General features: G+C 42.1%; 3 protein-coding genes across 12 annotated transcripts; 2 read left to right on the top strand and 1 right to left on the bottom strand.

The window, feature by feature from the left end:
* Positions 1 to 14,338: 14,338 nt before the first annotated feature.
* On the bottom strand, positions 14,339 to 59,192 carry mfsd13al (major facilitator superfamily domain containing 13a-like). Of its 6 annotated transcripts, none has more exons than XM_084678012.1 (10): positions 58,709 to 59,192; positions 32,811 to 33,125; positions 32,231 to 32,659; positions 31,618 to 31,772; positions 31,312 to 31,395; positions 31,038 to 31,181; positions 18,761 to 18,871; positions 14,910 to 14,973; positions 14,694 to 14,737; positions 14,339 to 14,421 (listed from the first exon to the last, which is right to left on the bottom strand). In XM_084678012.1, exons 1-10 carry the CDS (start codon positions 58,865 to 58,867, stop codon positions 14,352 to 14,354), a joined length of 1,575 nt encoding a protein of 524 aa, XP_084534138.1. In that variant the 5' UTR covers positions 58,868 to 59,192; the 3' UTR covers positions 14,339 to 14,351. The 6 variants fall into 6 exon arrangements, 4 of the variants coding, with proteins under 4 accessions (XP_084534138.1, XP_084534140.1, XP_084534139.1 ...); XR_014731783.1 differs by lacking the exon at positions 14,339 to 14,421 and adding an exon at positions 26,347 to 26,383 and having other exon boundaries at positions 14,708 to 14,737; positions 14,910 to 18,102; XM_084678014.1 differs by lacking the exon at positions 14,910 to 14,973.
* LOC146253618 (immunoglobulin superfamily member 6) lies at positions 22,795 to 26,252 on the top strand. Of its 3 annotated transcripts, XM_084678019.1 has the most exons (6): positions 22,834 to 22,934; positions 23,152 to 23,492; positions 23,759 to 23,853; positions 24,868 to 24,918; positions 25,144 to 25,248; positions 25,480 to 26,252. In XM_084678019.1, exons 2-6 carry the CDS (start codon positions 23,153 to 23,155, stop codon positions 25,531 to 25,533), a joined length of 645 nt encoding a protein of 214 aa, XP_084534145.1. In that variant the 5' UTR covers positions 22,834 to 22,934; position 23,152; the 3' UTR covers positions 25,534 to 26,252. The 3 variants fall into 3 exon arrangements, with proteins under 3 accessions (XP_084534143.1, XP_084534145.1, XP_084534144.1); XM_084678017.1 differs by lacking the exon at positions 25,480 to 26,252 and having other exon boundaries at positions 22,795 to 22,934; positions 23,148 to 23,492; positions 25,144 to 25,344; XM_084678018.1 differs by lacking the exon at positions 25,480 to 26,252 and having other exon boundaries at positions 22,852 to 22,934; positions 25,144 to 25,344.
* Positions 59,193 to 59,325: 133 nt separating the features above from the next.
* cdr2a (cerebellar degeneration-related protein 2a) lies at positions 59,326 to 64,487 on the top strand. Of its 3 annotated transcripts, XM_084676527.1 has the most exons (8): positions 59,326 to 59,645; positions 59,854 to 59,954; positions 60,084 to 60,196; positions 61,812 to 61,960; positions 62,120 to 62,318; positions 62,894 to 63,190; positions 63,609 to 63,906; positions 64,098 to 64,487. In XM_084676527.1, exons 4-8 carry the CDS (start codon positions 61,858 to 61,860, stop codon positions 64,371 to 64,373), a joined length of 1,173 nt encoding a protein of 390 aa, XP_084532653.1. In that variant the 5' UTR covers positions 59,326 to 59,645; positions 59,854 to 59,954; positions 60,084 to 60,196; positions 61,812 to 61,857; the 3' UTR covers positions 64,374 to 64,487. The 3 variants fall into 3 exon arrangements, with proteins under 3 accessions (XP_084532653.1, XP_084532652.1, XP_084532654.1); XM_084676526.1 differs by lacking the exon at positions 59,854 to 59,954 and having other exon boundaries at positions 62,145 to 62,318; XM_084676528.1 differs by lacking the exon at positions 59,854 to 59,954 and having other exon boundaries at positions 59,564 to 59,645; positions 60,070 to 60,196.
* The last annotated feature ends 7,151 nt before the right edge of the window (positions 64,488 to 71,638 follow it).

Genomic DNA, 71,638 nt, shown 5'->3' with positions numbered 1-71,638 from the left:
ATAACGTGTTACGTTTCATTATGACTGAAAATATCTCTCACACAAGGACTGTTGGTCATATGATGGGCTAATGAGCAACTGGGTCATGCATCATTGCTGCACCCTGCAGAAGTAAGTTGCAATTAACAATAACACCTCTACCCATCCTACATTCCCCTGCATCCCTGTGCTGAGGGCCTAAACTTTAAGGGCATCTCTGAACAGTATACAAGACAAACAAAACAAACAATGACATCAATACAAAAATTCTGCAACGACAGCAAAACAAATACTATATGGTGACAACAAAACAAAAAGGGGAACAGAAACTAGGTTATGGTATACATTTTTAATTGATCTTGTGATGTGTAATTTCATGCACTTGAAGACGTTTCCCTAATACCCAATTGCTAAAATCAGGGGATCAGATGGCTGAGCGGTTAGGGAGGCGGACTATTAATCAGAAGGTTGTTGGTTCGATTACTGGTCGTGCCAAATGACATTGTGTCCTTGGGCAAGGCACTTCACCCTACTTGCCTCGGGGGAATGTCCCTGTACTTACTGTAAGTCGCTCTGGATAAATGCGTCAGCTAAATGACTAAATGTAAAATGATTAACATAGCCTTTGCAGGCACTGAAAAGAGACATTGTATGCTAGATAGCTTTTGTTTAGGTCTTTAGATAGCGCTCCCAGAAATGGCCTTGTCATTCCTTCTATTTTCCTCGTACAAAGTTGCATGGCATAATACACTTTGGAAATATTGTGACCTCTGACTTCTTATTTACACAGGCCTTTCATAGTCACACCACCTTACATAGACCCAACTTATGGCTATGCAGGCATAATAAAACTATAGAATAATATCAATTCATTGATGATACAAGAAACTTTTAGATAAGACCAAGGGTTATGTGCTCATGAGCTTAATTTTGCTTGGTATGGATCAAACACTGTTTATTATATTCAGAACATTCTAAACAGTAGAGAAATAATAGGGTAGTCATTTTCTTTAATTGTTGTTAACTGATCACTGGTTTAGGGACAGACCTCTTCACACGCCATAAAACAGCTGCGCAACTGGGAAACAATGTGACTTCTACTAAGTGGTGAAGGAGAACTAGTACAACTACTTTTAGGTGTAATACTCTTGTAATGGCAGGCCCAGTGGGTACATGCGTTTGTAGTTGCCCCAACGTCGCTGCACGCTCTCCAGCGTCATCTTCAGCCTCTCATTCTCGCGAGTCAGCACCTGATTCCAGTGCTGAAATGCCATCCCCTCATCTCTCTGACGCTCTTTTCCTTGTAACGACGCCTTCACCGTTGAAGTACTCGTCCTCTCCTTCATGCAGTGTTGAAACATTGTGTTATCTTCTTGGACACCCGTTTCTGGAGGCTTTTAAACTTAACCAGTGACACGTCTCCAATCCGCCGTGTGGTCTCAGCGGTCCAGGGTCCGGTGCGCAGGTCGTCGTGTCTTCATCCGTGTCTCCATCTGGGATTCTCCTCCCGTTGGATCCTCTGCTTCAACTTCCATGGTCTGGACTCCTGGAAGTGGTAGTTGGTCATTGGATCGTAGCCTGGTGGTTCCTGGGTCATCGAGCCGCTGGATCCGGTGTGATGGTCCTGGTGAGCTGAAAGGTGGTGGCCACACGGGGGCTTGGTCCAGTGGGGCTGGTGGAGATGGATCTCAGCTGGCAATCTGGGTTGTTGGTCAGTCAGCCGGTTGGGATCGTCTTCCATGTTCATCTTCGCGTAGACCCAATCTCCAGGTGCAACCGTCTGCTGGTCCTCTGGAATCTCTGCTTTCCTTTCATTGGTGACACCTTTCGCCTGTTGAAACACTACCTCCCTTCCCAATTCCTTCAAGTGAGGGACCCTCAATGGGTCCTCTTAAATAAGGAACTGGAAGAAGTCTTCCCGTAGTCATCTCATGCGGTGTTATAAATGTCAGGTGGTTAGTACTCAGGTGGTTAGTATTTAGGCGGTTGGTTTTCAGGCGGTTAGTACTCGGGCGCATTATCATTTTCAAGGTACCGTTGGCTCTCCCGACTGTTCCTTGTGACTGGGGATGATAAACACTGCCAGACCTTGTTAGATTGTTAACAGTTTTAATGCCAATTTAAATGTTTCGGACACAGAATGTAGTCCATTGTCTGAGCTTATGCTATCCGGGATCCCAAATCTTGGAAAGACCTCTCTACACAGAAAATGTTGCTACTGATCAGGAATCTGGATCTACAATTGGCACTGCCTCTACCCATCTACTGAACCGACAGATCACTACCAAGATGTATCTCAGTCTTCTTATACGTTGCATTTTGTCTACATAGTCTATCATTAGATGTCTAAATGGTCCGTCTGCTGTTGGACTGTGTGAAATAGGAGCGAAAAATGCTTTCCTGATATTATAATGTTCACATTCTTTGCATTTGCGTAACACTATCAACTGTGGCTGCTAAATATGATGACCCCCGTACGATTTGAAAGTGATCTATAATCACCCCCCTGGCACAATGGTGACCACCATGCACATCCCTAACAGCAAAGACATCAGTCGCATGAACACAGGTATGGGTTCACCGTGCCACACCTTTGAATGGTTAGTTCTGGAGCTGACAGTATGACCTCGTAATCAGTTCTTCTGGCCTGTTTTAAAACTAAATGTGGGCTTGTGAATAAGGCATATAGTTGATGGGATGTGTAGAAAATTACTGGGTGTCCCATTGTCAGTGATGATGCTTGTTTGAAACCAAAGAACAGTGGCTGCCAGTCTCTGATAGCAGGGTGGCAGCCCTGCCTCTACATTATCTAGTTGTGTACTGTAATGGGCTAATGGTTGTTTCCCCATGGGCGTGTCTTTCAACAATACAGCAGTAGCATATCCAGATCATTCTGCAACATATAGATGAAATGGTTTTGAGTAAACGGGATTGCCAAGGGTGAGGGCGGATTGCATGTCACTATTGAGAGCTAAAAAGCTCCCTCCACCTCTTTAGTCCACTGCAATGTAGCAGCACTACTTGCCTGCCCTGCAGCCCTAGTAAGGGCTCGCAAAGGCGCTGATTTGAGGGCATAATCACAAATCCATGGTCTGCTGTATCCCGTCATTCCCAACAAGGTAAGCATTAACCTTATCGTCTGATGCTTCGGAGCCTTGACTATGGTGTCAATCTGTGACAGGGCTATCTGTCTCCTATCCCCACTAAGCTGCCTGCCCAGAAAATCAACTGTCGTCTGACACAAACTGTAACTTGTCCCTACTTACTTTATGTAACCTACTGGATAACGGTACTGGTAACCTGCAGATTCTGCAAGTCCTGGGCCAACACTGATGAAACACAGCTAGACTGTCCAGGAATCCCTGGGGTAATTGGGTGTAAGTAATTTGTTTACCTTCAAAGGTGAAAACAAATAGGTGTTGTGAGTCTGAATGTACTGAAACAGAAAAAAGCACAGGTCAACAACTGTGTGCTATTTGGTGCCTGGCGGAATGTTGGATAGTATGGTGTGGTTATCAGGAACAATCACCTTTGGAACGTCTCCAATGGAGTTAATAGCCTGCAGATCACGTACCAATCAATAATCATCAGAATGGGGCTTCTTTATTGGAAAGATGGGTGTTTTACAGGAGCTTTTTGTTTCGAGGGCTCCTGCATTCACTAGATCCTTAATAGTGGGTCTAATCCTGTCTATAGAGTGGTGTCGGAGAGGGTGTTGTCTCTGGTAGGGTAATCTTGCTCCTTGCTTTACTTTTACATGTATGGGTTCTGCTGCCTTTATTTAACCTACATCTGTGTTATGTTTTAATCATAACGTGGGGGGTTTCGGTCCTAACAAATGCTCTCAAAGTTGACATTATATTATATTTTTACATTTAAATAGTTTTGTTGATGTTTTTATATTCACTAACACTGTCTCAGCTGTCCCTAACTTTACTGACATTCTATAATAACGTGTGTCAGGGGATATGTGTATTATTTGTGGGCCTCCATTCTAATGCCTGTAAAGCTACTCTTAGTATTGGTCCTAATTCGCGAGATTGTCATTAATGTATGTGTTTTATTCTGGTGGGAGTGTTATAGCTGTGGCAGCTCCTTCGGGGCCTACAAAGATATCCTGGTTGTTGATAGGGTACTTGTTTTTTTTTAATCATCTCTATCCAACAGTCTGCATAATTTTAGGCTGCCTTCAAACATCTTGCAGGGGACAGCAGATGAACATTAGCCTCTTAGTTTTGCTGTTGATTGGTGCACTATGTCCCTGCAAAATAAATGAATACATGAAATGAAATAGTCCGTGTGACTTTGATGTTTGTCATATAGAAGAATGCAGTGGAGCGGCATTTGTTGTGGTCTTGGTTTCCCTACTAGTGCTTGGATCCATGGCTCCCATTCTTCCCATGACTGGATCAATGAAGATTCTTGTGGGGCCACAATTGTAGCCAGTACGCTAGTGGTGGTGTCTGGCTCTGGGGATCTTTTTTCAACCATCATTGGCATCATCTGGTTTGCTGAGGGATCTTCTTGGAACTCCATTCGCAGGCCGCTTTGGGTGCACACGATATTGGCTTTTAATATGCAGAGAATGTATTTTCTTAATAGATTGATGGGAGTATGCGCTAAGTACAGTAGAGGCGCTACAATAGTTTTTCCTAAAATTTTCATTGTGAGTGGCTCCGTAAGTGGAATCACTTGTGTTTTCCCAGAAAAGCCTACAGTTCGGATGGATGAACTTGAGAGGGGGAGATTAAAGCCATTTTTTCCAATGCATGAGTACGTCGCTCCTGTATCCACCATGAAGGCATGTTCTCGCCCTTGCACTGTAACTGGTATGGTGGGTTCTTCGCATGGCTGTAATGAGATAACTGGCGACATCGTTTCGCCCTCAGCCTTCTCTGGGCACCTCCATTGCCAGCCTGCCACTGGCCCCACGGGCGGGTTTGTTGGACAGTCTCGTTTGTAATGTCCTTGTTGTCCACATCCCCAGCACGCAGTTCGTGGCTGATTGTTCGTCGGATTGGGGTTGGACTGTGTTTGTCCATCTTGCTGTGGGGGTTGGCCTCGTCCTCCTCCCCCACGGGGTCTCCCTCCACGTTGCATAGGTCCACCTCTTCCCTTCCAGGACCGATAGTTGTCATCTGAGGGGCCACCATACCCTTGGATTGTAGGCAGGGTGGTATCTGGGGGGTTGACTGGTGCTGCCTGCACTGGTCCTGGTGGAGCAGGAGGTTGGGGCTGTGGCTGGAACATCACTGGTCCTGGTGGAGCAGGAGGTTGGGGCTGTGGCTGGAACATCACTGGTCCTTTTACCACCTGTGGGCAATGCTGGATCAGGTCATCTGGATCCTCTGTTCTCCTCCCATCTAGGTTGTCGGTTAGGCTGGATCTTCTCCCAAGTCTTCCTCCATCTCTCACCCAACACTGTGGTTGTTCTTCATTGTGTGATGACTTGAGTGCACGGTCCCTCTGCCGCTGACCCGTTGCCATGCGCTGTGGGGGTTCTCGTTTGGTCTGATTTCAAGTGTTGGCCAGTTTGTGGACGTGTTATCACTGCGGTTTCGTAATTTTGCCTTCAGGTTGTTTATTTCATACTCCATCCTTTGTATTGACTCCTCCCAGTCTTGACATTTCTGATTGATGTTGTCCCCTTCCAGCGATTGCTCTCTGCTGCTTTGTTTAGGGCATGCCCCTAATGTGCAATCTGTTGATGGTTGCATTGAAGGTCAGCACCTGATTCCAGTGCTGAAATGCCATCCCCTCATCTCTCTGACGCTCTTTTCCTTGTAACGACGCCTTCACCGTTGAAGTACTCGTCCTCTCCTTCATGCAGTGTTGAAACATTGTGTTATCTTCTTGGACACCCGTTTCTGGAGGCTTTTAAACTTAACCAGTGACACGTCTCCAATCCGCCGTGTGGTCTCAGCGGTCCAGGGTCCGGTGCGCAGGTCGTCGTGTCTTCATCCGTGTCTCCATCTGGGATTCTCCTCCCGTTGGATCCTCTGCTTCAACTTCCATGGTCTGGACTCCTGGAAGTGGTAGTTGGTCATTGGATCGTAGCCTGGTGGTTCCTGGGTCATCGAGCCGCTGGATCCGGTGTGATGGTCCTGGTGAGCTGAAAGGTGGTGGCCACACGGGGGCTTGGTCCAGTGGGGCTGGTGGAGATGGATCTCAGCTGGCAATCTGGGTTGTTGGTCAGTCAGCCGGTTGGGATCGTCTTCCATGTTCATCTTCGCGTAGACCCAATCTCCAGGTGCAACCGTCTGCTGGTCCTCTGGAATCTCTGCTTTCCTTTCATTGGTGACACCTTTCGCCTGTTGAAACACTACCTCCCTTCCCAATTCCTTCAAGTGAGGGACCCTCAATGGGTCCTCTTAAATAAGGAACTGGAAGAAGTCTTCCCGTAGTCATCTCATGCGGTGTTATAAATGTCAGGTGGTTAGTACTCAGGTGGTTAGTATTTAGGCGGTTGGTTTTCAGGCGGTTAGTACTCGGGCGCATTATCATTTTCAAGGTACCGTTGGCTCTCCCGACTGTTCCTTGTGACTGGGGATGATAAACACTGCCAGACCTTGTTAGATTGTTAACAGTTTTAATGCCAATTTAAATGTTTCGGACACAGAATGTAGTCCATTGTCTGAGCTTATGCTATCCGGGATCCCAAATCTTGGAAAGACCTCTCTACACAGAAAATGTTGCTACTGATCAGGAATCTGGATCTACAATTGGCACTGCCTCTACCCATCTACTGAACCGACAGATCACTACCAAGATGTATCTCAGTCTTCTTATACGTTGCATTTTGTCTACATAGTCTATCATTAGATGTCTAAATGGTCCGTCTGCTGTTGGACTGTGTGAAATAGGAGCGAAAAATGCTTTCCTGATATTATAATGTTCACATTCTTTGCATTTGCGTAACACTATCAACTGTGGCTGCTAAATATGATGACCCCCGTACGATTTGAAAGTGATCTATAATCACCCCCCTGGCACAATGGTGACCACCATGCGCATCCCTAACAGCAAAGACATCAGTCGCATGAACACAGGTATGGGTTCACCGTGCCACACCTTTGAATGGTTAGTTCTGGAGCTGACAGTATGACCTCGTAATCAGTTCTTCTGGCCTGTTTTAAAACTAAATGTGGGCTTGTGAATAAGGCATATAGTTGATGGGATGTGTAGAAAATTACTGGGTGTCCCATTGTCAGTGATGATGCTTGTTTGAAACCAAAGAACAGTGGCTGCCAGTCTCTGATAGCAGGGTGGCAGCCCTGCCTCTACATTATCTAGTTGTGTACTGTAATGGGCTAATGGTTGTTTCCCCATGGGCGTGTCTTTCAACAATACAGCAGTAGCATATCCAGATCATTCTGCAACATATAGATGAAATGGTTTTGAGTAAACGGGATTGCCAAGGGTGAGGGCGGATTGCATGTCACTATTGAGAGCTAAAAAGCTCCCTCCACCTCTTTAGTCCACTGCAATGTAGCAGCACTACTTGCCTGCCCTGCAGCCCTAGTAAGGGCTCGCAAAGGCGCTGATTTGAGGGCATAATCACAAATCCATGGTCTGCTGTATCCCGTCATTCCCAACAAGGTAAGCATTAACCTTATCGTCTGATGCTTCGGAGCCTTGACTATGGTGTCAATCTGTGACAGGGCTATCTGTCTCCTATCCCCACTAAGCTGCCTGCCCAGAAAATCAACTGTCGTCTGACACAAACTGTAACTTGTCCCTACTTACTTTATGTAACCTACTGGATAACGGTACTGGTAACCTGCAGATTCTGCAAGTCCTGGGCCAACACTGATGAAACACAGCTAGACTGTCCAGGAATCCCTGGGGTAATTGGGTGTAAGTAATTTGTTTACCTTCAAAGGTGAAAACAAATAGGTGTTGTGAGTCTGAATGTACTGAAACAGAAAAAAGCACAGGTCAACAACTGTGTGCTATTTGGTGCCTGGCGGAATGTTGGATAGTATGGTGTGGTTATCAGGAACAATCACCTTTGGAACATCTCCAATGGAGTTAATAGCCTGCAGATCACGTACCAATCAATAATCATCAGAATGGGGCTTCTTTATTGGAAAGATGGGTGTTTTACAGGAGCTTTTTGTTTCGAGGGCTCCTGCATTCACTAGATCCTTAATAGTGGGTCTAATCCTGTCTATAGAGTGGTGTCGGAGAGGGTGTTGTCTCTGGTAGGGTAATCTTGCTCCTTGCTTTACTTTTACATGTATGGGTTCTGCTGCCTTTATTTAACCTACATCTGTGTTATGTTTTAATCATAACGTGGGGGGTTTCGGTCCTAACAAATGCTCTCAAAGTTGACATTATATTATATTTTTACATTTAAATAGTTTTGTTGATGTTTTTATATTCACTAACACTGTCTCAGCTGTCCCTAACTTTACTGACATTCTATAATAACGTGTGTCAGGGGATATGTGTATTATTTGTGGGCCTCCATTCTAATGCCTGTAAAGCTACTCTTAGTATTGGTCCTAATTCGCGAGATTGTCATTAATGTATGTGTTTTATTCTGGTGGGAGTGTTATAGCTGTGGCAGCTCCTTCGGGGCCTACAAAGATATCCTGGTTGTTGATAGGGTACTTGTTTTTTTTTAATCATCTCTATCCAACAGTCTGCATAATTTTAGGCTGCCTTCAAACATCTTGCAGGGGACAGCAGATGAACATTAGCCTCTTAGTTTTGCTGTTGATTGGTGCACTATGTCCCTGCAAAATAAATGAATACATGAAATGAAATAGTCCGTGTGACTTTGATGTTTGTCATATAGAAGAGTGCAGTGGAGCGGCATTTGTTGTGGTCTTGGTTTCCCTACTAGTGCTTGGATCCATGGCTCCCATTCTTCCCATGACTGGATCAATGAAGATTCTTGTGGGGCCACAATTGTAGCCAGTACGCTAGTGGTGGTGTCTGGCTCTGGGGATCTTTTTTCAACCGTCATTGGCATCATCTGGTTTGCTGAGGGATCTTCTTGGAACTCCATTCGCAGGCCGCTTTGGGTGCACACGATATTGGCTTTTAATATGCAGAGAATGTATTTTCTTAATAGATTGATGGGAGTATGCGCTAAGTACAGTAGAGGCGCTACAATAGTTTTTCCTAAAATTTTCATTGTGAGTGGCTCCGTAAGTGGAATCACTTGTGTTTTCCCAGAAAAGCCTACAGTTCGGATGGATGAACTTGAGAGGGGGAGATTAAAGCCATTTTTTCCAATGCATGAGTACGTCGCTCCTGTATCCACCATGAAGGCATGTTCTCGCCCTTGCACTGTAACTGGTATGGTGGGTTCTTCGCGTGGCTGTAATGAGATAACTGGCGACATCGTTTTGCCCTCAGCCTTCTCTGGGCACCTCCATTGCCAGCCTGCCACTGGCCCCACGGGCGGGTTTGTTGGACAGTCTCGTTTGTAATGTCCTTGTTGTCCACATCCCCAGCACGCAGTTCGTGGCTGATTGTTCGTCGGATTGGGGTTGGACTGTGTTTGTCCATCTTGCTGTGGGGGTTGGCCTCGTCCTCCTCCCCCACGGGGTCTCCCTCCACGTTGCATAGGTCCACCTCTTCCCTTCCAGGACCGATAGTTGTCATCTGAGGGGCCACCATACCCTTGGATTGTAGGCAGGGTGGTATCTGGGGGGTTGACTGGTGCTGCCTGCACTGGTCCTGGTGGAGCAGGAGGTTGGGGCTGTGGCTGGAACATCACTGGTCCTGGTGGAGCAGGAGGTTGGGGCTGTGGCTGGAACATCACTGGTCCTTTTACCACCTGTGGGCAATGCTGGATCAGGTCATCTGGATCCTCTGTTCTCCTCCCATCTAGGTTGTCGGTTAGGCTGGATCTTCTCCCAAGTCTTCCTCCATCTCTCACCCAACACTGTGGTTGTTCTTCATTGTGTGATGACTTGAGTGCACGGTCCCTCTGCCGCTGACCCGTTGCCATGCGCTGTGGGGGTTCTCGTTTGGTCTGATTTCAAGTGTTGGCCAGTTTGTGGACGTGTTATCACTGCGGTTTCGTAATTTTGCCTTCAGGTTGTTTATTTCATACTCCATCCTTTGTATTGACTCCTCCCAGTCTTGACATTTCTGATTGATGTTGTCCCCTTCCAGCGATTGCTCTCTGCTGCTTTGTTTGGGGCATGCCCCTAATGTGCAATCTGTTGATGGTTGCATTGAAGGTGCTGCGTCAGTTTCCTCACACTCCTTAGGTTGGACGTCTGGATGGTCATGTTGTCCCAATGATAAGACCCTCTTAAGTTGACTCCACTTCCGTTGTCTAAAAGTGAAATCTCCCTATAGCTGACCTGTCATTGTCTCTCCTTCAGGTCCTGTGTTCATGAACGGATACTGTCCTACTCTGAATGGGTTAGTCTAAATATGGGGGTGGCTCCAATGGCCACACTGGTACGGTGGGGCTCTGTCCCTGTGCTTCCTTTATTCCTGTCTCTGTTGGATTGGTTATTTTCTCTGTCTTCTTTCATCACTTCGTATTTTCTGTCTTTTTCTTGCCATCTGCTGGCGTCTGTGTCCTTCCTTTCTAACCCAACCTATCACTTCACAGTTTTTCCCATGAATGATCCCTGTATAAATGTGTTGTGTTCTGCTGACCAAGGACCTGGGATACTCTGGTTGGTCGTCCGTTTTCTTAATTTCTACAAAATAGCTCATTAGTTGTCCCAGTTAGCTCACTAGAGCTAAGTTGGGGTCCTACACCAGCCTCTTTTGTCTATTGCTTAGGGAGGTCTGGTAGTATAATCCTACCTTCCTATCCTCACTTAGCCTACTGGGAACAACAGTGATACTGAGAGATTGGATATGTGACTGGCCTGTCCCACACTACTATTGTGCGCCCTACTGGCACTTTTGGACGGAAGTCACTAGGATAGTGGCTACTGTCGTCTGCTCCAACCTGGGCCCAACCTGTAGAGTCAGCCAATTGTGTTACTGTTAAGACACGTCAGGGAAAAAATTCCCTTCTAGGGCAGAATTTGTTATTAGGCAATCTGCCAAGTTTTTAAGTTTAACAGCTGAGCATTCTGTCAATTCTCATCTTTTCCAAATGGGTGTTTTTTTGTTTGTTTTGAGTGTGTGTAACTGGGAATGAGTGGGTGGGTGTGTGCGCGTGAAAGTGTTTGTGGATATATGCGTGTGTGTGTGTGTGACTGGGAATAAGTGTGTGTGTGTTTTTGTGTGTGTGAGAGAAGGAGAGAGAAAGATAGAGACAGGGTGGGGGTATTTGAAACGGGGAGAAAAGACAAAGACTGAGAGGATGTGAATGTGTGTGTGTTTTCAGTGGTTATGTGTGTGTGTGTGATGAGAATGTGCATGTGTGTGTGAGTGTGATGCGTGTTTTGTGGATGTATGTATGTGTGAGTATATGGAACTGGGAGTGAGTGGGTGTGTGTGTGTGTGTGTGGGAGTGAAAAAGAGACAGACAGAATGTGAGTGTACGTGTTCGAGAGGGGGAGACAGGATGTGTGTGTGTGTGTGTGTCTGAGAGGGAGAGAGAAAAAGAGTCTATGAGATATGATCCGCTGATGCTTCTGAATATCACGTTTTTCTATTCACTTATAACTGTTTCTAACCATCCACAAATATCAATGATTCAGGGATATGTTCAACCAACAACTTTGCATGTCTTACAACTTAGGATCCAAGAAAATCATGAAACATTGGAGTTGAGCTTGCCATCGGCTTACAAAACAGTTGTTTTTATCTATAACTATGTGGTTTTCTGTCTGGGGCAGAATAAGTGTGGCTATTTACTTATATATTTTTCGGGCCTCTTTCCGTAACAACCCCACTTTATTCCTGGTTGGAGTGCCCAGGTTATTAGTGGTTAATTTCTCTGTCAAGCCTTATGGGCTCACAGACATGTACAGGCTTAAAAAAAAAATATATATATATATCACCCGCTGCCCAAACGACAACCAGGCTGCGCTTGTCTCTGCCGGCCACGTCTATCACGTTTTAGGTGAAGGCGCGGAGTTCCAGGAGCAATACGCAGGTCTGGCTATTGCCCAGTCCAGCAGACAATTTGAAGCCTCTTGTCTTTCCTTACTCTACCACATTTAATGTTAATGTTCCTGGTGCATGTGCAGACTTCGCTTTGTGTTTTTTTCTCTATTTACAGTAAAATTACAGTCCTTTATATGTCTAATATCTACTCATTCTGATACAAAAGCATATTCACAAGCATTAAGTTCTGGCCAATGATGTTATCTATCGCTATTCCAGCGATGTGCGCAGTTTGTTATCTAATTGACAAAGTACTTTAACTCCCTACCCGAAGAGAGTCTGCCGGCTTATAACAGAGCTACACTCGCTCTGGGAGGGCACCAAGTATATGTACACTTGTACAAGTCACTCCTGCCCTTCGTCTACCTTCGATACATTTTCTCAGGAGACCATTCATACCACATATAATTTCACACATTCAAACACACGACACATCCAATATTAGATGTATTCCTTTGATAAACTGTCTCAGGAAACCAACTATATCACATGTCTCACACATTCAAATACACGACACATCCAATATCAGATGTATTCCTTTGATAAACTGTCTCAGGAAACCAACTATATCACATATGTCTCACACATTCAAATACATGACACACCAAGGTGACCTAATCTAAACGAAAGCACAGACATTAATCCTTCATTCTTTCCACACCAATACCAGTACAAGACATACAAAATACATACAAACATAAAATATGTTTGCATCAAACCTGGGTTTCAGTGCTCTGATAGTTTTATTACTTTAAATAACATAAATAGGTTATTTTGAAGAAGAGATTGCACCAGTTTACCTGGCCTGCTGGGTGGGCTCACACCTCAGAAACGCACAGAATTTAAGCAGATGTATAAAAAACTCTGCTTACCTTACAAATTTGTTTGGCCAAGGCGTGTTCCGAGGTGCTCTCCTCCCACAGGCCCGTGGTGGATCTCTCAAACTTCTCCTGGTTGTAGCTCGCCAATTGATGAAACAAAAGTTCTGTACGTCTTCAGTCACTTCTCAAAATTAAAAAAAAGCACTGGAACTCAGCAGGGTTGATGCAAAGTGTTTTATTGGTTCTACGGTAACAAAGATTGCCAATATAACGTGAGCGTGATCCCGGGATCAGAGTTTTCTCCGGACAATTTAACTTATAGTCTTCTCCCCATTGTATGTTAATATGGTACTATATTTTGTTGGTTTCGTAGACATTAGGTAATCTTACAAAGCGGATCCCTTGTCTCAGGGGATTCAAACCAGGTACTTTCCTACATAGACACTTCTTCCAATTAGGCTCTTTCTGACCTTGAACAGCCAGCTGCATTCGGCTTCTGGGCGTAAGGCCACAAATATGTCTCATAAGTTACAGCTATGCGTCCAGGTCCTTTATGAAAGCATACACATACTCCTCTACCCCACTCATCCTTTAATTATTCAAACCTTATTTTTGGGCTTCATGTCTCCGACTATTGTTTAGGAATAACAATAATCAGCAAACAGCTTTGCATCTGGTTTCCTATAATATAGCATGTACTACAAAGGTGATTACAAGTTTCATTGAATCCATAATCATTAACCATATTCATAATTACAACAGTATGGTGTTTTTTTTTTAACACCATAGTTATAGCCCAAACACCAGTGTCGCCCTGCTTGAGGACCAGCTCTCCCAGCTGAACGTGCCTGATTCCACCTGCAGGTGGATCACAGACTTCCTGTCTGACAGGAAGCGGTGGGTTAAGCTTGGAACACAAGTCTCTGACTTCCGGTCCATCAGCACTGAATCCCCTAAAAGCTGCGTCCTTTCTCCTCAGAGCTGCGTCCTTTCTCCTCTACTCTTCTCCTTGTACACCAACAGCTGAACTTCCAGTCATCCGTCCGTCAAGCTCCTGAAGTTTGCGGACAACACCACCCTCATTTGGCTCATCTCTGGAAGGGATGAGTCTGACTATAGGTGGGAAGCTGACAACCTGGTGTAGCCAGAACCTAGAGCTCAATGCTTTTAAGACAGTGGAGATGGTTGTGAGTCCCACTCACCCCCATCACCCTGTGTGACTCCCCAGTCAACACTGTGGAGTCTTTCCGCTTCCTGGGCACTATCCTCTCCCTATTTTTTTTACATACCTGTCCCCTTCGTATTAGTTAGTATAAGTTCATTAGACTTTGCACCTTTTGTATAGTATAGACTTGTTTAAACTTACACCACTTATTTAAGATTTATTCCTATATGTTGAATGTTTGGCACCTTCCTGCCAAAGTAAATTCCTTGTCTGTGCAAACTTTTATGGCAATTAAAACCCTTTCTGATTCTGAAAACAGACTGACAGGGAATGTGTTGAGTATTTTATTGTGAGCTGGTTTTTGTCTCTGTATACTGTACAGCTGGCTCCCATGTGTCATCCCACACTTTGCCACTGCCGGGAAATGAAACAAAAAGACAGATATACACACACAATACACATTTAAAGGATAACCTCAGTTGTGACATTATAATTTCAAGGCTGAAACGTGTTCTCTGTATTCATTCATGACTATTTCATATTCAAAATAACAAAATGGTTGTGAGCAGTTGTAAGCACGTTTGAAGAAATGTACTCTCAGTGGGATTTTAACTACTATATCAACAGTATTTAAACGTGTTTAGAGTCCAATGCACCAGTTTAAATCTGAATTTGTTTGGACCTACCATGTGGTGCAAGGTTTCCAAGCTAGTTTCACTTCTTCTTTTCCCTGAAAGACATGTCAGAGACAAAAGCATAGCCACATTTGACAAGTTAAAGACATATTTTAAATGCAACCAGTAAGAGACTCCATTAAGATGATATAATGTAATACACATGGTATACATAATTTACATGGTATTGACAAGGAAAAAAAGAGGAATAATGGAAAAATAATTTACTTTTACAACTGTCCAAAACCCGCTCATACGGAAACACTTTCTGTGTTCTGTGTTTTCCTGCATTCTGAAAAATAAATGCTCTATATAGTTATGTATGTTTTGTTTTAAATAAGCTGAATAGACTTTCCCAGGGAGGCTGAGGAGTGTGATCCCCCTAAAGTTGGAGCACACCCTCCGGTCCCCCTTTTTAAAGAGGGGAACCACTACCCCGGTCTGCCAGTCCAGAGGCACTGTCCCCGATGTCCACGCGATGTTGCAGAGTCGTGTCAACCAAGACAGCCCTACAACATCCAGAGCCTTAAGGAACTCCGGGCGGACCTCGTTCACCCCAGGGGCCCTGCCACCGCGGAGCTTTTCAACCACCTCGGCGACCTCCCCAGAGATAGAAGGGCCCCCCCCCCGATGTCCCCAGACTCTGCCTCCACGTCGGAAAGCGTGTTGGTGGAATTAAGGAGGTCTTCGAAGTATTCCTTCCACCGATCCAGGACGTCTCCCGTCGAAGTCAGCAGCGCACCATCCCCACCGTATACAGTGTCGACAGAGCACTGCTTCCCCCTCCTAAGTCGCTGGATGGTGGTCCAGAACCTTTTTGAAGCCGTTCGGAAGTCATTCTCCATGGCCTCGCCGAACTCCTCCCATGCCCGGGTTTTTGGCTCCGCGTTCCGCTTGGCCTGCCGGTACACATCAGCTGCCTCTGGGGTCCTACCAGCCAATAAAGCCCGATAGGCCTCCTTCTTCAGCTTGACGGCATCCCTCACCTCCGGAGTCCACCACCGGGTCCGAGGGTTACCGCCGCAACATGCACCGACCGCCTTGCGGCCACAGCTCCGGTCAGCCGCTTCAACAATGGAGGCCCGGAACATGGCCCATTCGGACTCAATGTCCCCGGCCCCCCGAGACATGATCGAAGCTCTGCCGGAGGTGGGAGTTGAAGCTCCTTCTGACAGAGGGTTCCACCAGTCGTTCCCAGCAGACCCTCACATTACGTTTGGGCCTGCCAGGCCTGACCGGCGTCCTCCCCCACCATCGAAGCCAACTCACCACCAGGTGGTGATCAGTTGACAGCTCTGCCCCTCTCCTAACCCGAGTGTCCAAGACATGCGGCCCCAAGTCCGACGACACGACTACAAAGTCGATCATCGTACTGAGACCTCGGGTGCCCTGGTGCCAGGTGCACATATGGACACCCTTATGCTTGAACATGGTGTTCGTTATGGACAAGCTGTGTTTAGCACAGAAGTCCAACAACAGAACACCACTCGGGTTCAGATCGGGGGGGCCGTTCCTCCCAATCACACCCTTCCAGGTCTCACTGTCATTGCCCACATGAGCATTGAAGTCCCCCAGGAGGACGAGGGAATCCCAGGGAGGAGCGCTTTCCAGCACCCCCTCCAGAGACTCCAAAAAGGGTGGGTACTCTGAGCTGCCCAGCTCGACGCCTCTCACCAAGGGCAACTCCAGAGTGGAAGAGAGTCCAGCCCCTCTCAAGGAGACTGGTTCCGGAGCCTGTGCTGTGTGTCGAGGCGAGGCCGACTATATCTAGCCGGAATCTCTCTACCTCGCGCACCAGCTCAGGCTTCTTTCCTGCCAGCGAGGTGACGTTCCACGTCCCTAAAGCTAGCTAAACCCAACGCAAGAGCTATAACATAACTTATTTGACAACTAATGATACATTAGGCTAATTGTTTACTTTGCTTTGCATATGTCAAAGGCTAAGAATTGTATCTGACTAATCTATATGTATTTCTCAGGAATTAACAGATCATGAACAAACATGTTTGATGCAATCCTAAAATAGTTGTTTTCAAACCTAAAGGAATACATTTTTTAAAGCTTTACTTGCTATCAGTGACTATTTTCATTAATGAACAATGATTTCATTTTGAGATTTGTCAAGCACATTCATTAGTTACCACTCTTCCATTGTGATTATTTGAAACTACTCTTTGTTTTACATCCTTGAAAACATGTTACCTTTGGGATTTACATTTTTGTCAAACAAAACAAGCAATTTACAACTTCAAGTAAGGCTTTGAGAAATTGTGATGGGCATTTGGTCACAATCTTTCAATGTATAATCGTCTCAATTATAGAAATTGTGGATGGTGAAACAGCTGTGGGTAGTTTCACTTTTTTTTTTAAGGTTAATGTAGTGAATGGGGATGTTTTCAGCTTAAGAACTCTATTCTAAAATAAAAACGTAACTTTTTCAGGTATGTCTTTTGCAAAAAATGCCCTGACTTGCATATGTTAAGGCACATGCAGACACATACACTACTACCCAGAACAACTACAGTCTGTTCTGCTGGCCACTAAATTAAGTTTGTCCCGACCATCTGTTAATTTTTGTTTGAAGAGATTGATGTGCATTGTGGCCACCCTGGAGCTTGAGGACTATTTCATCTATTGAGAAATAACCTTTGATTAAGTATTGTTTTTAAATATATTTTATCTATTTTGTTTTAGAGTTTTTTACGTGAGGTTTCCTAACTTTTGACTGCTACTGTATACCTGCCTTGGTATCTTTGACGTCATGATGTACACGTGAACACAGACAACTGTGCTTATAATATAATTGTCTGTTAAGTCAACCTCTAGCTAAATTAGAGTAATGAAAATTTACAGACAGAAGATACCCAATTACTATTTCTAATTTTTTCCGATTTTTGCTGGAAGTCCTGCTTGATCTGCAGGCAGCACAGGCACGCACTGCAGGTCTTCCTGTTCTGATGGTTTGGAGCCTGGCAGGAAGGGCACAACCTGAGGTCTCATTTATAAAACTTGCGTACGCACAAAACGGGGCTGAAAATGTGCGTACGCCACTTTCCACGCAAAGGTTGTGATTTATAAAAAACAAACTTGATGGGAGAATGTGCGGTCCTCCACGCAAACTCTGACCCTCCCGTAGGCCTACGCACATTTTGGAAACAGTTGGAATTGGCGACGCAGATGACCGTACTGTAGTCAGACTGCAGAAATTGAATGTGGGAAGAACATTACTAACATTACTACTTGTGGGTAATCTGTGATTTATAATGGGAACATTGCGTACAGGTGTGCGTACGCACAGTTTTATAAATCTGATTTTTTGTGTGCGTACGCCATTTTAGGCTTTTGGGCGTACGAACACTTTTAGTAAGAATCCCACGCACAGTTTTATAAATGAAACCCCTGGTCTTTGGCTTTGTCATTTCTGCAAAAAAGAAAGAAAGTAGGGATTATTTCTAGTCTATTTCTTTTAAGTGATTAGAATATCAATTTCTAGGCAGCGAAATAACCCAATAATAATGTCTCATTTTGTGTGTGCATAAAATTCACATTGCCAGTTATGTAATTGTATTTGTAAAATGCATTAAGTTGAGTATGCATTATACATAATTTATATTCATTTGGTTGACATTTTGTAGTGGACCTCATTTGAGATGTCCGCTTTCACTAAGTGTATCACATGATACATTTGGAAGTAGCCATGTAAGAAGCGGTCATCATCAGAAAACATGTATTTTCTGGGTGAATCAAAAGGGTGTCTCCTCACACCGCTGCTTCAAAGGGCCAACATTTGTTAGCCAAAATGGGTGATAAAAGCCCTCAGAACCTAATAGTAGCGTTAGTAGGCCTCTACTAACACATACACATGGGATATATGTCTTATAAAACATGCCTATTGTCAATAACTCAAAATGCTTACAGTCAAATTGGGTGAAATATTACAGCATTGTAACATGGGACAGCATGCATGCATGCAGATGTTTTTTGTATTATTATTAGTCCTTTAGCCAGCTAAAGAGAACTTTAGAAAATGAATTGTTTAGACTACTGCAATAATAAATAAAAACCTGGCCCAGACTTACTCAAAACGATGAGAGAGATGGTGAGATGTTTGGCTCTTAAAAGAGCTGTTGGGTTGTGTATGGGAGGTCAAAGGTTGGTTAAGGTGTAGGGACAAGGTAAGTGTACTGGAGCTGCAAAGAAAGGTAAAGACAAGTGATTACAAAGTGTGTTGCATGGTGTAGCAGAGTCTCGACAGACAAAGCATGGTATCATCCACACCTTTCTCCTACCCCCGACAAGGGAAGGGTCTTTCCCCCTTTGTCCTTATCTGCCGGAGCAGGAAAGTCATGACCAAGCATGGGGTCAGAAACAGAGACCACATGGTCTCACATTATCAGAACAAAGGGAATTACTTGGAGGAACTTTCTTGTGTGGACTTACAAACATTTTCTCAAGGACTACATGGCTCATGGACACTAATTCAATGACAGTAGTGGATGTGTTATGATGTGTGTTTTTCTCATTTACCTAGAACGTTGTTTAAATGATGTTGATTATAATTCCCCTTCAGGTATAGTTAAATCAGTCAATCTTGGTATCAAAATAATTGTATCATACTAACAAAACCAGTTATGAACGTTGTATTGTTATATTCTGAAGTTTAAGCATCCCATGGACATTTGAGATAACGGAACTCAGAAACTAAAAGCCACTTCACACCTCTGGGCAGATCCCAGGACGACGCCTAGGTGGAAGTAACTAACCAATGAGAGAGGTCACCTTCACAGGGATGACCCCTGTTCTTTGTGGTATAAAACCCCCAAACATACAATCACCCCCGCTCGTTTGTAGGATCAACTGGAGGTGCACACTCTAGTCTGGCATGTTGTGATTGAATTGTTGATGTTTGATTGTATTTTACAAATGATTTAACTTAATCATTGTTAGGTCAGTTTCCATTGATCGTCCATTGTTACTATAGAAGCCTCTTCCTCTCTACCTCTTCCTCAACTTCTTCCCTCCCCCTTCACACGCGTTCTACGCAGCCATTGTGTACTTGCGCTCTCATTAGAATTTAGGCCTACTGTACTGCTTTAGCCCAACTAACCCATAACTTATCTGGTATGTGTTCACTATTATTACATTCTCTTAAATAAATCATTGTGTATAATACTTCCGTATACAACTGCATCCCACCCTTCCTTTATCCAATGGGAATGATGCTCAAAGCGTCCAATATTGCCGCGAATGGGTTTACATTGGAGTCAGTTGAAACCCCAGTTCGTCTCATATTGACACGAAAGGGTACCCTGTGCGTCCGCATCTGACGCCCAGGGCCGTGACAAAGCGTTGGTATTTGACGACTTGGGAATGAGAACGGGTTGGCGGTTGGCATAAAAAGGATTGTGAGCTGATGGTATTCTGTAAAACTTAAGATCACTGTTTAAATAATACCAATTTTGGCATCCAACAGCACAACACGACATTGGGCCTCATTCACCAAATGTTCTTACGAACAAATTTGTTGTCAAACCCCACTTACGCAGTTTTCACGAAGATTCTGGCATTCACCAATGTTTTCTTATTTGAGATTTGTTCTTAGGTAAGAACAGAATTTACGCACACCAAAGAGCACTCTTACGCACAATTGAGAGCTGACATGTTTGCGCAAAATAAATAGTTATACCTTTTTCGTCCGTTCTAATTTAAAATTGAATATTTCTCTCCTTTATAATTTTCCAACTAATAATTTTCATAATTTTACACTTTTTTGTTTGTTTGTTTTAATAATTACACACTCCACTTACACTTCTGCTCATTTGTAATGCACTTGGAATTTCCATTGTGTATGAACTGTGCTAGGCCTATATAAATACAGTATTTTACAATCACTATGAAAGTTTTTTCAATACCTTTAACAAGTTTCCTAAACTGTTAACACAGTGAGTACAACATCCATCTGTGTAGGCTGTACAATTAACACATTTCTTGTTGCTTTGAAACAAAATGCATAGAGTAAACACAAATTTTAAATGCTTGAACTTCTTTTACACACAAGCTTAACCAAGACCAAAACAATCGATTTTTACTGCCCAATTTACCAATGCTTTCACACTGTCAGCAAAACAGATAACATCATGTTCAAAACCTAAATTATTGGCTAAAGTCAAAGTGAACAGCTGTTTATATTGTGAATTGAAACAGAAATATATCCCCTGTATTGTATTCTATTGCTACTGAGAAACAGCTTAAGTTATGCAAATATTGTACATCACAGCTGATTCCCAACTAGGAAACACTCAGGTGTTGAGGTTCTTTCAATTGCATGACCAATTCTTTGGGCTGATCAGGTGTGGGGAAAAAAACAATATAGAGCAACAAAAGAAAGTAAGAATACAGTAATGCCTGCACAAGGGAGAGGAAGACAAGTACCAGGACAAGGGAGAGGAGTGGGACAAGGGAGAGGAAGACAAGTACCAGGACAAGGGAGAGGAAGACAAGTACCAGGACAAGGGAGAGGAGTGGGACAAGGGAGAGGAATACAAGTACCAGGACAAGGGAGAGGAAGACAAATACCAGGACAAGAGAGAGGGAGAGGAGTTAGAATGTGTGGTGGCTCTCAGAGAAGGGCCAGAGCTCGGGTAATACTGTAAATAGAAGCTATATTGCATATTTCTTGCCCTGTTGCAAATGAAGCCTTTACGGCTGCAATTATGTTATGTCTATTTTTTTCAATACAGTAACCGTACATTCTATAAAGCTACTCTGAGATGGGTCATTCAAAAAACTGTAAACTTGCCTTGCTTTGCCTTCAATTCAAATCAATTATGTTAACAGGGAACTTTGCCATCGAATAATAAGTGACTTATCACTGTATTTATAGACCCAAAGTAGGCTTATTCCGTACACTAGGACTACACCACACAATGGTATTTATTGCTGCTGCAAAATGTTGCAGATCGTTCCCTGAGGAGGGATCACATCTTCCTTGACCATACCGATGTATTTGCAGAGAGTGACGAGTAGGCTACCTGTTGGAACGCTTTAGGCTACCAAGAGCAGTGCTCATGGATATTTGTAACAGTCAAAAAAAAGGTCAGTTTTTTTGCTTAAGAATTTAGATTTAAGTTAAACCATTAATTTTTTTACTTCATCAGTTCTGCGCACTTCTCCAGATACAGCATTCACTGCATGAGTAATTGCATACCATGCATCGGTTTTGTTTACTGATTTGTATCCACAGCCGACGCTATTACGTAAATATGATGTGTCGTTTGTCGCTAACTTCTTGCAGCTGTACCTCCACTTCAGAATTATTAATACGTTTTTCTGTTTTTTGTCGAGGCCTCCACCGTCTTTACCTCGTCGTTTTGACATTTCTCTGAGAGTGCACACGGCTCTGCCATATCATGCCCTTTTATGGGAATTAACGGGGCGTTTACCTATGCTAAATAGGAGCAACGGGGCACGAGCTTTCGACTTACGAAATATTGGGATTCATCATTCTAAGAACACACCTGCGAACAATTCTGCTGTTTAAGAACGCTTCATGAATCACACATAGATTTTTCTTAGGAACCTTCTTAAGAACAAATTTAAGAAATAACTTAGGAAGATATTGGTGAATGAGGCCCATTGTCTTCTGCAACCGACATGCGCACTTGAGCCCGCTTGACAGTCGTGTGACGTAGGTTAATAATTGGTCTATAGGCTATGCATTGGAAATTGTAAGCGTGAACTTCTGACATAATGCTGGCATAACTACCTTGTCAGAACGAATAACCGGCTTCAAAATAAATATTTTTTCATTTGCTGCATTGCAATACTCAATTGCCTGAACCATGAAATGCAAATAAGCAACTCTCAGTGTTTACATGTAACGAGAGAAAAAGACGATGACTAAACAGGAACTGTAAATAAACTAAGTTAGCAAAAAAGTGTGACTTGACTATAAGTCACTCTATAGTAAAAGATGAAGACTTGACAACATAAAAATGTTTTCTTCAAATGAACACAGACAGGCACACAATGTGAATAAACATTAATACTTTCTTTGTCTTACTATCCAAATCTAGACACTGGTTATAAGAGAAGTGACCAACAGGAAGGAAGTGCGAGAATTATTTCACCACTGCATTGAGTAAAGAGATCACAGGAGTTGAGCAGAGACAGGCTACAGAGACACAGAGGACATTGGGGAAATGAACAGGTTTCTGTTACTTTTTCTAACTGTAAGCTTTGTTTCAACAGCAGGTAAGAGCTTTACTGTGTGGCTTTTTTTGATAATGATTTATAGGCTTGTGATCTACCCTTATCAAAGTTGTCAGAGACAGTGCTATATTAGTGTATGAGATTAATACAAGATAAATTCTAACAAACAGTATAGAATATAGTACATGTATTTATTTTGTAGTGTAGTAGGATGACTCCCGTTAGAACAGAGTAGCATTAACTTTCTTATTCCAGACAGGATGGGAAACACACCAAGCTGCATCGTGGGGATAAACCAGCCAAACGAGATGATGTCGCAGGACAGCAGTGACATCATTCTTCTTTGTGATGTCAATATCAACTGTTCGTTATTTAGTTCTAGTAATACCCTTTGGTTTGTCTTCAACGAGCACTCACTCTTTAACAACCCAATCAACCTGTCAGCACAAAGTTACAAGTACAGCCTGGAAGGATACTCTTTGAGGGTCCGCTCTCTCCACACCAACGACAGTGGGGTTTACCACTGTGCAATTGTGCTCCAAGGAGTAGTGCATCAAGGAGCACAGGAGATAGGACGAGGAACCAAGATGGTGGTAAGAGGTACAGAGAGAACCTTTTAGCTTGACTGGATGGACCTCTTCCTGTTGTCTTTTTGCTCTGACTTTGCTGTTTTGTTACTCGTTTCAAAGATCAAAGAACTGTTAGGTCGCTTGGTTGTTTATACGCGTTGTAGATACAATGCAGAGAGCTGCAAAGCAGTGTTGAGGAAATGCATTGTTAATGTAGCGAGTATGTAACAGAAAACAGATTATTTTTGGCATCACTCAGGCCACTTCTAACAATTCCCCTTGTGTTTTCTTGGACAGATATGCCAGTGGTTTGGCACACTATTTTGTGGTTTCTGTTGGTCCTGCTGGCCCTATACAGCCTTGCTGTGGTGGTTGTGATCATTCTGAAGAAGGTAAACAACCTCTGTAGCTTTTAAAGGTGACATGACATGAAAACTTCATTTTATGAGGTTATTTAACATTAATATGAGTTCCCCTAGCCTGCCTTTGGTCCCCCAGTGGCTAGAATTTTCGATAGGTCTAAACAAAGCCCTGGGTGTTCTTCTCCGCCTTTGACAAAATGAAGGCTCAAACGCTCTGTTTGAAAATCTCCTCCAAGTGACGTAGATACGAGAAAGGTTACCTCCCCTCTCTCTGCTTTGCCTGCCCAGATCATCTGGCCCGCCCATGAAAAACTGAGCTACCACCGTGCAATGGCAAGTGCGATATCGGTTTTTCATGGCGAGCAAACAAACGAACAGTTGCTCAGTGCTTGGATGTACAAATCCTCTCCTCGTCATTAGCATTTAAAGCTACAGACACAGAAACAGCGCGTTCTGAGGAAAGCTGATTTTGACTTCTTAATGACACCTTACAGTCATAAAGTATGTTCTAAATGGCATAAATGCTGCCATTTAAACTACTTCAGCATAATAATCCACCTAAAATACAAACCTGAGCAAGGGCAGCAATTGCTATCGAATGTGCAATTTCGCTAGGAGGGGAAGAATAGCCTACAAACAACGAAAATCACCAGTTAACTTCATTTTAATTAGCAAGAACTAACCTATAGACTAATAAAATAACAGGCTTAAATTAACTGACAACATAAGTTATACGATTTAGCTCTACAGTTTTCAAGGACGCACACACTCAATCTCAACTGCTATCCTCCGATATGCTTTTTAACAATCACTGCTGATAGATGGCCCAAAATTTTGTACAGCCCTATTTCTGATACCGTGGCGGCAGAAATTTACGGAAAAATCAACATAGCTGAAACACTGGAATGTAATGTGTTTTCGATCCTCGTAAATAATATGCATCCACCAATGTACTATTAGTGTGTGTTTTGGGAGTTGATGTTAAAAGGGGTAGATTTCTTATCACTAACAAAGCCAATCTAACATACTGTTTTCTTGTTCTAGTCTAGGCAAGATTTTACCATTTGCAGAGGAACAAGGACGAAATGTGATGAGGTAACAAAACATATTTAATTTGGCATACCTGGGAAAACCCAGTCAAAACAGGAACAAACTGCAGTTTTAATAGTTTTACCATCATTTAATTTCCTAAAAAAGGATATTTGTAATCAACCACTTGTCATACATCTTTCTGTCGGAAGGCTTAGATTTAATTCAGATGTCCAGCTGAATTAATTCATAAACAAACTTAATAAATTACTATGTTTGTTTGTTTTACAGAAAAACACCGTCACAAAAACAAAAAGAGCCCAATTCCGGGCTGTTGTACAAGAGTTGTATGGTAGGAAGAACGCACAGAACCCTAAGCGTTCATCTCAGACTAAGGTAGGCTTGAGAGGAAGATCCTCTATTACATCATACTGCGATTCTGTAAGACTTAGTTGTAAAAACACTTCACCCTTCTTTTTTTGTTTTTCCTGAACATTCTATTTGTAATCTCTCCCATCCCCCCCTCAATGACAAGCATTAATGTAATGTCTTTTAAGAGTCTTGTATTAATACAACATGGTGTTTCCTGGGTTTACAACTAAACAACATAACCCTATCCCTTTACAGGTTCAAGGTCCTCAGTCCAACAATCCAGCAGATGACATATATCAAAATATGTGAAAACCATCAACTGAACCGAATGTCAGTAAACATTGAAAGTATTTCATGCTTCTACCCAGAGGGACTACGGTGACAGTTGGCGACTAAGAAATAACTTTGCCTTGAATGTCCTCGTACTATGTAGGCTAGACTTCAAATATATGAAACTTGTATATAAATATATAAACGCCAAGCATGTGAACTCTACATGGTCATTACGAAGAGGAAGTAGGACTGGGATAATGTTAGTCTTCTACTTGTATAACTTTGTACCACCAATGTTTTACTACAAAAAATTGTCTGATGAAGGGGAAGTTTTCTAATCATTCTGAAAATGAATTGTCAGATTTTCTGTGACACTTGCATGACTTTAGAATGTAGACTTTCTACTAACTAAAATAGAGACAGTACAAAAAGATTGATAGAAAACATTCAGAGCATATCGATTTAAAAACAATAACTTGGACATAACCTTTAAGGGACAGGCACAATATTATGATAGTGCCTTTTGCCTCAATGCCTTTTTATAGCATAAACACAAAATTAAATTTCATTTTACATTCATTTGGTTAAGAAAACAGTAGGCTGAGTGGAGCAGTACTGGAAGACAAACATACAATTATATTTCCAACATGCAAGACCCACTGTTGACAGAAATGTATTCCTGTCTGCAATGACCAACCCAACCCAGCCTGCTACTTTACCCTTCGAATAAAACTTTGTTCCTGTTTATCCATCAATATACTTTGTGTCCACTGTGTGACTGTTTCGTATTGAGAATGGCCTCCATACCAGGGCCTGTAAAGCTGCTACACACATGGGCAGCACACATACCAGGTAGAACATGACACTGTGGAGGGACTCCAAGGCACTGTTGGAAAAAAGACACAGCTTGATTTGTACACAAATGTGTTTTCCAAGATGAGAGGCAAAACATGCTTGGTATTTTTAACATATCTGCATAACATTCACTTTCATGCAATTAATTGCACTTTATTTTCCCCATTGGAAACATGGTCATGCATTGCTTCATCACTAGAGGGGGTCTGCCTCAAAGTGATAAAACCAGAAGTTGAATTTAGAAGATTACTTAACTATTGGCTAGTTTGGATAGTGTATAAACTGGATGAAATCATATATCAGAGGAAGGAAGTTTTGTTAATTTAGGAGACCATGGCTCTGTTTGAAAACTTAGACAGCTGTCTTAATCCTTGATTTCTTACTAGACAGGTGTCTAATGAGACAGCTCTCTTCGGGGTAAGGTATCTTAAAAACCGTTGTTTTCGAACAGCCTATTAAGACAGGATGTACGTCACTGCGCTGCGTGTACTTATGTGCTCGCACTAGCGCGCTTTGTCAGACGGCAGTCAATTGCATTGAGTTTATTGTCACACTAAGTCAAGTTGAGCTGTATTTCAACTTGTGTTAGATATAGGCTCAATAGCTCATTACATTTGTGTTTGTATTTCACTCATTTGATAGGATTATGATAAAACGGAGCAACTAGCTAGTGTCTGCACTGCACTGCGATGCTAGCTACTGTATGTTATCGAATTGTCGGAGCAAATTTACAAATTAGGAGTGTCATCAATAAAATAAGTACATTTTCAGCAACTACACTGCCCACTTCTCGATACATTTTTATTCAGATGCTGATTTACAAGTACCGTTTAGCTGAAATATGAATTGTAAAAACTTAGAGCAATGGCGGTCAAAGGATTCTGTTTAACTTGTTGCTTACGATGCAACAGCCATAAATTCCATTACCAGCTGCTTGTTGGCAATAAACAAATGGATGAATGATAACTTTCTTAACTTAAATGAAGACAAAACTGACGTCCTACTATGTGGCCCCAAATCCAAAAGAGAGACGCTAACTAAGAATCTAGGAGTTTTAACCCCCTGGCTTAAACCAGAGGTGACAAATCTCTGCGTAATACTGGACTCAGATCTGAATTTCAACTCACATTAATAAAGTGACCAAAACAGCTTTCTTTCACCTCAGGAATATAGCAAAGGTACGACTATTCATAAACCAAAATGATGCATAGAAGCCAATTCATGCTTTTATATCCACCCAGCTGGACTACTGTAACACACTTTTCGCTGGTTTTCCCAAGAGAACCACTGAAAGACTACAGCTCATTCAAAACTCTGCAGCTAGATTATTAACCAAAACTAAAAGATGAGAACACATTAATCCTGTCCTTGCTACTTTACACTGGCTTCCTGTTACCTTCAGAATTGACTTTAAGGTCCTTCTTCTCACATACAAAGGACCTAGCTATATTGCTAACTCTCTTACTAACTACACACCAGCTAGAAAACTGTGATCATCAGATGCCGCCCCATTAGAGGTCACCAGAAGCAGTTATAAGAAGATTAGTGATGCCGCCTTTGTCAACTTCGCCCCAAACTATGGAACACATTACCCATAAATATTAGGGAAGCACTAATTTTTTTATCTCAGAAGGGTTTTATTAGGGGCCAAGCAGCAGCAAAGCTGCTGTGGCACCTATTGGAATTGTTAATTTTATTATTATACTTAGGACTAGGAGTCTATGGCAGCCCATAGAACCAATTGGTGCGAAGTTTTGAAATTTGGCACACTGATTTGGAACGGTCTCCTGGTTATTGTCACCAAGTTTCATGTCGATCCCTGAAGCACTATAGCGCCACCAATGCATCAAAGTTGGAGGGTCATTACGCCCATAACTTTTTAACCATGAAACCGTTTTTCTTAAGTGAGGTATCATTGGATTCCTTATATGCAGAAGATTCAACTGAACCCAATGGCACCATTGTCGTACTGAAGGTCTTTCCGTCATTTGTATTTTAAGAAATGCCAACTTTTTTGAACTCCTAAGCCGTTGCTCCGATTTTCATGAAAATCGTAACAGATCATCTTCGGACCATGCCGACAAAAAGTGATCCAAATTTTATTGATAAGTCAAACCGTTAACGAGTAACGCGCGAACGATTTTGACAAAGAGCACGCCAAAGCGGACGTGAGGCCTTGTCTCTGCAACGGTTTACCGTATGGAGACGAAACTTTGGAAATGTCATCACAAGCATATCATCTAATCATCTTCCTACCACAATCACCTTGATATGTCAAAATATGACTGAATTACAGCTGTTTATACTTGGGTCAAACCTGACAACGCTCGCCACGGGAGACACGGCTTCCTTTTTTTTTTTTTTTTTTTCGAACACAGCATTTCCTAGCAGTGAGAATAGCTCACAAGGATAAGACGGGCTTCTATGAAATGTAAGGTCGTAGGATCAAATCCAGCCACAGTCATCAAGCTTGTCGTGATACCGGACCATATGTTTAGCAAAGCCAGGTATGCCACAGTAGCTGTTTAGCAGTATAATCATAATAGTAACGATAACGTTTCATTGTCAGGGGATTTATAGTCAAGAAGAAGCGGATTTATTGTGCTCTGTAGATATGACGCTGCTACATCTAGACAGCGCATTTTGTCTCAAAATGACATATTTACCAAACGCATTGGCTTATCGTTACAAAACTCGGTATGCGTCTTTTGTGCAACGCCATGAAGGTAACTAAAAGTTTCGGGTAGTGCCACCGAGTTACAGAAAAGTATATTGAGATTTAAAAATGCAAATAATAAATAAAAAAAAGTTTTGTTTTTTTGTTTTGTTTTTTTAGCTACTGAATTTCCGTATCAAATGCTGCTTGCCCCCTTTATTTCTAATTGCAGCTATATTTACTTGTATTATTGTTTTTATTGATTTTCATTCCCGCAAAGACTGCAGCTTGTGTTTTTGTTGAATTACATTTTATTTATATTGTGAATCCACAAAGGCTGCGGCTCGAGATACCGCAAAGACTGTGGCTCGAGATTCTGCAAAGACTGCGGCTTGTGTATTTTGGATTACTGCAAAGACTGCGGCCTGTGTTTTGTGAGTGAGTTACATTTTTATTTATATTGGGAAACCACAAAGACTGTGGCTCGAGATACCGCAAAGACTGCAGCTCGAGATTCCTTGTGTGTTTTGGATTACCTCAAAGACTGCGGCCTGTGTTCAGAAGGGTTTTATTACTTTTTACTATTACTGTTTTTATTGATTTTATGTAAAGCACCTTGTGCTACAATTTTTGTATGAAATGTGCTATTTAAATAAAGTCTTATTAGGGTATTGGTATAACCTATTGTTATTGTTGGCTTTTTTGGGAGTCAATGGCAGCCTCTATACCAGTACTGTAAAAAGTTGTGAATTTTGGCATGTTGAAACTGCAGAGCATTAGTAACTACCATACCAAACATGGGCCACGTGAGACAATAGGTAGCGCTACAGGCCACACCCTAATATTTCAATTTTCAAAATGATCCCATTTGCATCCCATTTGTCCCAAAATTCTGAAATTCATTACATATGCCTTATTTACTATGAGGAACAAAAAAGCCTCAAGAACCTATAACGGCCGCCATAATGGATTTTTCTGTACAATAAAGATTTTTCCAAAACTACAAAATTCTTCTCATGAACCGCAAGTCCGATAGACTCGATTCTGAGCCCTACGTGTGTAGGATACATGTCTTTCTATATTTTGGGAAGCAATAAGGAATATATTACAGAATTTCCAAATTATTAACATTTACTAAAACTTTACACCTGTTGCACATATTTCATGTGTCCATAAATAAGTGCCACATTGACCCAGGGACTTGATCTGTTCCATATACGAGGAAGACACTGCAACATGTCACCATGTCCAAAGGCAACTTCATATCTCAAAAAATGATTGAAATAAAGTAAATCTCAGTTATTGCTAACGCTAAAATAATGCTTTAAACATCCACCGGTCCAAAACTGATACTCTGATTCAATCACAAGTTCATATGAAGACCCTTGAGAATGTTTAGTAAACAAATCTGAGAAAAAGTTGAATTTAAGATGAAAAGTTGATTTATTGTGAATATTTGAAATATGCATGCCTGGCTAATTGCTTGGGATATTTCCAATGAAATGTCTCCCCTTGCTCCTCAGCGCGCGCGATCCAAATTCTCACAGACTCAGCCTTCCCCTTGAAACACACACAACATTTCAGGAAATTGTGGGCTGACCAAGCCCCCAATCACTGCTTGGTTTTTAGCATAGGCCCTTGTGGACCTTGGTGTAATTGCATTTCCGATGTTGTATGTAATGGTAAAAACTTCTACAAATCCTGAAACATTGATAGTATTGGCCATGAGTAACTACCACACCACAAATGGCCCACCATTACCCATAGGTGGCACTACGGCCACGCCCTGATTGACAACTTTCAAAGTGATGGCATTGTGTCAAGTCAATTTTGAAATTGTTTGCAATGTTGAGGAGGAACCCACCATTGCTGCCTGCAGCTATATTTATCATTGTTATTGATTAAACCATCTTGCACACTGTCGTCCTTTAACCCAGCCACAAGTTAAAGCAAGACACATTTGATCGTTGGATGAACATCAGAGCAAACCAAGAACATGTTAACATTAACAAGAAGTTTTTTATTTTACCCAGGACTTGCTCTGCTCCCAGCCTCTTTTAGCTCCTCATAGCCAAACTGGTTTAGAATGGTGACCACCATCATAGGGGCCAGAGACTGGGCTGGCTTGGTGAACAGCGCATTGGTCCCAAACACCATTGAGGAGAGTGGGGAGCTCAATGGGAAACAGAATGAGAGACGTCAGATACAAACAGGACATCACAGGATTTAATCATATTCAAATAACTTTTACCAGTGTAAACTCTTTACAAATTGCACAAGAACCACAGTGCTAACTTGTTCACCTGCGTTTGTATTGGGTCAGGTCGGAGTCGATGATGTCTGCCAGAGGGAGGTTGAAGAGACTGAAAGCTGCCTGGATAACGACCCTGACGTACGAAAGCAAATACGATACATATTTGAATGCACACAATTAATTACCATCAATTTCTGTTGATAACACATTTGGTGACATTAACATGGTCAGTCAATGTATACATTCAACTCCCATGTTGGATCCTTTATGCCAAACAATACTGGATAAGCTAACTAATGAAGAAAAGGCAGTTTCTTACTGTATACGCTACAGATGCAAATGACTGAATACTCACATGTTAGTGGTAAGGAAGAGTGCTAGGATGTAGTAGTGGTGAGGACCCAGCAAGAGCATGAGTATAGCCATGCAGGCCTCTATGTAAAAGGTAAACAGGATGATCTTGTAGTATCCCAGGCTGTGGAGCAGACTCTGACTGCTCAGCACCAACATCTGACATAGGAAAACTGATATTAGCGTACTTCCTATGTTTGATGTTAACATTGTCAGGGTGCAAACTGCTGAATCACAACAGTCACTTCTCGATATTCAAATTGATCCCCCCCAAAATGTATACTATATTAGTCAATGATTCCTACTGTTTACCCTCGCAATGCTTAAGGATAGTAAATTATGTCTATCTGCCATCCTGCCATGAACTTCCACGACTTGCAAACTTTGCTTCAGGCTCATCTCTTTGGTTCATTGGACTGGATTTGTCAATATTCCCAAGTAAGTTAAAAGCCTTAAATAGTTATTTTTGTGTGATGAATACAACTTCTAGAACATGTAGATATTTTTGGTGGAACACATTCATAAAAGTTTACCCTACACATTTTGAAGGCATTTTCACTGCCCCAGTGCCCAGTTTCCAGTGTATCTATTCACACCCAGGCTGTCTAGTTCAGTACCTGAGGGCAGATGAATCCAGCCCCATACATGAAGCTTTTAGCTAGCGAAGGCAGAACATCAGGAGGGATGAGATGCTCGGTAAAAATCATGGTGAAGTTATTCCAGAAGGCTAGCATGAAGACTTGGAAGAAGTTCATCAGCACAAACAGCCGGAAGTCCCTATTGCCTAGAATTTGCCAGGTCATAGAGGTCACTGCGGAGAAGGAAAGTGCTGATTGGCTTGGGCTCTGGTCATCTGACCCCGATGACCCAAAAGTAGAGCCTTTGCCATCGAAGCGACTCTCACTGTGGACGCCTGTGTACATCATGCAGCCGCAGGCAAGGACTGCTACGAGGACGGTGAAGCCTTGGAAGGCTGGAAAGTAATCCATGTTGCTGGAGAGAAGGCCACAGAACAGAACACTGGAGGACCCCACAAGAGATGCCACCTGGGTGGACAGTAGTTGAAGGAACATTATAGATAGAACAAGAGTACAAGAGGAAGGAAAGCACAAACACATTAGACCTAAATTTATTTTTAATTCCCCCCCCCCCCCGAAGGTTCCATATAAATCCTTCTGCAGGTCCTTCAATTCCCACCTGGTTGTACTTGATGAGTCTGAGACGACTCTGGTGGTGACACGAGATCTCTGCAAAAAGAGCACACTGAGCCAATAGGACAAAAGTCAGCATGCCATCAAAAGCACACAGCGTTACCACTAGGTGTAGGCCACTGAGCCAATCACCTGAGGTATACAATCCCCATGGGAACCAGGCCAACAGGAAGGCCAGGGCATAGAAGGGAGCACCATAGAGTATGGATAGCCGTCGTCGAGAACAACAGGCCATGCGGGAGTTGTCTTGGAGGTAGCCAAACAGGGGGTCGTTTACAGCATTCCATATCATGTACACCACCTAGAGAACAAGGATTAACAAAATGAGGAGATTATAGTCTATTGCAAGATAAAAGATACTGAACAAAGAATACAATGTTATGGCCATCTACATTTTGTCTGCCTACTTAAAGGCCATCTTGCAGGTTCTTTTTTTCAAACAAATTTGTGCAATTTGCTTGTTGGTAATAAACATTTAAACTGTTATCCATTGTATTTGATGTTGTAAAAAAAGTAGGTACTTTTTTGCAATGATTCTTTTATCTCCCACAATGCATTGCATGACATCACGTTGGGGAGAAGACAGACCAAAGTCAATCTGTGGTTGCTTAAGTATCTGAAGTATTTTTGAGTGAGATTTGAGTACATTATTATTATTATGGAACAGGATATCATAGTAGGCTATGAGACAACATATTTTATATTCCAGACTTTTATATAAGTCTAATTTTGTGGATGTTTATTATACAGCAGTATAGTTTGTGAGTGAATAAAACTCCCTCATCATTTAAATTGTGTTCCATCTGAACTTGTTATATGGACTTTATCATCCAGTTAGGCCTATTTGAAGTTAAAGGTCACATGACATGAAAACTTTAGGAGGTTATTTAACATTAATGAGGTCCCCTAGCCTGCCTTTGGTCCCCCAGTGGCTAGAATTTTCGATAGGTGTAAACCAAGCCCTGGGTGTTCTTCTCCGCCTTTGAGAAAATGAAGGCTCAAACGCTCTGTTTGAAAATCTGCTCCTTGTGAAGTCACAAGGAGCCAGGCTACCGCCCTTCTCTCTGCTTTGCCTGCCCAGATAATCTGGCTCGCCCATGAAAAACTGAGCTACGATCGTGTGAAGGCAAGTGCAATATCAGTTTTTCCTGGAGAGACATCATGGCTAGCAAACGAACGAAGCATAACAGTTGCTCAGTGTTTGGATGTAAAATCAAAACTAAAGTATTTTTTAGTTCTTTCATCCAAGCCTCTGAACAACCAGTATCTTAATTGTATTTTCCCTGGAAATGCACCGACACAACTTCCCAAAGTTTTGTATGACTGCGCCAAACATTTTCAGCCACTACTGTTTCCTCAACTTGAGCCAACACAAAGCTGGCCTTGCTGAAATTAATTTCTGGATCATTACTAACTCTCCTTGGTCAATCTACAAACCTTGGACAAGTAAGTTAACTAACACTATATCATTTTGTAGCTTTACTGTATATGGTTACCTAGCTTGCTACCCTTAGAATGTGGCTGTAACATTAGCTCCGCAGCTAACAGCTGAGTTACTGTTGCTAATGTAAAGGTAGATGGCATCAAGTGTGTGTGTGTATACAAACGCTGTAACGCCAGTGTTGTACACTTCTTTGTTATTTGGATAACCATTCTGCTGTTGTTGTTATGGTGCGCGATATCCGCCTTTCTCCTCATTGAAATGATTATGAGTGTGCATCTTTGCAAACCAGGGTGATCAGATGAGAATGGTTAAATTTGAGGCATCTTACAGCAACGGGGGCTACGAGCCATTGCGATACATCCGGGGGCGGAGCAAGGGTTGTGTCTCAGGGGGGACGGAAACTGATTGGGGGCCCCCTGTCATTAATATTTTGCAGTGCAATAACATATAACAACAAAAAGTAACCAATGGCAACCTCTATTGTGAACAGCACATATTAGCTTAATAAATGTGTTCAATCATCATAGGCCACCTACAGCCGGCATGCTACATTTGAACTAAAATTCCATTAGACTATAATCATTTTATTTTCAGAACTGACATGTATTGGGATATTCAAAACCAGCAAACTCATAGCCTACACACAGGTCAAAACACAAACACATTATTAGGGTTCCTTCAGTAGAAGGAAACCTATTGTTTTTGTTAGTATTCTTCTTCTTATTATTATTATATTTCTCCGCTAAATAGCCCAATAGCTCAAAAAGTTCTGGACCCGATTTTTTCCAATTTGGCCCAATGATTCAACAGGTCACTCATTACTCCCAGACGGCTAGTGGCCCATGTACGCCCATAGGTGGCGCTATAAAACACGCCCAAAGTCTATGTGATTTCCCCAGCGCCCCATTATTCCAAAATGCCAGAAAATTGGTATACATGCCTTATTTCTCATGGGGAACAAAAAGGCCTCAAGAACCCATAAGGTCCGCCATGACAGATTTTGCTGTACTGTCCAAATTTGGTACAACCTTCAAAACCCTTCTCCTCATGAACCATAGATCCAATCGACTTGAAATTTGTTACAGATGCGTAGAATATATGTCTTTACATAGGGTGCCATGGAATAAGAAATACAACACAAAATGGCTGAAAGAAGTACATTTATATAAATGTCCAAATTGCCTCAATATTTTTTTTGTTAATAAATCTAATATAATTTTGACTGATTGTTTTTCAAACCTTATAGGGTTCAAGACGACATCAATCTCTAGTACCATAAACAATTTCACCTTGGTATGTCAATATATGATTGAATTCAATTGAATTGCTCCATAGTGCGCGCGCTCCAAATTCTCACACACTCATCCTGCCCCTTGACACTAGGGTGACCACCCGTCCCGCTTTGCATTGTGTCGCACAGCATTTTCACCCCTTGTTCCGCACGTCGCATATTGAAATGCTGTGCTATACAGCGCAAAGAGGGACAAGTGGTCAACTTACTTGACACACGCGCGAGCTTGGCGAGACGCACACACATCCTTTCTGGAAATGGTGTGCTGACCAAGCCCCACCCTCACCCTCATTTAGCTTCCGATCGCAGCTCGCCGTTAGGAATATAAATTATTTTTTGGCGGCCATTGTTGTTTTCAACTGGAATCACCTGAAAGCCGTGTCTGAGGCAGCCACGTTCGGTAAGTCCTATTTTTACACATTTTAAGCTAGAATCAATGATTGGGTTCGTGAAAGTACACTACTCTTAAATTATTGTGAAGGTTTGAGCACTTTGAGACCTTTAGATCGTGAGTTTGAAGTGACGGAATACCGAACTCGAAAAGTAGCTAGCTTTTTCCCTCTGTGTAATTACTGAATCATGTAAGTTAGCATCTCTGCGAATTCATCAAAACGGTAGAGGAGGGTAGCTTTTAGGAGAACAAGCAATTCCCCACAGACCTGTCGGCTCAGAATTTTGATTAGGGTTGAGAAAGTCTTTGTAATAAGCCTATGCGCCAGGGAGACCGCATAGGCTTAGGCGGCAGCCATGTTTTAGTCGCCCCTGTTAGGTTCATAAGTTAACCATTTTACAGTTCGGTTGACACCAAAAATGTGTTTGTTACCAAACCTCGAGGAGGGAAGCCTTTAGGAGATGTAGGAATTGTGCTTGTAGCCAGATGCTCCGATTATTTTTGTGATTTGTGGAAAACTTGCAAGTGGAGTGAGACTGTGTCCCGAGGGTACATTGTTTTGACTTAGCCTCAATGACAGAGTCGGCTCGCTTACTCACTGGCAGTGTGTAAACTATATCGTAATTCACTAAATTCTAGTGCTAAAACGTCAGGGAGGGCTGCATTTTGTAGACAAGAGTCTACTGAAAATAGCCAGTATATAGGATCCTTCAAAACAAGCCTATTTCATTTGTCATTTTCCTGAGAAAACGACCTACATTAGCCAGGCTAGTTTCACTAGGTCAGCCTATTTAAAGGGGCAATTGTTTTGTGTTTTTTGGGGGTATTTCACACTGTTCCTTAAGGTCTCCGAATAGGGTATGTAACATTGGTTGGGTTGAAAATGGCCTGGGTGCTGTTCTATGCCCACTGACAGATCCTCTGAAATGTTCCCGGAAAAAAACACTAGCTTTTCTCCTTTTATGGTATGCTCATTAATATTTAGATAAGCTGTGCGCTGATTGGTTGGTTTTCACGAGTGAAGCTGGGGAGCAAAACGCAACACGGCCAACAGCAGCACTCGCTGAAACACTAAGTTGGAGATTTGAAATAAAAACGCGCAACTAAATCTATTGTGTCTACACAACACTGTTTTCAACAGATTGACTATATATCATTTGAAATGAAAACATTACTTGTTTCCACTTTTGTTGTTGAAGCAAAGTGGATTGACTTGGGTGGGTAGAACATTAGGCTACAGTTTAGCAACCAAACCATATCCTGATTCTACTCGGGTTCAGTTAGCTAGCTAGCTCTAAATAACTTGCTGAAAAATAACATGACCAAGATCTGGACAAACATGCATCGTGAATTGTAGATTTACATTACACAGGTTATTTATTTGAATGAAACACAGTCAGGAATATGAATCAACGTTAGCCCCATTGCCAATGAACTAGGCTAAATTATCACACATTCTACCTATGCTCTTGCGTTAGCAAGCTAAACTTGTTTACAAAGCGGCGAAGCCACTTAAGTGATTCTACCTTTTCTTATTGGTGGCCAAGCCGCGAAGTGGCGAAGCCACATAAGTGATTCTACCTTTTCTTATTATTGGTGGCCAAGCCGCAAAGCGGCGAAGCCACATAAGTGATTCTACCTTTTCTTATTAGGATTCCTCCGTCAGGAGGAAACCTTTTGTTATTGTTAGTTTTATTAGGATTCCTCCGTCAGCAGGAAACCTATTGTTATTGTTAGTATTATTAGGATTCCTCCGTCAGGAGGAAACCTATTGTTATTATTAGTATTATTAGGGGCCAAGCAGCGAAGCTGCGAGGCACCTATTGATATTGTTAGTATTATTATTAGGGGCCAAGCAGCGAAGCTGCGAGGCACCTATCGTAATTGGTAGTATTATTATTATTATTAGGGGCCAAGCAGCGAAGCTTTATTAGTTTTATTCTTTTTTTTTTTTTATTGTATTCTTGTACCATGGAAGTCAATGGCAGCCACTAGAACCATATGGTAACTTTTTGTGAAATTTGGCACACTCATTAAGGACAGTCACTTCTACAGTTACACCAAGTTTCATGTCTCCCATTAGACCACGCTAGCGCCACCAACGGGTCAAAGCTGGACATGTGTTTACACATGTAACTTTTGAACCGTATGACCGATTGAAAAATGAGGTACCATTGGATTCCCTGGATCAAGCCGAGTTCAACGCACACCATGGCGTCGATTTCCGGGTATATAGATTTTCCGCTATTTCCGGTTTTATAAAAAACCTTTGAAAGCCTACTCCTCCTACAATTTTATTTCAATCTTCCCCAGATTGGCATACATAATCTTCAGAGCAACCCTCACTCAGGCATTACACTTACATTGGATTTTCAAAACCGTTTGTCCGCTACAGCCAATCAAAATCGGTAACAAAGCAACCAAACAGGAAATTGGATCAAATCTCTGCAAATCTTTGAGATGTCAACACCAAACTTGGTATGATGACTCGGAACTCTATTCTGAGGATCTCCACACAATTTGGTGTTATGTGATCACTGGGCGTGGCCGCAGGAAGCAAAAATGTGTTTTGGCCAATAACTATTGATTTGTTTGCCTTTATTAAGTGATTCCTTTGTCTCTTGATATCTTGGGACATCCCGTGTGTGACTCATAATAATTTGTGATAATAGCCGAATTGATGCTGCCGCCATTTTTAATTAATTGAAAAACGTTTTTTCTCTACTCCTCCTACAAATGTTGTCCAATCTTCACCAAATTTGGCAGATAAAATCTTCAGACCAAGCTTCACATGGTTTTTTTATTTTCGAAACCGTTTGCCCCCTACAGGCAATCAAAATGTGCCATTAAGCCAGCAAACAGGAAGTTGGGTCGTATTTCAGCAAATCTTTGATGGATTCACACCAAACTTGCTGCGTGTACTCGATACCCTCTGGTTCGCAATGTTTGGAGGAATCCGCCATTACTGCTTGCAGTTATATTTAGGATTCCTCCGTAAGGAGGAAACCTATTGTTATTGGTGGCCAAGCTGTGAAGCGGCGAAGCCACATAAGTGATTCTACCTTTTCTTATTGGTGGCCAAGCCGCGAAGCAGCGAAGCCACATAAGTGATTCTACCTTTTCTTATTATTATTGGTGGCCAAGCCGCGAAGCGGCGAAGCCACATAAGTGATTCTACCTTTTCTTATTAGGGGCCAAGCAGCAAAGCTGCGAGGCACCTATTGTTATTGTTAGTATTATTATTATTATTATTATTGGGTGTGCTTTGCCTTCGGCAAGGGCACAACCATTGTTATCTCACATATATATTATTATTTATTTATTTTCCCACCCCTAAAACGTTGTCAATATTTGGACTACATAGGCAACCTAGGTGTCAAAAGTTTTGTCTTGGTAGCGATTGAGTTGCTTGTATCGGGATTTACGTTCCGTTGCACAGTTTAGTAGAAATTACGTTTTTGTGACGAAAAGTGAAGCTAACGGTGGCTAACTTGCTAGCCACAGTCACTGACGCCAGAGCCTGTTTAAGGAGAGCCTTGCCACTCCCTATTAAATCCCATTGTACCGAATTTGGCTGCAGTTCCACCAGAGTTCCACTGGGGGTGATCGCGAGCGAGTGCATGTTGAATGGGAGTCTATGGAGCTAAACAGCTAAATTTGTCTCTTTCGCCTGATTGTCGTTGAAAAACCTCCGATTTGATTGTAGTTTGTGCATGTTCAACATGGATTATAGGTCGAAAATTGAATGAACGAGTACTTATGTCCTTTTGATTTCTTACATGGTGAGTCGTTGTTGTACATAACACGCTAGCATTCTGCTACTGAATGCTGATTGGTTAGTAAAGGACTGATACGACCAGAGCTCCCGCTTGATGGCATCCGAAGCAGAATCAGAATGTCGGAGCATTAGCAACATTAGCAACAACATTAGCAAGCCAAAACTCTTTCAAGCATGTGTATTGACAGGGAGAGCCTAACCTGTCAGCTGTGTTGTCGATGCCCTGAGAGACCAGAGCTTGCCGTCAAACAGTAGCTCTGGTCGTACGATGTATATGACGTCAACGACATTTTCAAAAGCTTTTTAGAACAGAAAGGCGACTTTCAAAAAATCTAAAACCCGGCAGTGTGTATTTTTTTGGCCTCCCCTTTCGAATTCAGAATTCAAATTACTGGACAAAAAATTATATCCCGAGAAAAGTGGATTTTGAGGGGTACCGCTCCATAGATCTCCATTCATTCTGCACTCACTCGTTAGCGCCCTCACATGGAATTTCAACCAGTTCAGAACCCGGAAGTTTCCCGAGAGTGGCAGTTCTCTCTATATTAGACATTCTCTGCTGACGCCACTAACGTCACTAACGTCCCAGTCACTGACGCCACTAACGTCACTAACGTCACGAAAACTCGCGTGACTATCTCTAGCAGAACATTAGTTTAGCAGCTCGTTAACTTCTGGGAGATGGCTAGGCTTAGGCTAACTTCTTTACAGCAAGGCAGCTGCAGAAACGCCACAAACAAATAGGCCTTGGTGATAACTATTTGCTAATTTTACTTTGAGATATGACACACAATTGTGATGTGTAATGTACAATATCAGGTAATATTATTAAGGAAGTACATCTACTTTCGGAAACAATTTCACTGAAGCATTAGCATCATGACATTAGCCTCTGTTGCCCGGGCAACACATCTTACTGCGGTTTATGATGCATCTGTTTTCAATCGTTAAAATAAACATTCCTCACAAATACATTTTCGTTGTAGGATTTATTATGACATTAGATTACAACTAAACGATTTGTTGGTGAAATTATCATTACCTGTGGTTTCAAACCAGTGTAGCTCACTGCAACGCTGTACTGTAGCCTACTACTAGTCTAGAAGAACGCTAGTAGCGTAAGCTAAAAAAAACATCTCCACACTGCAGCTGTTAACAGCTCGTAGGATGTCAAACGGCGGCTCATGTTCAGCACTACCCCTTACTTCAAAAGTCTTTCAATAGGTGAACTTTTCTGACTCGTGACTACTAACCTGAACTCCATCGCCACAGCCTAAACATTGTCAATCTGTTCATGAAAATAATTCATTTCAGCCTAGACCGTACAACGGAAGTAACGTTAAATCGAATTAAACCAACGCAATCGCTACCAAGACAGGCTAGTAAGTAGTAGTAGCCTACAATTTACCGGGGCAGCTTCTCCACACAGCAGGGCTATATCGCATTTTGCCTTGTTACTGACAATGATCGCTACCACTGACATTTTTATGAATGAGTTATTTTCCCCTAACTAAATGTCAAGCTTATTCACGTTTTTGGGGGCATATTTTCAGTTAGCAGATGGTACTATTTTAATCGCGATTCCATCTGAGATAGCTACTGCTGGTACGTCGTTGTTAAAATAAGCTTCAAAGGGGGTTCTTTATTAATGAATGAATGCAATATGAGTAGGCTAAATGCCTGAAAATATCACGAGAAGTTAAAAACTTGCAATGACATTTAAGTCATAGAGATTAGGTCAATTTTTACACCGGTCTGCCAAATGTTTTCGTTTTACATTGTGATATGAAACACGTTTGTGAAATCTAGCTAGCTACATATGATAGCTCTATAGCTACTACGCTGATATTATTAGAGCTAAGCTAGTAGATCTACTTTCGGAAACAGTGGCCTGCTATTTCACAGAGGAGTTAGCTCTAGCTGTTACCCCAGCACATCTGCTACTATCTGCAGTGTTACCAAGTGTTAGACTTAGCTACAGCTAACTTGCTACCTTGTTAGTCTTCCGTTCCAGACCTCTTCTGGGAGGTACTGTACAAATCGTCCAGCCACCAGCTAGTGCCGTAGTGATAGTCAGTTAGCTAAAAAAAAATCTAGCTAGTCTAGTCAGCTTTGTTGTATTTGGTAGAATACAAAGTGATTATTTAAAGTCAAGTAGCTAAGTGAAATGTTCGGTTTACACATAACAACAGACCAGGATGGTTTACAAAGATTCCTTTTCCATTCATACGTCTGAGCTTACTTTTAAATAACAGAAAACATTAATATATGGAGTTTAGATGGTTTTATGAATCAATAAGTCCTACACCAGCTTGCGATCCACTTGGGTCGGGACCCACCACTTGAGAAACACGGTCTTACACATAATTAGACTAACTGTAATATTAGACGTCCCATAGCCTACAATTGACCCTTTAAATATAGCAAAGATGGGTGTAGATTTTTTTTATCCTTAATGTATTGTGTAAAATTAGCTACATTATGCTGATGTCTTTCTAACCCGGTGCAACAGGTGCCCTGAGAGGATTAAGGAGTTGAAGAAGCAGATGCTGTGTCTTCCTCTTGTTGGGCAACCAACAAGTTGTTTATCTGATTACAATTTAATAAGTTACCTAGCGCTGCATCTTCATGAGCTACATTTGGCCTCCTTCTCTTCCAACCAACCAGTATCACCTCTCCTCCATCTGAGTGATGCATGTCATTTTTACAAACTTATTATCAAGGGAACACAATGGTCAGAACTGCAGTCATACACTTAAATGCTTTTTTAAATATGTAAACACCAGAAGACTATGGGCAGCTGGGGCAGCCGCAAGCACACCCTCACAATTTCCCCAGAAATTGTATGCTCTCTAGTTATTAGGGGCCAAGCAGCGAAGCTGCGAGGCACCTATTGTTATTGTTAGTATTATTATTATTAGGATTCCTCCGTAAGGAGGAAACCTATTGTTATTGGTGGTTTTATTATTTGTAATTCTTGTACCATGGGAGTCAATGGCAGCCCCTAGACCCCATCGACAACATTTTGTGAAATTTGGCACACTCATTAAGGACAGTTTCTTCTATACCTACACCAAGTTTCATGTCTCCCATTAGACCACTCTAGCGCCACCAATGGGTCAAAGTTGGACTTGTGTTTACACACGCAACTTTTGAACCGTATGACTAATTTTCAAAAATGAGGTACCATTGGATTCCCTGGATCAAGCCGAGTTCAACGCACACCATGGCGTTAATTTCCGGTTATATAGATTTCCCGCCATTTCCGGTTTTATCAAAAACCTTTGAAAGCCTACTCCTCCTACAATTTTTGTCATATATTCTTCAAAATCACCAGAGATGATCTTCAAACCAAGCCTCACAAAAGTTATCAAAGGAATTTTGATCCTCATAACCGTCTGTCCGGTACAGCCAATCAAATTCATCAGAAAAGCCGCCAAACAGGATGTGAAGTCATGTCTCAGCAAATCTTTGAGATATCAACACTAAACTTGGTAGATCGGAGGAAGACACTACAACATATTACCATGTGCAAAGGCAAATTCATATCTCTAAAAATGATTGATATAAATCAAATTGAACTTATTGCTAACGCTAAAATAATGCTTTGCACATCAGCCAGTCAAAAACTGATACTCTGATTCAATCACAAGTTCATATGAAGACTCTTGAGAATGTTCATAACACAAATCTGTGAAAAAGTTGACTGTAAGATGAAAGGTCGATTTTTGGTGAATATTTGAAACATGCTTGCTTGGCTAATTTCTAGGCAAATTTCCAATGAATGTCTCCCCTGCTCCTCCCCGCGCGTGCTCCAAAATCTCACACACACTCAGCCTTCCCTTGACACACGCGCGGCCAAGACGCACACGCAACATTTCAGGAGAGTGTGGGCTGACCAAGCCCCCACTCATTCCTTGGTCTTTAGCAAAGGCCCATGTGGCTCTTGATGGTATTGCATTTCCGATTTTGTATGCAATGGTAAAAAGGTCTCAAATCCTGAAACATTGATAGTATAGACCAAGAGTAAATACCACACCTCAAATGGCCCACCATTACCCATAGGTGGCGCTATAGGCCACGCCCAAAAGCACAAAGATACAAGGCTTTCTGGAATGGATAGGTTCACCAAGCCCCCTCCCTTCACGTATTGGCTTGAAAAAAGGCCCATGTGGATCTTGATGGTATTGCATTTCCGATTTTGTATGCAATGGTAAAAAGGTCTCAAAATCCTGAAACATAGATAGTATAGGCAAAGAAACAGTTTAACAAAAAGCCCATGTGGATCTTGTTGGTATTGCTTTTCCGATTTTGTATACAATGGTAAAAAGTTATAAAAATCCTGAAACATTGATAGTATAGACCAAGAGTAACTACCACACCACAAATGGCCCACTATTACCCATAGGTCTTCCCTTGACACATGCGCGGGCTTGGCAAGACGCACACGCAACATTTCAGGAGAGTGTGGGCTTACCAAGCCCCCACTCATTCCTTGGTCTTTTGCAAAGGCCTTGTGGATCTTGATGGTATTGCATTTCAGATTTTGTTTGCCATGGTAAAAAGTTCTCCAAATCCTGAAACATTGATAGTAAAGGCCAACAGTAACAACAACACTTTAACAAAAGCCCATGTGGATATTGTTGGTATATTTTTCCGATTTTGTATGCAATGGTAAAAAGTTAAAAACATCCTGAAACATTGATAGTATAGGCCAAGAGTAACTACCACACCACAAATGGCCCACCATTACCAATAGGTGTCGCTACAGGCCACGCCTTAAAGCACAAAGCACTTCACTTCTTGTGAAGATTAAAGCACTTCACTTCTTGGCTTGAAATAAAGGCCCTTGTGGATCTTGATGTTATTGCATTTCAGATTTGGTATCCCATTGGAAATTCTGCAGCATTGATTTTTCTATACAGTTACAATTTGTCAAGAATATACATTTTTCAATGGTTCGCAATGCTTTACATGTAAGCCAGTCAAACAAGTTCATATGAAGACTCTTGAGAATGTTTAGTACACAAATCTGAGAAAAAGTTGACTCTAAGATGAAAGGTCGATTTTTGGTGAATCTTTGAAACATGCATGCTTGGCTAATTTCTAGGGAAATTTACAATGAAATGTGTCCCCTGCTCCTCCCCGCGCATGCTCCAAATTCTCACACACTCATTCTTCCCTTGACACGCGCGGGCTTGGCAAGACATACACGCAACATATCAGGACTGTGTGGGCTGACCAAGCCCCAACTCATTCCTTGAATATCAGCATAGGCCCTTGAGGACCTTGGTGTCATTGCATTTCCTACTTTGTATGCAATAGTAAAAAGGTCTCCAAATCCTGACACATTGACAGTACAGGCCAAGAGTAACTACCACACTTTACCCAAAGCCCATGTGGATCCTGTTGGTATTGCATTTTCGATTTTATATGCAGTGGTAAAAAGTTTTTAAAATCCTGAAACATTAATAGTATAGGCCAAGAGTAACTACCACACCACAAATGGCCCACCATTACCCATAGGTGGCGCTACAGGCCACGCCTTAATGCATAAAGATACAAGGCTTTCTGGAATGGATAAGCTCACCAAGCCCCCTTCCTTCACTTACTGGCTTGAAATAAAGGCCCTTGTGGATCTTGATGGTATTGCATTTCAGATTTGGTATGCCATTGGTAATTCTGCAGCATACATTCTTCTATACAGTTACAATTTGTCAAGAATAAACATTGTTCAATGGTTTGCAGTGTTTGGAGGAATCCGCCATTACTGCTTGCAGTTATATTTATTATTAGGATTCCTCCGTAAGGAGGAAACCTATTGTTATTGGTGGTTTTATTATTTGTAATTCTTGTACCATGGGAGTCAATGGCAGCCCCTAGACCCCATCGACAACATTTTGTGAAATTTGGCACACTCATTAAGGACAGTTTCTTCTATACCTACACCAAGTTTCATGTCTCCCATTAGACCACTCTAGCGCCACCAATGGGTCAAAGTTGGACTTTACACACGCAACGTTTGAACCGTATGACTCATTTTCAAAAATGAGGTACCATAGGATTCCCTGGATCAAGCCGAGTTCAACGCACACCATGGCGTTAATTTCCGGTTATATAGATTTCCCGCCATTTCCGGTTTTATCAAAAACCTTTGAAAGCCTACTCCTCCTACAATTTTTGTCATATCGTCTTCAAAATTACCAGAGATGATTTTCAGACCAAGCCTCACAAAAGTTATCAAAGGAATTTTGATCCTCATAACCGTCTGTCCGGTACAGCCAATCAAATTCATCAGAAAAGCCGCCAAACAGGATGTGAAGTCATGTCTCAGCAAATCTTTGAGATATCAACACTAAACTTGGTAGATCGGAGGAAGACACTACAACATGTTATCATGTGCAAAGGCAAATTCATATCTCTAAAAATGATTCAAATAAAGCAAATTGAACTTATCGCTAACGCTAAATTAATGCTTTACACATCAGACAGTCAAAAACGGATACTCTGATTCAATCACAAGTTCATATGAAGACTCTTGAGAATGTTCATAACACAAATCTGTGAAAAAGTTGACTGTAAGATGAAAGGTCGATTTTTGGTGAATATTTGAAACATGCTTGCTTGGCTAATTTCTAGGCAAATTTCCAATGAATGTCTCCCCTGCTCCTCCCCGCGCGTGCTCCAAAATCTCACACACACTCAGCCTTCCCTTGACACATGCACGGCCAAGACGCACACGCAACATTTCAGGAGAGTCTGGGCTCACCAAGCCCCCACTCATTCCTTGGTCTTTAGCAAAGGCCCATGTGGCTCTTGATGGTATTGCATTTCCGATTTTGTATGCAATGGTAAAAAGGTCTCAAATCCTGAAACATTGATAGTGTAGGCCGAGAAACACTTTAACAAAAGCCCATGTGGATCTTGTTGGTATTGCATTTCCGATTTTGTATGCAATGGTAAAAAGTTATAAAAATCCTGAAACATTGATAGTATAGACCAAGAGTAACTACCACACCACAAATGGCCCACCATTACCCATAGGTGGCGCTACAGGCCACGCCCAAAAGCACAAAGATACAAGGCTTTCTGGAATGGATAGGCTCACCAAGCCCCCTTCCTTCACTTATTGGCTTGAAAAAAAGGCCCTTGTGGATCTTGATGGTATTGCATTTCAGATTTGGTATGCCATTGGTAATTCTGAAGCATACATTTTTCTATACAGTTACAATTTGTCAAGAATAAACATTTTTCAATGGTTCGCAGTGTTTGGAGGAATCCGCCATTACTGCTTGCAGTTATATTTAGGATTCCTCCGTAAGGAGGAAACCTATTGTTATTGGTGGTTTTATTAGGGGCCAAGCAGCGAAGCTGCGAGGCACCTATTGTTATTGTTAGTTTTATTATTATTATTATTATTATTATTATTATTATTATTATTATTATTATTAGGGGCCAAGCAGCACCTATTGTAACTGTTAGTTTTATTATTATTAGGGGGCAAGCAGCAGCGAAGCTGCTGTGGCACCTATTGTAACTGTTAGTTTTATTATTATTATTATTATACTTAGGACTAGGAGTCTATGGCAGCCCATAGAACCGATTGGTGCGAAGTTTTGAAATTTGGCACACTGATTTGGAACGGTCTCCTGATTATCGTCACCAAGTTTCATGTCGATCCCTGAAGCACTATAGCGCCACCAAGGCGTGAAAGTTGGAGGTGCGTTTACGCCCACAACTTTTGAACCGTGAGACCGTTTTTCTTAATTGAGGTATCATTGGATTCCTTGGATGCAGACGATTCGATTGACGTCATTGTCGTCATGATGGTTTTTACGTCATTTGTATTTTAAGAAATTGCTACTTTTTCGAACTCGTCCTAGGCCGTTGCTCCGATTTTCATGAAAATTGCAACAGATCATCTTCAGACCATGCCGACAAATTATCAAAAGTTTATCGATGAACCAAATCGTTCACGAGTAACGCGCAAACGATTTTGACAAAGAGGACGCCAAAGCGGACGTGAGGCCTTGACTCTGCGACGTTTTACCGTATGGAGACGAAACTTTGATAATGTCATCACGAGCATGTCATGTAATCATCTTCCTACCACAATCACCTTGATATGTCAAAATATGATTGAATTACAGCTGTTTATTCTTGGGTCAAATCTGACAAAGCTCGCCACGGGAAAAACGGCTTCATTTTTTTATAATGTAACCGAACACAGCATTTTCCAGCAGCGAGAGTGGCTCACTGGGATAAGATGTGCTGCTTTGGAACGTAAGGTAGTAGTATCGAATCCAGCCACAGTCGTCAAGCATGTCGTGACACTGGATTAACTATTTAGCGAAGCCAGGTATGCCACAGTAGCTGTCTAGCTCTATAATCATAATAGTAACGATAACGTTTCACTGTCAGGGGAGTTATATTTATACTTAGGACTAGGAGTCTATGGCAGCCCATAGAACCGATTGGTGTGAAGTTTTGAAATTTGGCACACTGATTTGGAACGGTCTCCTGATTATTGTCACCAAGTTTCATGTTGATCCCTGAAGCACTATAGCGCCACCAAGGCGTGAAGGTTGGAGGTGCGTTTACGCCGACAACTTTTGAACTGTCAGACCGTTTTTCTTAATTGAGGTGTCATTGGATTCCTTGGATGCAGACGATTCGATTGAACCCTGTGACGTCATTGTCGTCATGATGGTTCTTACGTCATTTGTATTTTAAGAAATGCCAACTTTTTCAAACTAGTCCTAGGCCTGTGCTCCGATTTTCATGAAAATTGCAACAGATCATCTTCAGACCATGCCGACAAAATGTTATCAAAAGTTTATCGATGAGCCAAATCGTTCCGGAGTAATGCGCAAACGATTTTGACAAAGAGGACGACAAAGCAGACGTGAGGCCTTGACTCTGCGACGGTTTACCGTATGGAGACGAAACCTTGAAAATGTCATCACGAGCATGTCATGTAATCATCTTCCTACCACAATCACCTTGATATGTCAAAATATGACTAAATTACAGCTGTTTATTCTTGGGTCAAATCTGACAAAGCTCTCCACGGGAAAAACTGCTTCATTTTTTTATAATGTAACCGAACACAGCATTTTCCAGCAGCGAGAGTGGCTCCCTGGGATAAGACGTGCTGCTTTGCAACGCAAGTTAGTAGTATCGAATCCAGCCACAGTCGTCAAGCATGTCGTGACACTGGATTAACTATTTAGCGAAGCCAGGTATGCCACAGTAGCTGTCTAGCACTATAATCATAATAGTAACGATAACGTTTCACTGTCAGGGGAGTTATATTTATACTTAGGACTAGGAGTCTATGGCAGCCCATAGAACTGATTGGTGTGAAGTTTTGAAATTTGGCACACTGATTTGGAACGGTCTCCTGATTATCGTCACCAAGTTTCATGTTGATCCCTGAAGCACTATAGCGCCATCAAGGCGTGAAAGTTGGAGGTGCGATTACGCCCACAACTTTTGAACTGTGAGACCGTTTTTCTTAATTGAGGTATCATTGGATTCCTTGGATGCAGACGATTCGATTGAACCCTGTGACGTCATTGTCGTCATGATGGTTCTTACGTCATTTGTATTTTAAGAAATGCCAACATTTTCGAACTAGTCCTAGGCCGGAGCTCCGATTTTCATGAAAATTGCAACAGATCATCTTCAGACCATGCCGACAAAAAGTTATCAAAAGTTTATCGATGAGCCAAATCGTTCATGAGTAACGCGCAAACGATTTTGACAAAGAGGACGACAAAGCGGACGTGAGGCCTTGACTCTGCGACGGTTTACCGTATGGAGATGAAACTTTGAAAATGTCATCACAACCATGTCATGTAATCACCTTCTTACCACAATCACCTTGATATGTCAAAATATGACTGAATTAGAGCTGTTTATTCTTGGGTCAAATCTGACAAAGCTCGCCGCGGGAGTAACGGTTTCCTTTTTTTTATAATGTTACCGAACACAGCATTTTCCAGCAGCGAGAATAGCTCACAGGGATAAGATGTGCTGCTTTGGAACGCAAGGTAGTAGTATCGAATCCAGCCACAGTCGTCAAGCATGTCGTGACACTGGATTATCTGTTTAGCGAAACCAGGTATGCCACTGTAGCTGTCTATTAGTATAATCGTATTAGTAACAGTAACGTTTCATTGTCATGGGATTTATAGTCGAGAAGAAGTGGATTTATAGTGCTTTGTAGATACAACGCTGCTACATCTAGCCAGTGCATTTTGTCTCAAAATGACATGACTGTTTTATGATTTGTTTCTTTAGCTACTGAATTTCCATATTGAATGCTGCTTGGCCCCTTCATTGCTGCTTGCAGCTATATTTAGGGGCCAAGCAGCGAAGCTGCGAGGCACCTATTGTAATTAGGATTCCTCCGTAAGGAGGAAACCTATTGTTATTGGTGGTTTTATTATTTGTAATTCTTGTACCATGGGAGTCAATGGCAGCCCCTAGACCCCATCGACAACTTTTTGTGAAATTTGGCACACTCATTAAGGACAGTTTCTTCTATACCTACACCAAGTTTCATGTCTCCCATTAGACCACTCTAGCGCCACCAATGGGTCAAAGTTGGACTTGTGTTTACACACGCAACTTTTGAACCGTATGACTCATTTTCAAAAATGAGGTACCATTGGATTCCCTGGATCAAGCCGAGTTCAACGCACACCATGGCGTTAATTTCCGGTTATATAGATTTCCCGCCATTTCCGGTTTTATCAAAAACCTTTGAAAGCCTACTCCTCCTACAATTTTTGTCATATCTTCTTCAAAATCACCAGAGATGATCTTCAAACCAAGCCTCACAAAAGTTATCAAAGGAATTTTGATCCTCATAACCGTCTGTCCGGTACAGCCAATCAAATTCATCAGAAAAGCCGCCAAACAGGATGTGAAGTCATGTCTCAGCAAATCTTTGAGATATCAACACTAAACTTGGTAGATCGGAGGAAGACACTACAACATATTACCATGTGCAAAGGCAAATTCATATCTCTAAAAATGATTGATATAAATCAAATTGAACTTATCGCTAACGCTAAAATAATGCTTTGCACATCAGCCAGTCAAAAACTGATACTCTGATTCAATCACAAGTTCATATGAAGACTCTTGAGAATGTTCATAACACAAATCTGTGAAAAAGTTGACTGTAAGATGAAAGGTCTATTTCTGGTGAATCTTTGAAACATGCTTGCTTGGCTAATTTCTAGGCAAATTTCCAATGAATGTCTCCCCTGCTCCTCCCCGCGCATGCTCCAAATTCTCACACACTCATTCTTCCCTTGACACGCGCGGGCTTGGCAAGACATACACGCAACATATCAGGACTGTGTGGGCTGACCAAGCCCCAACTCATTCCTTGAATATCAGCATAGGCCCTTGAGGACCTTGGTGTCATTGCATTTCCTACTTTGTATGCAATAGTAAAAAGGTCTCCAAATCCTGACACATTGACAGTACAGGCCAAGAGTAACTACCACACTTTACCCAAAGCCCATGTGGATCCTGTTGGTATTGCATTTTCGATTTTATATGCAGTGGTAAAAAGTTTTTAAAATCCTGAAACATTAATAGTATAGGCCAAGAGTAACTACCACACCACAAATGGCCCACCATTACCCATAGGTGGCGCTACAGGCCACGCCTTAATGCATAAAGATACAAGGCTTTCTGGAATGGATAAGCTCACCAAGCCCCCTTCCTTCACTTACTGGCTTGAAATAAAGGCCCTTGTGGATCTTGATGGTATTGCATTTCAGATTTGGTATGCCATTGGTAATTCTGCAGCATACATTCTTCTATACAGTTACAATTTGTCAAGAATAAACATTGTTCAATGGTTTGCAGTGTTTGGAGGAATCCGCCATTACTGCTTGCAGTTATATTTGGTAGTATTATTAGGATTCCTCCGTAAGGAGGAAACCTATTGTTATTGGTGGTTTTATTATTTGTAATTCTTGTACCATGGGAGTCAATGGCAGCCCCTTGACCCCATCGACAACTTTTTGTGAAATTTGGCACACTCATTAAGGACAGTTTCTTCTATACCTACACCAAGTTTCATGTCTCCCATTAGACCACTCTAGCGCCACCAATGGGTCAAAGTTGGACTTGTGTTTACACACGCAACTTTAGAACCATATGACTCATTTTCAAAAATGATGTACCATTGGATTCCCTGGATCAAGCCGAGTTCAACGCACACCATGGCGTTAATTTCCGGTTATATAGATTTCCCGCCATTTCCGGTTTTATCAAAAACCTTTGAAAGCCTACTCCTCCTACAATTTTTGTCATATCTTCTTCAAAATCACCAGAGATGATCTTCAGACCAAGCCTCACAAAAGTTATCAAAGGAATTTTGATCCTCATAACCGTCTGTCCGGTACAGCCAATCAAATTAATCAGAAAAGCCGCCAAACAGGATGTGAAGTCATGTCTCAGCAAATCTTTGAGATATCAACACTAAACTTGGTAGATCGGAGGAAGACACTACAACATGTTACCAGGTGCAAAGGCAAATTCATATCTCAAAAAATGATTGATATAAAGCAAATTGAACTTATCGCTAACGCTAAAATAATGCTTTACACATCAGCCAGTCAAAAACTGATACTCTGATTCAATCACAAGTTCATATGAAGACTCTTGAGAATGTTCATAACACAAATCTGTGAAAAAGTTGACTGTAAGATGAAAGGTCGATTTTTGGTGAATATTTGAAACATGCTTGCTTGGCTAATTTCTAGGCAAATTTCCAATGAATGTCTCCCCTGCTCCTCCCCGCGCGTGCTCCAAAATCTCACACACACACTCAGCCTTCCCTTGACACACGCGCGGCCAAGACGCACACGCAACATTTCAGGAGAGTGTGGGCTGACCAAGCCCCCACTCATTCCTTGGTCTTTAGCAAAGGCCCATGTGGCTCTTGATGGTATTGCATTTCCGATTTTGTATGCAATGGTAAAAAGGTCTCAAATCCTGAAACATTGATAGTATAGACCAAGAGTAAATACCACACCTCAAATGGCCCACCATTACCCATAGGTGGCGCTATAGGCCACGCCCAAAAGCACAAAGATACAAGGCTTTCTGGAATGGATAGGTTCACCAAGCCCCCTCCCTTCACGTATTGGCTTGAAAAAAGGCCCATGTGGATCTTGATGGTATTGCATTTCCGATTTTGTATGCAATGGTAAAAAGGTCTAAAAATCCTGAAACATAGATAGTATAGGCAAAGAAACAGTTTAACAAAAAGCCCATGTGGATCTTGTTGGTATTGCTTTTCCGATTTTGTATACAATGGTAAAAAGTTATAAAATCCTGAAACATTGATAGTATAGACCAAGAGTAACTACCACACCACAAATGGCCCACTATTACCCATAGGTCTTCCCTTGACACACGCGCGGGCTTGGCAAGACGCACACGCAACATTTCAGGAGAGTGTGGGCTTACCAAGCCCCCACTCATTCCTTGGTCTTTTGCAAAGGCCTTGTGGATCTTGATGGTATTGCATTTCAGATTTTGTTTGCCATGGTAAAAAGTTCTCCAAATCCTGAAACATTGATAGTAAAGGCCAACAGTAACAACAACACTTTAACAAAAGCCCATGTGGATCTTGTTGGTATATTTTTCCGATTTTGTATGCAATGGTAAAAAGTTAAAAACATCCTGAAACATTGATAGTATAGGCCAAGAGTAACTACCACACCACAAATGGCCCACCATTACCAATAGGTGTCGCTACAGGCCACGCCTTAAAGCACAAAGCACTTCACTTCTTGTGAAGATTAAAGCACTTCACTTCTTGGCTTGAAATAAAGGCCCTTGTGGATCTTGATGTTATTGCATTTCAGATTTGGTATCCCATTGGAAATTCTGCAGCATTGATTTTTCTATACAGTTACAATTTGTCAAGAATATACATTTTTCAATGGTTCGCAATGCTTTACATGTAAGCCAGTCAAACAAGTTCATATGAAGACTCTTGAGAATGTTTAGTACACAAATCTGAGAAAAAGTTGACTCTAAGATGAAAGGTCGATTTTTGGTGAATCTTTGAAACATGCATGCTTGGCTAATTTCTAGGGAAATTTACAATGAAATGTGTCCCCTGCTCCTCCCCGCGCATGCTCCAAATTCTCACACACTCATTCTTCCCTTGACATGCGCGGGCTTGGCAAGACATACACGCAACATATCAGGACTGTGTGGGCTGACCAAGCCCCAACTCATTCCTTGAATATCAGCATAGGCCCTTGAGGACCTTGGTGTCATTGCATTTCCTACTTTGTATGCAATAGTAAAAAGGTCTCCAAATCCTGACACATTGACAGTACAGGCCAAGAGTAACTACCACACTTTACCCAAAGCCCATGTGGATCCTGTTGGTTTTGCATTTTCGATTTTATATGCAGTGGTAAAAAGTTTTTAAAATCCTGAAACATTAATAGTATAGGCCAAGAGTAACTACCACACCACAAATGGCCCACCATTACCCATAGGTGGCGCTACAGGCCACGCCTTAATGCATAAAGATACAAGGCTTTCTGGAATGGATAAGCTCACCAAGCCCCCTTCCTTCACTTACTGGCTTGAAATAAAGGCCCTTGTGGATCTTGATGGTATTGCATTTCAGATTTGGTATGCCATTGGTAATTCTGCAGCATACATTCTTCTATACAGTTACAATTTGTCAAGAATAAACATTGTTCAATGGTTTGCAGTGTTTGGAGGAATCCGCCATTACTGCTTGCAGTTATATTTATTATTCTTCCGCCATGGGTGTCTATGGCAGCCCCCATAAGCACTTGGTCGAAAGTTTTGAAATTTGGCACACTCATTGGGGACAGTCCCCTGGTCCAATTCACAAAGTTTCATGTCCCATGCTTCGGCACTCTAGCGCCACCAACGGGTCAAAGTTGGTGTTGTGTTTACACACGCAACTTTTGAACCGTATGTCCCATTTTCAAAAATGAGGTACCATTGGATTCCCTGGATCAAGCCGAGTGCAATGCACACCATGGCGTCAATTTCCGGTTATATAGATTTTCCGCTACTTCCGGTTTTATCAAAAACCTTTAAAAGCCTACTCCTCCTACAAATTTTGTCAAATCTTCTTCAAAATTCCCAGACATGATCTTCAGACCAAGCTTCACAAAAGTTATCGAAGGATATTTAATTTTCAAAACCGTTTGTCCGGTACAGCCAATCAAATTCTGCAGAAAAGCCGCCAAACAGGAAGTGAAGCCATATCTCAGCAGTTCTTTGAGGCAGTGACACCAAAGTTGGTAGGCCTACTCAGAACTTTATTCTAAGGATGTCCTCCAAAAATGGTGTCATGTGACTAAAAGGGGGCGTGGCCGGAAGCATAAACGTGTTTTGGCTAATAACTGTTGAAGTGTTTACCTTAATAAAGTAATTTCTTTGTCTGTTGATGTCTTGTGAGATATCAAGCTTGACCATCGATAATATTTCATAACAACCGAATTGACGCGGCCGCCATTTTGGATTTCATGGAAAAGTGTAAAAACCTTTTACACGCCCCAAATTTTGTCCAATGTTTACTAAATTTGGCACAGATGATCTTCAGACCAAGCTTCACGAAGGTGTCTGATGGATTTTCAAATTTTCGAAACCGTTTGTTCGGTAGAGCCGATCAAAGGCGGCGGCGAAGCCACAAAAGACACGTTAGAGCGTAACTCAGCAACCATTTTAGCGATTGTCACCGAACTTGGGTTCCATCGTTCCCAAGAGGAGCAGAGGAGGCCTGTGGTGTTATACCAGAAAAAAACACTTTAAACACTCAGTACTTTGGAACGCAAACAGATATTTCAACCAAACTTGGTGTGTTGCATGAGTGCAACAGGTTGTTGTGACTTAATTGTTGCGCAAGTGCTATGGAGGCCATGTCCTGCTCTGGACTGCTTGGCCCCTCCATTGCTGCTTGCAGCTATATTTATTATTATTATTCTTAGGACTGGGTGTCTATGGCAGCCCCCATAAGCGCATGGTCGAAAGTTTTGAAATTTGGCACACTCATTGGGGTCAGTCGCCTGGTCCAATTCACAAAGTTTCATGTCCCATACTTGGGCACTCTAGCGCCACCAACGGGTCAAAGTTGGACTTATGTTTACACACGCAACTTTTGAACCGTATGACCCATTTTCAAAAATGAGATACCGTTGGATTCCGTGGATCAAGCCGAGTTCAATGCATGCCATGGCGTCAATTTCCGGTTATATAGAGTGTCCGCTATTTCCGGTTTTATCAAAAACCTTTGAAAGCCTACTCCTCCTACAATTCTTGTCAAATCTTCTTAAAAATTACCAGAGATGATCTTCAGACTAAGCCGCACAAAAGTTATGGTAGAGCATTTTGATCCCCACAACCGTTTGTCCGTAACAGCCAATCAAAGTCATCAGGAAAGCCACCAAACAGGAAATGAAGTAATATCTCAGCAGTTCTTTGAGACAGTGACACCAAATTTGGTATGCCTACTCGGAACTTTATTCTGAGTATGTCCTCCAAAACTTGTGTCATGTGAGTAAAAGGGGGCGTGGCCGGAAGCATAAACGTGTTTTGGCTAATAAATATTGAAGTGTTTACCTTAATAAAATAATTTATTTGTCTGTTGATGTCTTGTGAGACACAAATCTTTTTTGCAAGTTACAAATCGTTTTTACAGAGCTCGCTCTCCTGGCACTAATTTCACGCCATAGTAGCCACTCAGAAGCAGAGTAGAGTTGGGTCTTACCCTCAATAGGGGCGGGGACCCGCCTTGATGGGGGAACTGACAGACTGCATTTTCATTTGAATTTTGCAACAAAAAGAGCGTGATGACAAGTAAATGCTAATGCAATAGATTGGGGGCGCTGTTTAGCTACCACATTGAATCTCCATTTGAATAAAGAGTCGAAAAGACCGTGTCAATATGAAATGCAATGCAATAAGCGTTCATTCAAATTTTTCTTCAAAATAATACAAACTGAATTGCGGATTGCATTGTCATGTGCACATTGAATTGCCATTTGACAACTGCTTTGCCATTTGATTTGCGGATTGCATTGTCACTTTGCGCATTGAATTGCCATTTGACAAATGCATTTTCATTTGAATAAAGAGTTGAAAAAACCTTGTCAATATGAAATGCAATGCAATAAGCGTTCATTCACATTTTTATTCAAAATAATACAAACTGAATTGCGGATTGCATTGTCATTTGCACATTGAATTGCCATTTGACAACTGCTTTTCCATTTGATTTGCGGATTGCATTGTCACTTTGCGCATTGAATTGCCATTTGACAAATGCAGTTCCATTTGAATAAAGAGTCTAATAAACTTCCATACTAGCTAGCCCCGCTGCGTTAGCATTTTGTTGGACTAGCATTAGCAGTTGTAACAGACGTGGTCTTGCAAGTTCCGTCAGAGGTATACAGGCAACCGTCCGCTCGAACTCACCACCTCTGACTTCCCAAGCGCCACCACTACCAACTACGCCAACGCAAAGCTAGCAATTCGCTGACCTAGGTGGCCTGATACATACTTGAGGAGTGAGTTTCATCACACACCGGCTACACAGTCACGCTTACAAGTCTAAAAGCGCTGGTTCAATGACAGTGAAAGTTGTTATTTAGCTAGTTGGGAACTTAAGTGCAGTATGGCATTGGTATAAAACATTTGACAACTGTCGAATTAAATTACTTTTATAGCATAAACACACATTTACTAGTGCTGTCAAACGATTAAAATATTTAATCGCGATTAATCGCATTAATGTCATAGTTAACTCGCGATTAATCACAATTAATCGCACATTTTTATCTATTCTAAATGTCCCTGATTTCTTTTTGTCCCAATCTTTTTTCAAATTTTAATGCTCTTATCAACATAGAAAAGTGGTTCGGATTGCTTTGTGCAAATATTTTTTTTATTGAAAACAACATTGCAATCGCCTGGCTTTGACGAGGGGGCAGAGAATTCGCATCAGCTGTGTGCTTGGCCATCAAGTGGTATTTCAGACTGGACGTGCTGCGATGATATCTCAGTTTACAACGACAAAACACACAGATCACAGGTCTTGTCAATAGAACCATTTGGCAACTTTTTAAAAGCAAACTTTCCATTCAGAATCTTATTGGCATCCATTTCGGCATCTCGCGCTCGTCATCCACTCAAAACGTAACGTTAGCCTACTACCAGAGAATGTCTAATATCCGTAAACGGGCTCTGCTACTACTCTTTAGCCAGCTCGCAAGCCAAACGAGTGTTTGGCGTGCCTGTTGTTTTGTTTCCGGTCTAGCTAGATCCGGTGTGGTGTTGTAGTTTTTCTAACGTCGGTAGTTGTTGCAACAGCATGTGAAAAAACTACAAAGTTTGCTAGGCCAAAAAGAGCGTTAATCGCGCGATAAAATAATTGACGCCGTTAATTTGGGTTTGCGTTAACGCCGTTAATAACGTGTTAAACTGACAGCACTAACATTTACACATTTTTGTGTGTGTTTCAATCAGTGGCTTCAATATGCTGCAATAGTTCTTATTGTAACTTAATAAAAATTCCTTTGACAGCCTTATCATTGAGAAATATGTCATATGCCGCTGAATTTTCAATGCATTTTGTCTGTAGGCCTATAGACCTCTTGTCAAGCCAGATCACGCCTATTCTGATGATGTCAGACAAATAAAAACCACTGCATAGTGACTAGAAGTGTTGTATTTACGAGTCAAGATCAGCTCTGGTGATTTGATGTCAGTTTTGCACATATTAAATAATCAAAATGCATAACTGTCCCACTTTACTTGATGTCCCACATTACCTGAACTCACCCTACCCATTAATCGACAGTAGTGGTGGGTAACCTGCAAGAAGGACTTTAAGCAATGACAAAGACAGAAATAGTAGCTCACTCTAGGGACTTGAAGCAACTTACTTGGGACTGGTGGAATGCTCCTTCTGATATTTTGTACTTGTCCAAAAAGAGCTTAACATAGTAGAAGTTGAATATGCTGTTCATCATACCAGCACCCAGTGTGGTCATAGAGTACGCCATTGCGGCAGGATGCGCCCCCAACATCGCCAGGTGTCGCATAATGTTAAAGCTGCTGCTCGTACGTGCATCTGGGGCTGGCTTCTCCACCGTAATTTTACGTGGCAAGGTATTCTTTAAAAGGGCAGTTGCAAAGGCCACTGTTTCTCAGAGTCGTGTAATGATATTTTTGTTTTTTATATTTTCTAATCTACAGAATATTCAACAACGGCACAGCAGATACCACTAAATTGAAGTTCCAATCATTCCATGGTAAAAGTTGATATACTTGACAGTCGATTTGCGTAATAGAGAGAGCAACACACACAATCAATTATAGTAGGCTACATGGGCTATCCGTATCCGTATTAATGTGCTACACTGTCGGAGAACAGAACACGGAAATAGGTTGCACAAGTAAAGATGAAGATGTAATTGGACAAAGCAAAATGTTGAAACCGCCCACTTTCTGATTATTGGTCACCAAACTGTCATTCAAATGCTTTCCTTTTTCGTCTTCGGCGACATCACGCTGGTTTAGTTGTCGATCTTCTTCAACTAGAAACTGGAGTTCAGATTGCCACGTTGCAGCACAGAGCGTATGTTGCTTGGAGATGAGCGCTTACATTTGGTTAATCACAGCCAACACAGGCATTAGGCTAAATGTTCAAAATAACACTGGTGTTTCCAAATTAAGTAAGAGGACGACCGAGCACGCTTTACTGTTTAGTAAAGAAGAAAACAACTAACAATAAGAAAATGCTCACGGATATGATCGCTGAGGAAGAGTTTGAAGTCAGGGATGAGGAGCCGTGGTATGACAGACAAGACCTTGAACATGGTAAGAGACTTAGCAGTCGCGCCTTATAGCATAGCAGATAAAGCTGGCGTGTCCAAAACGGGACAGGTAGTCTCCATCCATTATGACTTGTCGTTTAGTTTTTTTAAATTATGTTCCACTCCTCTTTCCTAAAATATATTAACTTATTTTGTCTAGTATTTCCTTGATATTTATTACTCTGAAACACAGATATCTCACTGTTACACAGAGATACTCTTGTGACACTCATGGGGTAGCCTAGACAAGTCTGGAGAGCTTCTGTTGCCATGATATCCTGAGGCTGACACTTCCCTTCAGTTGATTGTGTGGGTCAGTAGATTGTATATCTCTCTGATGAGTTAACAGGCTAGCCTACAACATATCTGAAGCTTATGCATCCTGTGGTCTTTTTGTGTGAAGTACTTTACCTTATTGAAATGTTCAGCTGTGTGTTTACAGACCTCCATTTGGCTGCAGAATTGGGTAAGGTCTTGCTGGACAGAAACCATGAGCTGGAGCAGGGCCTGAAACAGTTGTACTCCACAAACCAGGAGCAGGTGCAGGAGATAGAGGTAAACGTGATGAACTGACCTTCTGATGTTCACCCAATATTCCTCTCAGAAAGTTGTCTGGCTTTGCATATTTTTGTTAATCAGACTCAGATAAGTCTGTTTGAATAATGGATCAATTCCCCTGTAATGCTTGTGCAAATCTCTACTCACCTTTACAAAGACACACTTGGATATGCAGACTTTGTTTTCATTTGCATTGTCTGTCTTTCATTATAAAACTTCCACTTTGGGGATTTATCTTCTTGTGACGTTGGATCAAGTGAAACTTTATCTTGACTCAGTTAGCCTGGGATTTAGTGAGCATCTGTAATGCGCTACCTCCTAGATATACAATATTCTTGGGGCTCTTTTCACTATAGCCGTTGTCCTTTCACTAGACTCTGCTTATGGGGCATGTTGGTGTGCTACAAGTGCTCAGAATTCCTTCATACAACACTGCACACACACTAAAAAGAACATTACCTAGTCGGTCATCTTTTAATCACCCCTGTGCCAAACTACAGGTCATGACAGTAGATTATTGAACGATAAGAAGCATATTTGTGCAGAACCTGTAGCTTGTTTGTGAACATGTCATGTATGTCTGCTTGTTTGAGCTACTGTATGTGTGTAGTCAATCAGGGTTTGGAGACCAGCTGTGTTACTGAGTGTTGTTAGCAAGTACTGTTCTATTTGAATCACAGGAAAAACACAGTTCATTGGCAGCATGTCAGCAAAGATAAGAATCTTATTGTGTTACCGGTTAAGCCTATGGACCAGAAGGTTATTTTAAGAGTTTATTGAGATTAACACTGTAATCCCATGTATCCCACAGTATATGTGGTGTCTGGCTCAAGTCTCTCTCACCATATTCTAAGCACTGAACAGTTCTTGAATTTGCAATGTATCTTTGAAATAAAATGTTCCTTAGCATGTTAGGGTTAACCTTAGCTACATATTCCATCGGCCCAAATTGAGACTCCTCTTTCTAAAGCCCCCGCATGGTTGTTATTGTCTGAAGACTTCCCTGAAGGACACATGCAGTTAATATCAAATCTAATCTATCAGATCTTTCAATGAGTCATGATCCTTCTAGTAGCGTAAGCTTTAAAGTAAAGGGCATAAAGTAGGCCAATTTAGGAGCCCTTTAACAAGTACCAGTGAACCATTCTCTGACACTGCCTTCTATGGAGGGATCATTGCAATGCAAATGTTCCTCACACACTCATGCAAAGATTCACAAAAGTCACAAAGCCAGAGTGCATTGCCAGACCATAATTGGTTGTTCAGCACTGGTTCACTGAAGTGCAAATCCACTGAAGTGGACCAGTGCTGTTTTCCTGTTTCTAAACCATGGTAAAATAATAATGTACGTCTAGAAGGACTCTGCAAGATTCTGCAATTAATTATCATCAAGTTCCCCACCAAGGAAAACAAGCCTTTGCCAAAGTTTCTGACAGGGAACTAACATTATAACTCTTAAGTGCCTGGAAGTTGTTCTTAAGTAACATAAGGACAGTACATACAATGCCTAATGTTACCAATAGCAAACGTCAAAGGTAATTATTCAACTGTCCCTAACGTGCCCTTTCTATTCTTCTGTTTCTCTTTCTCCTTGGGCCTCCTTCCTTGTCAGTACCTGGCAAAGCAGGGGGATCTGCTGCGGCAGGTTAACGACCAGCATGCCAAGGTGTACGAGCAGCTGGACTTGGCATCCCGAGACCTGGAGCAGGGCAACACCAGGCTGGTGCAGGACAACAGGCTGGCCCATCAGAAGATCCACAGGTCAGGCTTGGTCTTACCGCTCACTTCCGGCACACAGTAGCTATATCAATTACAGTATATCATTACATAAAGTCATGCAATCCATCTGTCATTTAGCAAGCAGTGGAGTGTGGCCTCTATTCGTATTTTAGAATCAAAAGAATCCATAATTATTTACAGCTCCCCCCCCCCTGATCCCATGCAGCCTAACAGAGACCATTGAGCGTCTGCAGAGCCTCCTGGAGGAGCTGCAGGTCCAGGTGGAGGAGTTGAGGACTGCACAGGCCGACCGCAGTAAGAGAGAGCTGGCCGAGCAGAGACGCAGCCTGGGGGCTCAGAGTGTGTCCTGCCTCGAGTTGTACGACCTGCAGGACGACAGGTGTGTATCTGTGTGGGACATGTCATTACTTCACACTACTATTTTGACAGGGAACCCATTACCGGTTGTATCCTCTTGGATCTTAAGAACAGAAATAAGATAGAAGAGCTTAACTATGTATGGAGCTCCACTAGCCAGTCCACTTTTTGGATTAAAAGTAATAAAACAAAGACGGGGGCATTTATGACTATTGAGATGAACACATTAGCCGATTAGACCCCCAACACTTCTTCACCCCCCTCGTGTGGTCCCCTTGTGCTGACTAGACATCCGAAACTAGGTCACCCAGACCCAGACACCGTGATCAGGACATAATCCCCAGAGTGGGGTTAAAGCCATTTGATGCTTACTAACACACACACACAAATATTCCTTTCTGTGTGCAGTGCAGCTATTGTATTGTATGTTTAAAAAAAATATATATATATATACTATTGAAAGCTAACTGACCAAGGAAATGCTAGTCTTGACATCCAAGCACTAAGTGGTGGTCCAGCATAATATACACTAGTGTTTCCATTTCCATTTAGAAATAAAGCCCTGTGTAGTCTAACATCACCCCACCTCCCTCTCAGGTTCCTGGCCTACAAGAGCCCGCATGTGACCCACCCCTGGACAGTGCAAGATATCATCTCTGACTCTGAGGAGGAGCAAGAATCACTCCAGCACTCAGTCCAGGCCCTGCAGGCCCAGCTGTGTGCAGAGCGCGGGCGCCGGGAGATGGCGGAGCAGGAGATGGAGCTGATGACTCGTGAGAATGGGGCCCTGGAGCAGCGTCTGGCCCTGCTGGAGGGCTGCCGGTCCCGGCAGAGGGAGTTGGAGGAGGAGGTGGAGGAGCTCCGCCTACTGTGGAGAGCTGATTACACCACCAGGTATCAATATCCAGAGAATATTCAGCATATATTAACTGTTTATGCATATATGTAGAATGTTATAGTCATACAGAGTAACATTCAATGCACTGTGCTTGTCTGCTTTTAGTCTGACTATTCCACCAGGTATTAATATAAGCATGCATTCATATGTGACACATATATTTTAATATAGTCATACAGTAACATTCAATACACTGTGCTTATCTTTTTAGTCCGAGCTACACAATGACAAACTAAGGATGAGAACTAAAAAGCTTAAGAACATTAGTAGAACAAGTAGTATGATTCCTCATAAGCCATATAGATGTGAGTTCCTGGACAATTTTTAACAATACTGTCAACATCATTTGTAAGCTTGTTTTTGGAAATGGTGTGACGCTCCTGAGTAATGAAAAACACTTGTGTGGTTCACCAGCGCCAGGAGGCCTGACCGGCTCCTCCTGCCTGACACCATCTACTTCCCCTCCGAGGAGAAGCCTGTCCTGGGTCAGGGCAAGGTAGAGGGAAAAGAGGAAAAGGATTGGGCAGCAGGGGAGCAAGAGCTGGGGAGGCGCACCCTGCAGCGCTGTAGCAGCGAGAGTGTGCTGAAGGGGACCAACGCTGAGGAGATCCAGCGCGGCCATGAGCGCATGTGCATCCGGCGGGCAGAGGCAGTGAAGCAGAGGGGCATCTCTTTGCTCAATGAGGTGGACGCTCAGTACAGCGCCCTGCAGGTGATGTCTCTCACTCCATTCAGTTGTGTTATTGTCTTTTGACATAAAAAAGCTAATTATAATGACATAAAATACTAAAATTATGGAAATCAATATAGCATTGCTGAGTATGCTACCAAAACAGAAGGAGGGAGAACTCACACACACTGCATTTCAGAGCGCTCCTGAGTGACATTTCTATAATCCTGCAGGTGAAGTATGAGGAGCTTCTGCGACGCTGCCAGCAGGGGGCAGATGGTCTCAGCCACAAGGCCGTCCAGACACCCAGCAGCCCTCAGGTTGGACTCCGTCCTCGGCGACGCCACTCCAGTTCAGCTGCTCTGATGTCCGAGCTCCCCGCTGTCCTGGAGGACGGCCATCAGCTTCAGCAGCCCGAGTACAAAGCTCTCTTCCAGGAAATCTTCAGCCGCATTCACAAGAGCAAGGAGGACCTAAGTGAAAACAAGCACTCCTGTCCAGACCATTGACTCTGGTTACAGAAAACCATATTGTGTTAGTGCCCCTGTGTCTTTGTGACTGATGATCAGATTCTTGGTCATAGGAGGGCTCAGAGGACCCTAAATAAATTAGGATTACACGCACGTGTGTGTGTTCATGAATGCACATAAACACCTGTGCCTCTTTCACAACATGCAACCTCAACTCATACTGAATTTCCTTCCCTACTTTTGTGATTCCATTCTTGAGCAGCTCCTTCCAGTTACTGTGTTATAGTCCTATCTGAATGCTTTGTGTGACATCAGCCTTCTTAACATGGTAGCAGAAGGCATCGATGGGAGCCCTGGTTGATATCCATTCTACTGGTGTCAGAGTTGAGGCTCGTTAGAGGATTGTAAACCTCAAAACAAGCTGAATATTGTGTAAGTCAAGGTTTCTGCAATGACACATTGCAGTTACACAATGCACATACAGTACAACTCTTAGGTACTTTATGTAATACTACACCACTTGTATACAGATCTTTCATTGTGTTCTAACTATCCTCAAGTATTATGTACTCGATCCTACAAGCGTATTCAATCCAATCCGCTTAGTGTTGCATTTGTGGCAACTTTATAGCTAGGCGCTTGCTTTTGGGAGAAAAAAACATACATTTCCTGCATTCCCTTGATGGTAGATTTAGTCTCGGTCTGTTATGCAAGCTGAAGTAATGGAACTGACTGAATAAAATCTTTTCAGGACTTTAAGATTGCAAGGACTCTACAAGGTAGTTTTGGCGCCAGTGTTTGCAATGTTTGTGCTTGTAAGTAAGTAGGAAGCTACCAGACATCAGAAGTGTACGCTGGAGAAGGGTCCAGTGACAGCGTGACTTCTCAGCTTCAGTCATCCTGTCTATGACTAGCCCATATAAGCTGCCCTTAGTGTGCATGCCAATAAGTCAAATTGCTACTATGCACTTGTGCACTTATCATGAAATATACACAAAATGACATAAGTACATTTTTGTTTTTGGAAAACATGTCTGTCTTCCGAGATTATGAAATGCTATTTATTTTCATAATGTTAATATTTTGTCTTCAGTCATTGTATTACAGATATAAAATATATAATGATATATATATTTATTTTGCTGGCAGATTATTTCAGGAACCTTAACAGGAACTGTTATTCAATAAAAAATTTAACAAATGAAATTGTGTCTTCTAAATCAGTTAATACATTGGTACTGACGTTGAGATGGATGGACAAGAGAAGCACGTGGGAAGGATGCTGATGCACTTTTACGACTCAAAGTTTATGAATAGCTCACCTGTATTAGCTTTCACTGACTCCACTGACCTGTGGACCACAACAAATAAGGTATTCATCTTGCTCTTCACCAAGCAAGACTGAATCACAGTGTTTCCACTATGTTGATTTTTTGGATTTTGGCCAGCCACGGCTACATTTCTGCCGCCACGGTATCAGAAATTAGCCTGGTCCTAACCAGACCCTCGTACATTTCATTTGTACAGAGGGTCTGGGATCTCTCATAGAGTTAATATAACTAGAGTGAGTTACTTTTGTCTTCCAAGATGGCGTCCCCATTCATTTCTATGAAAAGTGCTCAGTGGCGCAGTGAGGCCAGCGAGAGCGCAAGACTGGACGCAGCCATCTTTCCACTTCCGTGTCTTCCGGTCTAGCTTTAAACAGTGGCTCTTTTTTTCCCTAGCTCCGAGACCTCGTGCACGCTTGCAACTAGCTGTACACGTCATACTTTGCGACAACCAGTCGCGAGCATAGATTTATATGGTTACGAGCGTGTGGGCATTGCTGTTGCAGAATCTATTGGCAGAATGGGGTACAAGTCCGATAAGAATCAGACACATGATGCAAACTTAACGGAAATGTATTCTGTCACTGTATAGTATTCCTTTCACTTGTTTTTTAGGCTATATGGCTAAATATAGGGCTATTCTAGATGAAACTCATCACATATGTTGCTTTTTTTCTTCGTGATATGAGTATGATTTACAACGCATTGTATCGGATGAAATAAACTGTTAACATGAACAGCTCCATCGTTGTTCTCGCCAGGCAAAGACAGCTTAATAGTTATTTTGGTAACCAAAATCTTCCATAATGCAGACTTACCATAGCTTACTGTCAACTTTATATTCAAACGAAATGGCACAAAATTCACACTGCCTTCAATTTCACATCAGTGTCGAAATGCAACCTGTGTTTTACATGCTCAACCTAGAAAACCAAACGTCTATTAATGGATATAACGTGATCTAACAAGACGTGTTAATAATGTAATAAATAAAAGCTCGAGAAGTGTGTCTAAAATATACTTTATTGAACATTTGCCTTTGAAAGGGGCATGTTCATAGAACCTAAGGCGACAAGACGTTTCCATCAGATGTAAGTGGGGGTGAAACATTGTCCCACAAAAGCAGTCTGGCTTGATGACACGATCAAAAAAAGAATAATGGGTGTGTATAACAAAAGCTTCTGAAGGCAAGACTAATATTATTTAAATATATATCATTTCCTATTGTGGTTAACAGTTAAAGTATTAACCTTCTTCTTTGCTCCAGATAGACATGTCAACAATCTATGCTCGCGCTTAACATAATATATTTGACATCATGTCATGAAGGTTTTATGAAAAATCAAATCTGTTTGTAAATAACGGGAATAAACTATATTTACAACATTTCATGTAGGCCTATGTGTGACAACGATTTGCTAAACTTGCTTCAACAAGGCAGGCAACTCAAGCCATTTCTCCCTGTGCTCATTCAATATAAGTCTATGGCTCATTCACCTCAATGTAAATCGGCTATCGGCCAATGTGAACTTTTGTGCTCGTGCCCTTAGTATCCGCAGGCACATTTGCAGCAACTTTTCTTGACGTAAGCAAATAAAAGGGCTGCTAGTTTACCCATTTCGGATTGGTTTCAATCTTAGCAAAAATCAGGAAAAATTATTCTATGAAAAAGCTAGTAGTATGAGCCAGGTTCGAGAATCGAACAAAAATTATTGGGGGAGATAGTTTTGTAAATGTTGACTGGAGTTAATAGAATAAAAACGACCGGAAGACACTGGAACCTAACCGTAAATGCAATACCACCTAGATCCACCGGGGCCGTTGCTTCAAGGTGAGGGGCGAGGGGTGGGGGCTTGGGATCTCTCCATTGACAAACGTTAACTTCCTTGAAGGTGGGTCCTCTGTTGAAGTTTAAAACTATTGGATCCGCCCAGAGCCACTCTGATTTGCCATAACCAATCGCAAGCGTTCGCCTTAGCCAACTCCTTCACCACTACTGTAACGGAGCTAGATGCCGTAGTTGGAAAATCAAACTTTTCCCGAACCCCGTGGGGAGGAGGGCCACAACATCATGGCCACCAACAAAACTTAGCAAGGAATGTTCTTGCTCTGGCTTTAACCTATGGATATTCGGCAGCATTGCTGCCACAACTGCAGAATAGTTTCGCTCGCATCTTTCTCCGCCGCCATTACTGAACTACTCAAACTGGTGCACGACATTAACGTCATTGTTCTCAGCCACTCCCTCGGTTCGCTGATTGGACCTACAAAAAATGTGTTTCTCGAAACCGACTTCAGAGCCTAGCTCCCAAACCTAGAACAGAAGCAAAATCCGAATTGAGCGGAAGTACGTAGGAGGGCAAGTCCAGGCTAATCAGAAATAGCGCTGTACAACATTTTAGGCCGTGTATCAGCAGTGATTGTTTGAGTGTATGTCGGAGAATAGCACGGACACCTGCTTCCCACCGCAGTTGAGATTGCGTGTGTGCGTCCTTGAGAACTGTAAGTCGTATAATTTATGTTGTCAGTTAATTTAAGCCTGTTATTGTATAAGTCTATAGTTTTTGCAAAATTTAATTAAGTTAACTGGTGATTTTCCTTGTTTGTATTCTTCCCCTGCTTGCTAAATTGCACGTCTGTTGATTCTATAGCGGTTGCTGCCCTTGCTCACGTTTGTATTTTAGGTGCATTATTATGTTGAAGTAGTTTTAATTAATAAATAGTGGGTTTATTGTAAATATTTGCTACATAATGCTTAGCCTATCAAGATCAAATGAAGCAGACAGTGTACATGCTTTCGAGTACCTTAAATCGATAAGCTAGGCTACATTTACAATAAGTTGTTACATCAATTATTAATTTGCAGCATTTATGCCATTTAGAACATACTTTATGAGTGTGTGTGTGTGTGTGGGGGGGGGGGGACGTCGGACTACGGTGGCCCTGAAGTGCAAATCACACCCCCTAAAATGAGTACATTCCCCAAATGAAAACACTCCCCCCCCAATACGAGTCAACTCCCCCCAAATCGGATGACTTGTTCACCTCCCCCCAATACAAAAACACGCTCCCCCAAATGGAAAACGACATTACAATAACTCTGAACGGAAAGGGTAGGTAGGCCTACTGTACTTCAGCGCTGATTGGATGCAGTAGGCTAACTAACAAGAAATAAGAAATTGATCGACAGAAGTACAAAATGCAATAGCCTGACAGAGTTACGTGCACCAGGACATTTATTTGGGTATCGAAGCATGTAGCATAGGCTACGTATGCAAAAGCATAAATTGCGTGTTAAACGTAAACATCGATAGCCAAACAACTAGTCCACGTAACTCTGTCATTATCATGAACTTGATCGTTTTGGTTGGAAGGAAAGAGGAAACATTAATGTTTACAATTCAGAGTCATGACACTACTCTTTATTTTAATTAGGGTCATTCCTATGAAATAATCTCAGATATGCTGTTAACATTTCACAATATAAGTAGCCTATGCGCACGCTAAAAACGCAGTTGAAGGAAGCAGGAGTTAGTTAGCCTACTGCATCCAATCAGCGCTAAAGTGTAGTACCTACCCTTTCCGTTCAGAGTTAATGTAATGTGTTTTTGAGTTAATGTAATGTCGTTTTCCATTTGGGGGAGCGTGTTTTTGTATTGGGGGAGGTGAACAAGTCATCGGATTTGGGGGGAGTTGACTCGTATTCAGGGGGAGTGTTTTCATTTGGGGGATGTACTCGTATTAGGGGGTGTGATTTGCACTTCAGGGCCACCGTATTGGACAGACCTTCCCCCACTCCTAGAGGAAACACTGCATTGCTTCAAACTAATCTTGGTTCAGTCACCAATGGGCGTAGATTTAGGGGGGGACGCTAGGTACTTGTCCCCACCAACATTGGAAAATGACTAAATTGTTCCCAGCAATATTTTAGTGAGCTCCTTTGTGCTGCAATTTGGATCGATTCCGAAAAAATATTTTTGCACAATATATTTGCAAAACTAATTTCCTATTATTGTCCGTCGCCCAGAAAAGTGAAAAAAGCACCCTCGAGCCTGCGAGACCAGATGATGTAATTTAATTGGTTGAAGTGTCAGAGTCAGAAACACTTTGTGAATCTTGACTTGCAGAAAGAGAGCTGCCAGTAGTCTGACACGGTAAACTACTAAATACACCAGGAAATAAAAAAGCCTCATATTAGTATTTTGTTTGGTCTCAGCATTGATATTTTTGACCCTTTTGTGCTTTGTAGATAGGAAAATGTCACCCAAAACCGAAAATGTTACCCAAAAAGAAGAGATGTATCAGAAGTTTTTCACCACCCAGAGAGTAAGTTGCTAGCAAGGTCGTTGTTAGTTAGCTAGTAGGAAAACAACCCACACAGTGCAAACCTGCTGACCTTACATCGCCACCGATTCTACAATGGAAACATGTTTTGAAAGTTGTTAGTGTAGTCGAGCATGTAACTTTTGCAATTAAATCTAGCCCCAGCGTCTGTGATCTTTCGACCCGTGTGTTAGCAGCAGAATCAGAATCGGTGTTTATTTGCCATGACAGTTTGCGCAGACAAGGAATTTACTTTGGCAGGAGAGCCTACCTAGGCAGCCATTTTCGGCACCAACTAGAAAGGTTACAGCATAACATGAGGAGAGAGGAGAAGAGAAAAAGGCAACCCCCATACAATGCTCCTAGAGGAGTACAGTGTGGGAACAGGCAAAACCTCAGCACATAAGCCCAACAACATTTACAAAGACACTTGCAACGGGGAGTTGGGGGGGGGGGATAGACAAGCAGCATCTGGACCTGCAGCCATTTTAGGCGCTGGACACAGACCCGCCAGCCACCCAGGGGAAACAAGCAGTCGAAGGCGTTGGATGTGGGGGGGGGGGGGGTGGTATCTGTAGTAGGTGAAAATTAATATTTGAGTAGGTCTGGGTTGGCGCCCTCGACTTAGGCCACAATCAGTCTGAGTCTCCCTATGCAGATTGTGTTGGCAAGGAGACATCCTTGGTCATGACCCGGGTAAAGGGGCCGAAAGTAGATAAGATTGGTGTAGTTGTTTTGACAAGTAGCCGCGACTCAATTTTCACGTCCACCCTTCAGGAAGGTCTCCAACCCCTCGATCCTCCTTTGCAGAGCTGCAAACTTATCCCTGTTGTAATCCATATTGCGCTGTAAGTTCACAGTCAGAGCTCCAACAGCTCTACCCACCGATTCAATCAGGTCGGGCAGCCTAACGGGGCTTTTGATGGCCGCAGCCGTTTCCTTGACTTTCCGATACAAAAACCAACCGCCTATTCCAAACAGCAGAAAGCCTGTAATCACGGTTCCGAATATAAAGATGTTTTCAACGTCCTCCACGGAAAGCGCCACTAGACACACGACACACCAAATCGCCCACGCGTCCATCGTGTAGCCAGCTGCGAACGTCCCGTCAGGACAGTTGGGTTCCCCCGAACCCGAGCTTCTCTTCGAGAAGATGGTGTCAATTGCATTGAGAGACCAGCTAATTAGTTCCATGCTTCTAGTTTCGGAGAGTGATGGTGAGAGAGTATCTTGAGACAGACAAGACAAGACAGAGCCAAGCAGGGAAGGTCAGGGAGGGGAGGAGAGAAGCTACAGATGTAGAGCAGGTTGGTGATGAATCAGCATCAGGGGTTCAGTTTCGAAGTAGAATTTGTCAATTTTGGTAAAGATTGCATTAAATTGCTGTTTTTTTAAGGGATGTTTAGACAATGTTACCCATGAATGTTATCATTCACACTTATACTTGTAGGTAGTAAAAAGGTGCTATAAATTGGGATGCCCAATTATAAATAATTATTTCATTGCTCAGAAGTCCTTTTTTATGGAGGGGGGGGGGGGGGGGTGTTCAGTGTCCCTACCAAAGCTGAGACCAAACCTACGCCCTCACCAGTTTAAGTAAAGAGTGATTGTCCAATTATGTCCCTATTTTACAAGTCTAAAGAAGAGAACCCG

Source organism: Hypomesus nipponensis, chromosome 17 (genome assembly GCF_054491055.1).
Source record: "Hypomesus nipponensis isolate SF chromosome 17, ASM5449105v1, whole genome shotgun sequence".
Lineage (NCBI taxonomy): Eukaryota > Metazoa > Chordata > Actinopteri > Osmeriformes > Osmeridae > Hypomesus > Hypomesus nipponensis.
The sequence above is the reverse complement of the archived record's forward strand: the minus strand, read 5'-3'. Positions and strand labels throughout refer to the sequence as shown.

Coding starts and splice junctions, on each gene's coding strand:
- LOC146253618 (XM_084678017.1), top strand. CDS start 22,883: ATGAACAGGTTTCTGTTACTTTTTCTAACTGTAAGCTTTGTTTCAACA. Junction 23,493..23,758: donor AACCAAGATGGTGGTAAGAG/GTACAGAGAGAA, acceptor TTTCTTGGACAG/ATATGCCAGTGGTTTGGCAC. Junction 23,854..24,867: donor TTGTGATCATTCTGAAGAAG/GTAAACAACCTC, acceptor TTCTTGTTCTAG/TCTAGGCAAGATTTTACCAT.
- mfsd13al (XM_084678012.1), bottom strand. CDS start 58,867: ATGCGACACCTGGCGATGTTGGGGGCGCATCCTGCCGCAATGGCGTAC. Junction 31,773..32,230: donor CTGGATTCATCTGCCCTCAG/GTACTGAACTAG, acceptor TTCCTATGTCAG/ATGTTGGTGCTGAGCAGTCA. Junction 18,872..31,037: donor GGGAGCAGAGCAAGTCCTGG/GTAAAATAAAAA, acceptor CTTTCTTTGCAG/CTCCAGTACACTTACCTTGT.
- cdr2a (XM_084676526.1), top strand. CDS start 59,564: ATGCTCACGGATATGATCGCTGAGGAAGAGTTTGAAGTCAGGGATGAG. Junction 59,646..60,083: donor CAGACAAGACCTTGAACATG/GTAAGAGACTTA, acceptor GTGTGTTTACAG/ACCTCCATTTGGCTGCAGAA. Junction 60,197..61,811: donor AGCAGGTGCAGGAGATAGAG/GTAAACGTGATG, acceptor CTTCCTTGTCAG/TACCTGGCAAAGCAGGGGGA.